At 39.5% G+C, this 60,948-nt stretch overlaps 1 protein-coding gene across 1 annotated transcript; it reads left to right on the top strand.

The window, feature by feature from the left end:
• The first annotated feature begins 14,515 nt into the window (after positions 1 to 14,515).
• Positions 14,516 to 59,828, top strand: SCAF4 (SR-related CTD associated factor 4). The gene is made up of 20 exons (XM_084298815.1): positions 14,516 to 14,771; positions 26,667 to 26,750; positions 27,381 to 27,425; positions 28,769 to 28,930; positions 30,951 to 31,086; positions 33,585 to 33,724; positions 34,283 to 34,459; positions 34,772 to 34,872; positions 36,598 to 36,706; positions 37,042 to 37,209; positions 38,378 to 38,463; positions 39,071 to 39,261; positions 41,410 to 41,510; positions 42,531 to 42,644; positions 43,342 to 43,498; positions 44,968 to 45,122; positions 50,223 to 50,385; positions 50,531 to 50,611; positions 50,712 to 50,900; positions 58,631 to 59,828. The coding sequence occupies exons 1-20, from the start codon at positions 14,742 to 14,744 to the stop codon at positions 59,470 to 59,472; spliced, it is 3,231 nt and encodes a 1,076-aa protein (XP_084154941.1). The 5' UTR covers positions 14,516 to 14,741; the 3' UTR covers positions 59,473 to 59,828.
• Positions 59,829 to 60,948: the final 1,120 nt, after the last annotated feature.

Here is a 60,948-nt window from a genome sequence, read left to right as displayed (position 1 = left end):
AAAAGAACCATGAGAATGATTAAAGACCTAAATAATACACTTCACAGTGGAAGAACTCAGTCCTTCTAGCCTAGCAGAGGGAGATGACGACTGTTTGTAGTCTCTATTGCTCAGAAGTATGAATGCACACTCACAGACAAAGCTATAATGAGATCCAGCGGTTAAGAGCTGAATCTAGACAAATTCAAGCTATACAACAAGACACACATTTTTAACAGTAAGGGTAATTAACCATCACAGCAACCCCGTGAGGTGCTATGGCAAATTCTCCTTCTTTGGAATTTTTTAAATCAAAATCAGATGCCTTTTTTTTTTTCTTTCTTTCTAAAGACTTTATATTTCAAGCAGGAAGAAGCCTGATGCTGTGTGTCAAACAGGAAGGAGGGCTAGAGCATCACAGTAGCCCATGCGGCATTACGAACCACAATTTGGAATTATTCTTTTGTAATGAACAAGATTCTCTGGGAAGAAGCAGGGTGAAGATTTGCCATTGGAATTAGAAGTTATGTTGCTGGAAGACTGACAGTGAAAAGGTGAAGCAAAGCACTATTTATAGACAGAGACGTTATCTTTCATTCAATCCACTGATACAGTTTGATCAAGCTTTCACTAGCTTGCCTGGAGTTTCTTCCAGCTATATGCATTCACCTAATAAAATATTTTATCTCCTGACAAACCCAGCTTCACTTATCATGGAAAATGATTGAAGATCTAGTCACAAGATTGTCAGTATGAAATTCAAGGGGAGAGAGAAGCAGATTTACAATGAAGATGAGAAACAGCTGTAAGACATGGAAAGGACAAAATGGATAAATCTGTGTTTATGCGAAGAATCCAGTGGCATATTTATATACCTACTGATTAGGTACACAGTCAAAAGCCAGAAATTCTTGGTTTCTATATTGCAATGGTGCTGAGCTCCTGAGCATGCATGGAATTTGGCACACAAGTTTAGAAAATTGATAATGGCTCATTTGTTTCATCTTTCTTTTAATCAGGGATATACGTTTCATTTATGGAAAAAAAAAAAAAAAAAAAAAAAAAAAAAAGCTCTAACCTTTGAAGACCTTATGCCCCTCTTCTTTACCTCACGTGCATTTTACAGCATTACAGGGGGCCTGACAAATCAGCTGGAACATCTGCTCCCCCTCTCGGTCATGGAATTGAAATCCCACATATCCTTAGACGCAGTGGTTTCAAACCATCCGGGCATGGCAAAGTGTTAGCTGCATGCACAGCAACGGGATAAATAATTTACAGACAACTACATATGGCTACGTATAATATAAAGCACATCCTATTTTTTCGATCCATACCCGCATTATATTGTGCAAAACCCCCAACTCTTCAGAACCAAGAGTATCACAGATTAAAATTACTGCTGTCGTAAGAACCATCAGTAACAAGCTTGATTTTGCAGAAATGTTCAATTGCAGGACCAGGAAACCTTGAGCTGCCTTCTAGCCCCTATAAAGACCTGAGATGGAGCAGGAAAACTGAGTGTTGAGCACCCAGGGTGCTGTAAGCTTGTTTCTGATGGCAATAATCCTGCAAGCCCCTCATAGAAACAGTTTTACTGTGCCAGACAGTCAAGTGAGCATGAAAACCCAATCGACTGACAGACAGTGAAGATTATGTACCAAGAGGATTACAATGAAATACCTAGTTATTAAGTGCACTGCAGAATTCTGAATCACTTACAGTTATGATATAAGATACATGCTCCTTATGTGGAGAGCCTGACTGCTAAAACACAGCAATATAGGATAAAAAGTAAGACAGCTGAAAAGAAATAGGTCTTCATCTTGAAACAGAGTAAGCAGTTTTATGTGGATCAAAGACGCGCACAAATATATTAAAAGCATGATATTCAAAATGAGTCCATTGTTACAAAAGTTTATTTCTAGAAGCTACCCTACTGATAGAGTAGGATAATATATATATATGTATGTTTATACATATATATAAGGATGAGTACTTGAGGGAGTTAAAGGTTTGGGCTCTCAATAGCCAACCAGTTAAGCAATAAGGAGGGATATAAACAAGTCATCCTCTGACTAGAGCAAAGCCTGATTTCATAAAAAAATACTCAAAATAAACAAAAATGCGTACAAAAAGCATAATGACATGAGCTTCAGATTCTTGGTATTCTAAATAAAATGCTAGCAAATGTCATGCTCATTCAAAGCTTAACACGCGCATCTTCACCATACATGCAAAATGTATCTCATTTCCAGTTGGTTGGTTTCCAAACAGCGTTAATAGCAAAAATACAGAATGGTTTTAAGAATCTTTCCAAATGTCAGAAATAATTACTTCTGAAGTATGCTTCAGTCACTACATTCAAGCAAAATATCTAAATAAAAATCTTATTTAGAACCACATGTATTCAACATTAACGTTTCCAGATCTGTAAGCTCGTGGCAAGATATTTTTCCTGGAATCCACTACAAAGTTATATTTTTACAACATACCTCATATTTGTAGATAAAGATTAATCACAGGAAAAAAGAATAAAGTAACTAATATATCAGAAAATGTTTGCAACGTACATGTCTCACTACACAAAAAGCCCCAGCCATATAATCATTAGGAAAATGATGCACGCATGATACATGGATGCAGGACAAGGATCACATATATGAAGGCAGTGTGGTTACAATTAAGTTATCAGGAGAGTTTTTGCAAGTATACTAAAATTAAAAGACAGAAGTTATCAATTTATTCTGGTTTAACTTTAGTATAAAATATGTATAATAACTACATATTATACTTCTATTTATACACCCACTTACATGGTACGTCAACAGAAAGTACTGCAGTGATCTTGAGTAAATAACTCACTTCAGATAACGTACTATGAATCTCCTTATAGAAACTCCTTAGTTGCACTATAGAGTACAAAGGACACATCTATAAGTACAAGGATGTCAGGTGTGGCCACCTGAAAATAAAAGAGTTACAAGCCAGAGGTTGCTCGAACATACAGGCTAAATGCTTTGAAGGCCTGCGGCAATGTCGGGAAGGGCATGCAGTGGGCCTGCAGGGCAGCCAGTGTGTCCTGTTTGTGTCAGTACTCAACTTTTACATACTCCCTACCAAATTACACACCGTAACTCATTTCAATCAGTATCAGAGGCAAGACCTAGGCAAGGAGGAGGAGGCTGTTTGTTGATGGTCACATCACCAGCTTTGGGTGGCATTAATTTCTGTGTGTTAATATCATCCAAAGAAAGGGTCATGCAAATTGCTATTAGTGTTTCATCGCCTAGCAACAGCAGAGGAGAGAAACCAAAGTATTGCCAGACTATGGAGTTCCAGCAAGCTCTCACAAGGCAAAATATTGCAAATATATAATGAGTCCGCAGAGTAACAAGACAAAATTTAGTAATACTGCTCTTTTAAACAGGAAATTCAAAACAAAAATTCTGAAAAACCCTAACGACTTAATTTCCCTGAGATGCAGGAAGGCTTGGGGCTCAAAAATGTTGACCCCCCAGCAGTTTTCCACAGGTAACTCTGGAGTCTTGCCTTCTTTGCTCTTGCTACCTGTGCTAACTGCATTAAAGCTGAGAGGGGCCTGCTTCTCTGCTTTACAGTCAGCCTCGCTCTTGCATGGTAGACGCGTGTCCCTACAGACAGAAACTGCAGGAGAGACTGGATGGCTCAAGGAAGAAGAAATCAGCTATTTAATCTTTGCTTCCCAGACCATAATTATTGAATAAACCAGGCCAGTTCTGTACACCTCAGCCACTCAGGAATACCACTAGACTATCCAGGGCCCACACTAGTCAGCAGCTAGCAGACACCACTTCTCATCAGGACCTACCTGATGGTGTTGGGATGCTACTCACATATTGGTAGGTCTTTCTCAGAAGAGTCTGAATGGCTTGGAGGACAAAATCCTACCTTCAAAAGTATTTGAACCTACCCAGGTGGGTGGCACTGGGATATCTGACAAGGGTCCTTCTCCCAGATGTCTGGCTTGCCTCCCACAAGAAACACTGTGTCTCACGGCCATCTGGTTCCTGTGGACTTTTGCAGTTTTCTAAATACTTTTGTAGCTTGAGGAAACACTTTTGGATTTGCTGCTTTTTAAAGAGAGCTTTGAGACTGTGTTCAAAGGCAGAATTCACCATCTCTGTAAATAACAAGTGCAGCTGAAGGATATACTGCCTGAAAACTTACTATGCCACCACTCAGGCCTGGGATGGCTACTTATAGTATCCCCACAAAGTAACCAAAGTTTACTTTATGTTCACAGAAGGATTTCAAGAGTACTCTTGAACCAATTTAGAAGCTTCAGCAACCAACCAAATACCTCTCTAACTAGAACCTTCTGGTTGTCTCAGCAAAGTACATCAGCTGTTTCCATCCCAGCCATGGTGGCAGAACACTAGCTGTGCTATAGGGCACGCTGTCAGGAAGTTATGCTGACAGTCTACAGCTTTTCTGCAGAAAAATAAAGGGCTGCCCATCTGCAGACCCAACTGATTAGCACCCTGTATGATAACTTCACATGCTTACAATGGGATTTGTGTGTTTAAGTTAAAACAGCCTACATATGTTTTGTGGGAGGTTATGCAATTAGCTGAAAAAATCACCTCACCAGTGGATTGTTATTTTGATAGACTTAATTTCAGTTAATGGGTTCAGCAGCTGTTTTCAGACCCTACCCACTGAAATGTAAATACGTCTCCTAACATATTAAGGAGAGTCAAACACACACCGGTATGTACTTAAGTTTCCTATTTTCTTGTTTTGCAGTGGAACACATATAGACCTTTACATCTCTTCATAAATGCCAACCCTGCTGAGACTGTCCAAGTGAGTAGTGAATTCACCCAAGAGGAACCATCAAGTACATCTTACAGAAGGGTGCCAGGGCCAAGGGGCTGAGCCGTAGCACAAGGACGCTGTAGCAAGGCTACAAAAAGATGCCAGGACTGCCACAGTACCTACCTCCACATCTCCGTTACATACCATGCAGACTGCTACGTCAGCCATTTCTTTGTAGGACTTGATTTTTTCAAAGTAGCAAGACAAACCACATTGTATAACTTAGGTTCTCTTTTTAAGTAGGGGAAGAGTCACACATGCAGAGTAATATTTATTTTGGCAAGGTCCATTTTGATAATTTTGTATATTTGAAATGACTGTATTTGTATTAAAAAAAAAAAAAAAAAAAAAAAAGAAGTTTTGCAAATGAAGTAACAGTTGAGCTGAACAGTTCATGGCTACAGAAGGCAATGTATAGCACATGCATTTAGTAACAGGTACGTTCACACTACCAAGTACTGCTTGAACCTTTGACCTGAAAGAGCAAAACAGCAAAAGAAGGCTTACAACTCACTACCAAGCACCTACACACATCCAGTCAAAGTACTGAGACCTGGTTTGCACAAAAAAATAAATGAAAGTATGCAGTCTGGATAACAATTGTGCCTCATTCCAGCTAAGACCCTGCTTGGGACCATCAGCAAGCCAGCCCACCCACAGTGCTTCTCACAGCCCTTCCTCCTTTGCTCAGCTCATGATCTTTCATCTCCTGCCAGTGGTCAAATATTTGACATTGGCATACAGTCGACAGCAGACATTTTCCAACTGCTTTCCAGTCTGTTGATTGCAGTCTTCATGCTTCCTCAGGCCCAGGACCCTTTCCAATGTCTCATGTGCTTAGTGCTTGGATGTGGCTCTTCGAAGCTCATGCTGGGGTTCCGCACTGCTTAATCTGGTCTTGAATCGCAAAACTACCATCAGTGCCAGGGGATAAACCATCTTCTGCAATTATCTTTTGCATATAACAATGGGAATAAACTGGCTGTTAGTGGCCATGGTGCAGTATACATGTAAAATATAGCTAAACATATTATGAATTTCCTACCAAGAAACACTTGATGAAAACATACACTAAATGTTTTCAAGTTGTTCACAATTATTTTTCTGACCTAGCCTGGATGCATGGGCTGGGGAAGCTTGTAGACAAGTTGGCACTCTCCATTAAAACACTTACTACTTTTACACAGAACAAAGCAAAGTGTCTGGAATTAAATTCTAAAAATAAATCAGAAAAAAAAAATGGTGGGGGGAAGAAGGCTGTGGGTAATGGCAGGTGAAATGGACAGAAGGTCTTGAAGAGTCAGTAAGTATGGCTATTGGTGTGAATTAAAAACATCAATGAGCCCCTGGCAGACACTGATAAAAGGTTTATTCAAAGAGCTGTGACCCAGCCTCCCCGTATCACTACCCTGTGAGACTGCCATAGGCACCAGTCCAGGGAGTCCACCACACCAAGCAGAGCAGGCCAGACAAACCACTCTGACTTCTGTGCTGATTTAGATGGGGCCCATGATCCTCACAAAAATACTCTGTCAGCCTTGGGAAGCTGCCTAGATAGGTTATAGTCACTTTATATCTTCCCCCTGCTCTGGTCCTTCTCCTATGTGCAAATTCAGCGCTCTAACCCTTCAAACTTGGCTACATAGAAGAGCTGCATTGTTTTAACCAGTCTAGTTTAGAGTAATGCCCCTGATGTTTGATGAAGTTACACCGGCATAAACTGGTTCATATCGGAATGGCTCATTACAAACAGGTGTGAGAAATCAGTTATACTAGAAAACAGGGCAACTCAGTCTCCACTAATGATACAAATGCCTTAATTTGGGGCGGATGAGCAAGTATAAATACAAAAAGTGATAAAGTTTTCCAGGGGAAAATTAGTCTTTACACCAGGTCTTAACATGCTGCACAAAAACTCAGCTAGAAGAGACGAAAATGATAGAAACTGTTTTTGGACTTTTAAACTCTCTTTAAACAACAACAACAAAAAAGCAAAATTTTTGTTTGATGATCACTTTCCTAATTCAGGGGCAAATCAGATCCTTATTACTGAATAAAGAAATAAGAAGTTTCCATGTGGAGTAACAAGTTCCCGGACTTTGTTCTTGAATCTGTGCTCCTCATGCGCTGTGAGATCAAAGAGCTCTTTTATCCTGGGAGTTATCATTTCCCTAAAATATGTACTGAAAAGAGTGAGCAACAATACTTGTCAACATGTTCACCGTGCAGGTAGTAAACAGAGTTGTGACCACACACACAGACGTACCCTTTAGGCCCTGATCCTTCATTCAGGTCTGCACGCAAACATTTATACTTGGATAAATATCAACAGCAACTCATATACAAGGTCAGACATAAGGCCACACAGATGAAATATCAAAATCTGTAACTATATATATATGTAAAGATTAATGCGAAGTGTACGAAACAAAATTTTAAGTGAAATTTGTATTGGACTCCCTCACCCCTTCTTCGTGGTATACAAATACCATCTTCTGGCCGCAGCAGGGAATGCAAGAGAAGTGTAAAAAAGGTTAAAAATAGGTTTAATTTTCTTTTTTAAAAATTATTTATTTATTGTAACGACAACTTGGAATAAAGCCTGTGAGGGGAAAAAATAATAATTATTATTTTAATTGTTGATTTTATTTTTTAATTATTTTAGTTATTAATTTTTAATTAATTATTTTATTTTATTAACTATTATATTATAATTGTTTTTTATTTAGGATATTTTAATTATCCTACAGTTAGTAGTGGAGAAAGAATAAGTGCACATAGATTTATTGTGAAGAAATTCTTGTGAATTTATTGTGAAGAAATTCCATCTAGAAGTTCTTCCCAAAGGTCAGAGCTGTCACATCCTTCCAATACTCGCAGGGCGGGGAAGGATAAATGCAAAGCTTTGCTTTTACAAAGATCTTAATCAAATGTTACTTGCCTCAGCTGGATGCAGCTGCCCCAGTGGCCCAGAAAGTCCTTCTTACTGCATGTTCCCAAGATCAACCTGCTGAAGCCTGAAATGCTCGATGTAACAAAAAAGGAATGTGTCACTGGTATTTCTCAGAAGCATCAAGGAAAAGTGTTCACATCTCATTTAGGGCACATTAGTGGAATTTCAGAGAACCTGACAGCACTGTGTTGTTGTACTACAGCAACAACACCAAACCCTACTGAAAGCAGGTATTTGAATCAAGCACATCTCAGCAATGTATCCATGCATCTCCCATTTATATGGAGAGGACTACTTAATGCCACATTTTAGAAACTTAGCCAAGAGTCATTGTCACTCGCATAGGATTTTTTCTCCCCTCTCAAGTCTAATCAGATAAGAAGTGCTTACTAGTATATTGTACAATCTGTTTAGAAGTGATAAAATTGAATGTAACTTCTTATCTACTTCATGATTACATTCCCATAGTAAACAGACTTACTGCTAGACACTTGTCTGCCTTAAAATCCCATCTCCTGAAGTAGCAACTACATGATGATCTTGGGCTTTGGCTAAATAAATAAAACCAAATTTTATCAACAGTATATAACAAAGAACCCCCCTCCCCCCCCAAACAAACAAACAAAAACCTAGAAAGCAAATAATTTTTAAAAAATCTGTTGTTCTTGGTGATTTTTAAGTCTCCCTCCGCATAACAAGAAGAAAGGAGGACTGGATGTGATTTTTTGGATGCCTGATATAGAGGATATAAAATAAGATACTTTAACACAGGTTCAACAGAATAAAACACTACGCACAAAAATCAGTGTAAAATCCACCACCACGTTTCCCCTAGACAATATGGAGAGGGAAAAAAAGAAGTCAAGAAGCAACAAAGGGTGCAGTTTATTACTGTTTCTGTGTAGGATGTTTGGCACACACACTTTTGAGACCTGAAGTAAGTATAATGGATTTTATCATAATCATGAGGGACAAAGCCTCCAACACTTCCAATCCACAGATGCCAGTAGGAGGTTATACACAGAGTAAAGGAACTGAGTCCCACAATAACATATCACCAAATCGTATAAAGTCACACTGAAACCTGTGGAAGATCCATCTCAATGAAGTAACAAAGAAGTACAGAACTTAAATAAGGACATCAAGGTTTGATCCTATGTAAAAGTGTTTTTGCTACATATGCATCAGGGCTAGAGCAGCATATACTCCTAGGTTTTCCTCACAGCAAGCTGAAAGTTGATTTCACAAAGGCAGCATTTTCTGCATCTATTAGCTGTGTAAAGTGATTTTTCTTCTCCTAAATAAACAAGCAAACACACAAAACGAGAAACATAATTCTTATCCAGATAGACAGGAAGAGTTTTTTGTTGCTTCTCAGCTCACTTATTACAGGAACGGGGAAGAAGAAAACTTCTGAAGTCAAATTTTATTGTACAAGTTTTTGAAAACACTGAATAACTTAATGTGACAACGTGAACACGTTTGTTACAAAAATTTGTTCTTATAAACCCTACATTGTACCAAACCGTTAAATAATCACCACATATTCCTGTATGTTTGCTTGCCATATATCTTAAATTCCATGCGTTCACATCATGTCTTAAACCATAGCTAAACGCTGCATTTTCCAAGAGAATTAATCTTTGTTTAATGGTTATTAGCTCTCTCCAGTCTCTGTGTCTCTCGTGGACAGCAAGAACAGAAATACGACGATGACCACAGAAGGAAGAAGTTTATGACACACTCTGATTTTTAGTCTTGCACCTACAACAAAGCCATGTCTAGTCCCATAATCTTGCCAGCCTGCACATCAGATCAGAGGTGGGTGAGAGAGCTATGGAGGAGCGAGTGGGAAGTCTGTTCTCATATGTCTACTGGCAAAAGCGAGAGAAGTCTAGATTCCACAGAAAATGCAAATGGCAGTTTGTCTTCTGTCAGGTTAATGTTCTATCCCACAGGCTTTCATGTGCAAAACCTCTATTTACCTAACCAGGAGTTGCACAGAGATCTTGCCAAATGTGCTCCTTGTTACTACCTTGGTGTATGGCTTGGAATCTCTGTAAATACCGGGGTATGATTCAAGATTCCCTGGAGGTGGGGGATTAATGGGCTGTCCCATTTCCACGTGGTTATCAAAGGTATGTTGTTAAAGGCAGAGGTTTCTTATCTGCAAAATATTAAAATAAATGGTTACACTAAGCATCAGATACAGACAAGCCACACCCTCAGCAGTTAGATATCCATCAACAGCACTTTTAGATGTCGTCTCATCAACACTTAGAAAACAACTATTAATTATTTTTATACTAAAGCCCACAGTAGTAAAATTATGGCAGAGCATAAACAAGAGACAAAATTACTGAATTCCCACTGTTCCAAACCAGTTCCATAAATAGTACAAAAGTAAGCACTGACCAGAAAGAAGTATTTTCACCAGGCTCAAACCTTGGTCTTCGTTAAGAATACAAGAGAAAGTCCCATAGCTAGACTATCTTAAGTGCAATCATTATAGATCCAGCTGTCTACACTACAGGGCTGTCTGCAGAAACACTTCTTTATTGAAAACTAGCTCCATCCAAAGCTTATGCACACAGATTTACCCCACTGAGCAGGCAGGTAAAATGCTGTCTGTACTATGAAGTTCCCCCAAAGGCCCTCAAGACCAGTTCCACTACAGTCTGCCTGTCAGTAATGCTCGAGTTTACAAACAGTAAAAAAAAAAAAAAAAAAAAAAAAAAAAAAGGAAGATCAGCAGCAAACTGTTTGACTCCAGCATGGAATCACAATGCTGCCAGCCCTACAAGTCTAAAAGTCTAATCCTTAGAGAGTACAGATAAACGGTGACAGAGAGATACATATTCTTCCCTCAAATACCTATCAATTTCAGGGATAAATTTTTAGTGTGGCTTGTATTTGGTGCCAACATTTAGAGAATAACGAAATCCTTCCCCATGATGTGAGGTAGATCCACCCAGAGTGCAAATATTTATAGCTCACAGTAAGCTTACACAGTATTAGTTTAATAAAGATGACAAAACCACAGCAGTATATTGAACCTATCAAGAAAACCAGTTTTGTCTTTCTATAGAATGCAGGACTTCAGGAAATAAAAGTCAAAAGCAGTTGGCCCGTAAACTAAGTTACACCAGCAAATTAGCGATCATGGACAAAATGCTCGGCAGTAACTAATTCCTATTGAATGAGTCAGACAAACACTGATAGCCAGACACAGATAAACAAAGAGCAAGGAACATGACTTTTTTTTTTTTTAATGGATGATTTCTGTCAATAATTTTGTCAATAAAGATGCAAAACACTTATAATAATTTAGCAGAAGGAGCAAAGTTAGGCTTCTGAACAGCTTGAAAGATCAAGACGACATCAGTACAAGAAAAAAAAAAAAAAAAAAAAAGAAAAAAAAAGACATCATTATGTAAAACTTCCTAAATGCTCAACTAAGTGAAATTCAGTTAGACTTGTACTTAATTTTGGCATAGAATGACAAGAACTATACTGAATTCAAAAACATTTCAGACCAACAAACTTGAAAATGACTATCATCTGACTGAATGTACGCACAAAAGACAAAAAGAATCATTATTACATCAAGTAACCATAATTTCTTCTCAAGCACAATTTCCACACAGTGGAGTGCATATCTCTTGCCCTTCAGTCAAAAACCAAAAAGCAAGCAAGCTGAATATAACCAAACTCATGCACCATGACAAATCAAAACTGCTAAACATAAGATGTATGGAATAACAAGGAACAATGATTAAAAATATTTATTATATAAACAATTGTAAGAAATGCTCTACGAGGCAAATTGGATTGCATGATCCTTGAGGCAAAAGCCATCCTTGATATTGTACAAATATATGAAACAATGCTAGGCATCGTGCACTGTATATTTGTACAATGCCTAATGTTATAAAACCAGTTTTAAATAATACACCTGCTGTGAGCTTAAGTATCTCCAAGTGTAGAACTGACAAAAGCACAATGAAAGAACATATTTTTTTTATTAAGAAATTACACAATTACCTCCTTTGTCTCAACAAGTAGTCATAATACAAGCAATGGCAAATTTTAATTTCAAACTGCTGAGAATATTATCTTGATGAAGCAGATTTGCTTTGAACAGCAGAACCATAGCCCAATAAAACCCGACTTAAGGCTAAATCCTGATTTCATTAACCTGCTTCACCCTTTCTCACCCCCAAATCCTAACATCCAGCCCCCAGGGAATCAGAATTTCATTCTCAGTGAACAGAAGTTGCCAGGGATAACTCTGCAAGTTCTAAGGATTTCTCTGCACTGAAAGCAGAACCAGGACCTTATTATAGAAAAGATGAACCACAACGGATTTTAGCTAGGTAGTGGAATGAGCACAGAGCTCAGCACAGCAAAGCAAGCACTAACAGCCAGCCCATCCAACAGCAAGGCACTGCACCTACCAGTGCTTTTACTAGAGAATTTTGAAACACATCGGGGTGTACCTAGACTATTTCCCCCCACAGATTATAAAATGTAATTACACAAACACAGTACATACAAAAGCGGGTGCTTTTCAAGGAAGACTCATAGAATCATTAAGGTTGGAGAAGACCTCCAAGATCATCTGCTGCAATTCGTAATAAAAACAGCCAAATACATAAATAGCAATGAGGAAACCAGAAAGCATTTAACACTCAGAGGAGTCACTTCTAGAACCTGCAGTGATACTTTATGACAGGCACATACATAATATCAGAAACCTGAACGGTTTGAATATGCAAAAGAACTGCCAAATTTGATACGAATTTCCAGAACCACTCGCAGCCTTTCCTGTCCTGAGAAGATGGCATTGTTTTTTTTTTGTTTGTTTGTTTTTGTTTCTGTTTTTTTTTTTTTTTTTTTTTTTTTTTTTCTGTATTCTGCATAAGCTACTGATGTTGTGTTAGGGGACACCTTTGTGTTACCAAGTATATACTGAAGGAATCCAATGTCGGGTACTCAGCAATGGCTGACATTACAGAAACAGCTGTCACCAAATAACATCCAGGTTTCAAATCTGAAAATTATTTGCCTGTTCAGGAAGTTGCACCTCATTAACTCACTATCTCTCCCTAAGCCAAGAACCCCCAAGGAAATGGTTCTTACTTCTCCAAGAGCTTTTCAACTGCTGTTAGAGCTGGAGAGAGATAACTAACTTTTTCAGTCACTCATCACATACTCCAGTTCTGCCTTTGTTTGCATTTTTCAGGTGGCAGGAGGAGCTACCTTGATTTTTGTGAATTTTTGAACAGCAGCATGAGCAAGAATAGTAGTCAAAGCTACATGTGAGGCAATGTGCCATGTCAAAACTAGCAAAAAATAAAATCTCACACAGCAAAGACACTGACACTGGAAGGACAGCATCACCTTCCATTTCTGTTCTTTTCCATCTTGTCAGAAAGGACTGTGAATGCTAGGACTTTCAATATTTTTGATTTCAACCTATAGAAATCAGTGGCATATGGAAGAGCTTTCCATTTGCTACTAGAGCTTATTCAAAAAATTCCTCTGAATAACAGCTGTACTCAAACTGTGCTTCAGAGGTTTCATAGTCTTAGAACAAGAAGTCTCGTTCCTGTCAGCTTTCTTAACTCGAATGTTATAATACTTGTTTTTAAGGAGGAGTAATTCCAGAACAGCCATATATTGATGGAGGAGGAAGGAGACTCCTAAAAGCAATTTGCATTTTATTAAAAACTCAATTAAATACCAGGCAGAGTCCAATTGCGGAACATTAAGTAAAGCTAAATATACTTTCTGTGAGATTTCTGTGACACCCTGCATCCCCTCCTTTCCAATTTACTCCCTAGCTGATGTATCAGACCGAACACTAAAATTTACTCCCTAACTGATATATTAGATGAAAGAATTAAATAATATTTAGACTGCCTAGCTGATGCATCAGAGTAAACTGATAGAACATAGCGTATCATGTGGAACTATCCGAATTTCAAATTGCTAACAGTCGTAATACATTGCTATGGGGAAGTGGTTGAGTCACCCTCCCTGGAGGTCTTTAAAAGACGTTTAGATGTAGAGCCTAGTGATATGGGTTAGCGGAGGGCTGGTTAGCGTTAGGTCAGAGGTTGGACTGGGTGATCTTGGAGGTCTCTTCCAACCTGGGTGATTCTGTGAGTTAACAGTGCACCTAATAAGGGTGCTCTTTAATAGGTGCCGTGGCCATGTGGTGTCCTTGAAAGTGCATTTTGTGGGACGCATGGCTTTCTCACGAACATTAGCTTCTACAGTTGGTGTGAATGCAATCATGGGTGAACCCATGGCTGCACTGGTATAAAATAGTTGAGTTTGGGACAGAGTTTGTGCTCATTTTACGACATGTGGGATGCCCGGCACAGCTTCTCCCACCACACAGAACACACCACCAAGCGGCGGTTCTTCGAGACAACACAGAAGACACAATTACGGGATTATTTTATTTTTTTTAAAGGGCAATTTTTTTAATGCTAAGCAGCGAAGGAGCCACAGCTCCCTTCCCCCCCCTCCCGCTCCCCGCCATTTCCCCTCCCCGGGGGCGGGGCGAGGCGCTGACATGGCGGCGCCCGGGGAGCTCCCCCGGCCGCGGGTCACGTGACGCCGCCCGGGCGCGCGCTCCCGCCGGTGCCCTCCCCTCCCCTCCCCTCCCCTCCCGCCGGTGCCGTGCCGCCATCCCGGCGTGCCGCGCGCGGCCTGGGGGCGCCGCCATCCCGCGGGGGAGCTGACGGGGCCCTGCCCGCCGCACCGGGAGGCGGGAAGCAGCAGGAGGAAGAGGAGGAGGAGGAGGAGGAGGAGGAGAGGGAGAGGGGGGGGCCGCCCAACGGCCATGCCCGCGCGCAGCCCCTGAGCGGCGCCCGGCCGCCCCTCCCCTCCCCCCCCCGCGCGGCCGCCCGCCCGCCCGCAGCAGCCAGCCGCCAACATGGAGGCCGTGAACGCCTTCAACCAGGAGGTGGGAGCCGGGGGGCGGCGGGGAGGAGGAGGAGGAGGGAGGGAGGAGGGAGGAAGGAGGGAGCGGGGGCCCGGCCGCCATCGCTGTGTGTGTGTGTGGGGGGGTGCCCCCCCCGATCCCTTCCCTTCCCCTCAGCGCTCGGTTTCCGGCTCTGGGCCGCGCGGGCCCGGCCCGCGGCCTGCGCTGGGGAAGGGCCCGGTAACGCCCGGCCGGCGGCCTGCGGGGCTGGGGGAGCGCGGGGAGGGGGGAGGCCGGCAGGGAGGGACGGGGAGAGGGCACGGCGCCGGCGGGCCGCGACACGGTGCGCCGTCAGGGGCTGGGAGCCCGCTCCCCGCACGGACACAGGGCCCCCGCCGGCCTCTGGGGGCTCCTTGTGGTGCTCTCCACGGCCAGGTTTTGTTCCCAAGCCGTGTGGAACAAAATGGACAACGGCCGGCTCGGCGGGCTGTGTGAGGCAGCGCTCCGGCCCCTCATCGATAAACTTTTCGGCCTAAGCCAGCTCCTGGCTGCACCGCGCTCGGCAGATCTGACTGCTGCGGGTCAGGTGTGGGCGACAAAGCACGGCCGTCTGCCTCGCGAACAGCCGGCTAAAAGTAAGGCAGGACCTCTCCCGCAGCGGGGAGCGCGTCCTGAAGGTTGCCGAGCGTGTTTGCCGAACGGAATGGAGAAAAATGGCAGGCTCCCCTCATGTGATGAAGTCATGCTGTGTAAAGTTCACTCCCTGCAACTGCTTGTCACACACACTCGGCCGAAAATCCACTCCTTGTTAAACAAAATGCGTATATTTAACAGCACAAAGTGAGAAATGGAGAGCACGGGTGTCCTGTGAACAATTTTTTTCATTTGTGCACGTTACGTGTTGAACCAGGCGTACAAAAAAGTGTACAAAAACCCTTCCCAAATACATCAGAGCAGAATGGCACACGTGCTTCATCTCCAGTTTGCATGCAGAAATTTTGTTAGCTGACTAAATATAAGCAAATTCTAGCAGCTGATCACTTCTACCTCCTTCATTTCAGCATGTTTCTACCTGATAAAACCTAATGATACAGTGCTTCGTGCTTCTCATACAATAAAAACCACTTTTTTTTCTTTTTTTTTTTTTTTTTCTTTTTTTTTTTTTTGCTGATTTGGGGGTGAAAGCATGTGCGACTTTAGAGTCAACATCCGTGTGCCTTGGTATTCTGTGACTAACCTCAGTTTCAGAAATAGGCATGTTTTAATTAATGCATCCTCCTTTCAGATGAAGTAAAAGCATAATTATTTTGTTCGATACAATCAGAAATTTATTGTGTAATTTATTGTGTAAGCTGAAAGGTATTGAAACGCTGGATTTTATTTCAGTGTCAGTTATGGAGAAGAAAACTACTTGGAAGAACTCCTCTTCTGCAATCACTTGCACGTATGAGTGGCTCCATAGGACTGCTTGTGCATAGCATGTTAATAAATCTAATTTTTTTTTTTATAATTACTGTGCTGTACTTGCAAGGTGTGTTTATGGTGTTAGCTAAGGACATAAAGTTCTTCAGCTGTCCTTTTAGCTTTACAGAACGTATGCTGCCTGAAACTGCACACAAAACAATGCAGATTAAAATAAAGTTCGAGACACCTCATGCTTTTTTTGAGGAGGGAAGGATTTACTTCAAACACTGTTCCTTTTCTGGGTTTTCTCACTGAAAGCGGAGGAAGGGCAGTTTTACAAAAATTGTCAATGTTCTCACAGGGTGGTGGGGATGGGGCAGGCTGGCGAATGTGTGAGGACTCATTTTGTCTGTAGGACTGGACTAAAATGCATGGATGATGTAAGGACTGCAGAGGTATTAGTCTGTGCTAACCAAATAATTACTTTATTGAGAGTAAAACAGTTTCAACAACAAAGATCAGGGTTGTCCCCAAATACCCTGTAGGTCAAGGATTCCTCAACTGAAGGTCTGACAGTTGTACAATACCATTGTAGAAAGGGACTTGTGGTTTTATAATGGCAACTTCAACTGCAGCAGCCGTGGGTTTGCTTCTGGACTTGCCGTGTATGCTGGAGGGGAGGCATTTCCAGCTTTGCTGTCCCTTCTGGGGTGGAGGTGGCAGCTGCCGGATCTCAGCCATTCTGAGTGCCAGCAGAGACATGCACTACTGCTTCAGGTGGTCTTACGATCTTTTGGGATTTGGGGGGCAAGTTTGGTGATTACAGTGACTTCTGAAATGGTGGGAGGTCCAAGCTCAAGTCATGTAAATTAGGCATCCTCTGGGCTGTTACATTGGTCTCCTCCTCTCAAAAAAGGGAAAAGCACCAGCAACATCCTTATTAATGCAATTTGTGCTGTTTGCTTTGCCTGAAGCTGGTCACCCGGTCCTGTACGAATCATTCCTCGTTTTGGCTGACTCCGGTTTCGCTCAGAAGTTCAGGTTTTGGCCTATGAGTTACAGGCTTCTGACTGTATACGATCATGTTGCAGTGAAGTAACAAGTTTCTGCCTGTCAGCTAATTGTGATAAGTATGCGATCTTAGCTGCCCATCTGAATCGGGAGGTGAAACTTCAATACAGAGCTCTGAGCTTGCATGTTGTGCTTAGCAATTGTGGCAAGCTACAAAAGAACACTCCGAGTCCATTCGTTTGGCTCTGGTGAGGGGTGGTAACTTACAGGGGTTGCGCAATTTGATCGTGTTTGATCGAGTTGCCCATTCCTTCAAGTCCTGTTCTTTGTACCTCTGTTTTGAATGCAGGCTTACCTGTCAGTGTGCCTCTAAAACTCTAATTTTTATAATGAGCGGGCACATTTTTTTGTATTCAGTGGACACGTTTGCTGCTTTGCTTTTATCCATCTGCACTCCGAGCAGGTATTACTGACTGAATAGGTAGGATTTGACAGTTATGTAGTACAGTATATTTTCCCCGAGGAAATTAGTTCAAAATGTGTCTTGGAAGAATGAGTTAGAATTCATGTATTTTTTGATGTATATGGTTTGTTACATTAACAGCGCGGTGTAAGTAAATCACAAAAGGTAATTTGATAATGGTACAAAACTTAGATCTGTCTTTAAGAAAGCAAGTGAATATTTTTCTAAAACAATAAAAACACATCTGCCACGGTTCCTGAATGTTTTAATCCTTGTCATGTTTGAATTTAGGGGATATATGTTTCCCTTTCATTACTCTGAAAAAATTGGAGCCTAAGGGTTATAAAAGTCTGAGACCAGAAGTAGAGATTTCTTTACAGTCTTGGTGGAAGTGGGATAAAGCCAAGTCTGCTATTTTGTAATCTTATATTTGTATTGAGTAATGCAATATGTTCATTTAATCATATGTCTCAGGTTGGGAGCAGGTAATCTCGACCACTACAACAGCTGATAGCCCCCTAGATCACAAACGGAATAGATATTTTGTGGGCAGCTCATTTTAAGTTCCAGTTGCAGCTTTCTTCTTTACCATTTATCTTTAGTCAGTGAACCAGTCAGTTGTATTTTTGTTCCGTACAGCTATCTTTCGCTGGTGGTAGACAACCTTTTGCATGTTCTGTTACAATCCCCTTCCCCCAATTGTTTTCTTCTTCATTTTGCCGTTGCCAGCAAGCTCCATCTCCCTCTGTGAAGAGGGAGGCATTCAAAGGTTTTAGCTCTGGTGAGCGAGGTGTGGGTAACCTGCATTCTCTGTTGCTCCCTCTTCTTCCCCTCCCCACCCCAATGCCTGCAGACTGAGGTTAGTCGGTTTCATAGTGGTTCTTCGGCAATTTACTGAAACTCACCAGTCCTGGTTAGATTCCCTCTGATGTAAGGCAAAGCAGGAAGAACACAGCTGCCAATATCTGTGGTTGGAGGAAAGACAAAGGTCCCAGTCTTCTGTGCATTTTGCACCCCCCTTTGTCTCTCTCAGAAAACAGTGAAACCTTCTGCAGCTGACTAAAATATGTCCTATGTTCCAGAAGGTGCTATAGGATGTATTTTTAAGTGAGCATTGTCTTCCACATGTCCTGAGAGAGCCGCTCAAGCAGCCCTTCAAATGATGCTTGGATGGTGTAGAGGGCAAGAAGGGTAAGAGAGTGCTTCTAGAGTTTTAGACTGAATTTAGTCCTCCTTAGTGGGTGACGGAGACCGAAATCATTGCAGAGGCAGTGTGCAGCTCTTTGGGGACACAAGTTGCTTTGTTGCTTTTATGACTGCATCCCATTAGTTGAAGGATCATCATCATTCTGATAGTGAAATATCGGTGTCTGTTTCTTCTGGACTAAACCATTTCCAAGAATATGGAAATCTGTGATGTCTCACTTGAAATTCTTGGAAAGAGAAGGAATAAGATGAAAAGCTTTTCAGGAGATGTGCTGGACTAGTGAACGTAGCACTGACCCAAAGAGGCAGATCAGTTTCAAAAACATTTGTGTAGAAAATAAAGTTTTTGTCTGTGTGCTTTTATGCTGTCATCTCCATTTGACTGTGTTTAGTTTTTTTTTGGTCAAGATTTTTCTGCCCAGAGCTTCTGAGTTTGTGAACGGTCTTCCTGGGCCGTAGGAATGGCTTAGTGGATCGAGTATTCTTTTTGCTGGGCTTCGTATCTGATCAAAGTTAAATCTCGCTTTATTTTCCAAGGAATACAGGCTGGCTGCCATAAATGCTATGGTGATCTCTGATCTTCTGTGACACCTAATACTTGGTATGCTTCACAGCTGATGGTTAAGAATTTAAAACTTACATTGATCCTCTGAGACACGGCGTAGGAGCAGAAGTTTGGTAGACATCGTTATCTTTCTTAGCAGCCGAAGGAAGAACTGGGTGAGACCTTGGGAAGAAAGGAAGCAATGAGTTTTATAGGGGAAGGAAAATGTGTTTAACTGGTTTTCTTTGGACCCATGTGTATTTTTTTTGAAACATCTGACCTCTTAAAGATCTAGCCGTGAATGATTTTGTTAACAAAGCACCATTACTGTTACTGTGCTGTTTGTGCTTGGTAGTCATGTCTTCTACAATCCATTTTTCTCTAAGTGCGTGAACAAATACCTATGCTATATGTGTGTAAGTGACTTATAAATTGTCTGTCTCCTGTGGTTTCTAAATGTGTAAATATATTTCAAAAAATAACAAGTGAATATGCAGAGTAATGACTGTATCGTGTGTGTGAAGCCTGCTTAAAGAAATGCTCTTGGACACGTGAGACTTGCTAAAATTGTTGAGGGCGTGTTAGACTCCTCTATTACAATTGGAGAAGGAAGTTCGAGTGAGAATATTTTAACAAAGACCCGAGTGCTTGATACCCACTAAACACTGCATTTCTTTTAGTAGGTTACGCATCTCCTGCTCCTTTTCTGTCGGTTTTATTTAGTGAGTATATAATATATGAACTGAGCCGTACCTCCGTATTTGTAAATAGATCTCTTTATAGCAAAGAGACTTAAGCGGGAGAGCAAAGCCAGAGAAGTCAGCATTACTTAAAAGGTATTTATCTTCCTAATATGTTAGCTGGTGCTTAAAACAGATAAACAGACTTAAGATCCGGCATCAAGCTCAAAACACAACGAAGATTGTAAGCCTGATTTTTTTTTTTTTTCCTTCTGTGCCGCTGGGATAAGTCGCACAGGATGTCACTGTTTCATGTCTTCCCTAGTAGTTTCAGTTTTGGGAAGTGTGTGAGCTGTTTCTATTCTTTGGCTATTTGTCTTAGGGTAGAGTAGAAGAATTCAGTCGGAGGGGACCTACAACAACCATCAGGTCCAACTGCCTGCCTGCTCCAGGGCTAACCAAAAGTTAAGGCACGTTACTGAGGGCATTGCCCAAATGCCTCTTGAGCACTGACGGGCATGGGGGCACCAACCACCCCTCTAGGCAGCCTGTTGCAGTGTTTGACCACCCTCACGGTAAATACATGTTTCCTCATGTCCAGCCTGAGCCTCCCCTGGAGCAGCTTTGTGCCGTTCCCATGTGTCCTGTCATCGGTGAGCAGGAGCAGAGGCCGGCACCTCCCTCCCCACTTCCCCTCCTCGGGGAGGTACAAAGCAACGAGGTCGCCTCTCAGCCTCCTCTTCTCCAGGCTGGACAAACCCAGTGTCCTCAGCCCCTCCTCACAGGACATGCCTGCCAGCCCTTCTGCCAGCTTCGTTGCCCTCCTCTGGATACTTTCAAGGACCTTAACATCCTTTTTATATTGCGGAAGCAGAACGGCACAGAGCATTCAAGGTGAGGCTGCACCAGCACTAACTATAGCGGGAGAATCGCCCCTTTTGAGCGGCTGGCTGTGCCGTGTGTAACACACCCCAAAATGCAGTCTGCCCTCCTGGCTGCCAGGGCACACTGTTGGCTCACGCTGAGCCAGCTGTCGACCGGCACCCCCAGGTCTCTTTCTGCTGAGCCACTCCTCAGCCGCTCCTCTCCCAGGCTGTGCTTGTGGCCAGTGCTTCTCTGTCCAAGGTGCAGCTCCTGGCATTTGCCTTTGTCAAATCTGATGCCGTTGCCGATTGTCCAGTGCTCCAGCCTGTCTAGGTCCTTCTGCAAGGCCTCTCGTCCCTCTGGGCATCTGTTCATCTCTTCTGGCATGCACACATCACTGCCTGAGTTTGATTTTTTTTTTTGTACTGAACTCAGTAATAAAGTGAAGCTGATAGTATTCCTGCATTTCATCCTTCTTGATAAGCTACGCTGTGCCAGACGTGCTGCCTTTTTAGGGTTCTATGGTAGGGCTGTGGGTAAACTTCCAAGTAGAGCATATCTCTTGTGTTTCAAAAAAAAACAAACCCCAAAACAGTTTCTCATGCTTCTTTGTAAAATAAACCCTCGAAAGACATTAATGGTCAAATAGCAGAAATTAGTAACTTGGTTTTTGGAAGACTATTTTGAGCAACCTGATCAAATGGGAGGTGTCCCTGCCCATGGCAGACGGGTTGGAATCAGATGGTTTTTAAGGTCCTTCCCAACCCAAACTGTCCCTAGGCCATCATCCTGTTCCTTCTCGCATTCCCTACGTCTCCTGCTGCACCTCACCCTATACCTTCGGTATGAACCGGAGCGGGTTGGACAGTCTGAGTTGGAAGGCCCTGTTAGTTTGCTCAGTTCTGCCACATGTTTTCCAGTACTTCTGCATTTTACATTGATCTGGGGGGACGTTTACTGGCTCGCCCTTTAAACAGCGTGCAGAACAGGTCATCGCCTTTTTACTCTCCACTGAGCTTTAAGGAGCGGCTCTTTTTTCTGTTATTTAGTCGCATTTATTAGTCTGAAAATGAGCAGGTGATTTTCCTTCCTCTGAGATTCCTGGCTTGAGAGGTATTTTATCCTGTACATTCATACTGTTATGGGAAGTGTGCAGAAATATTCTTGAATATTTTGTACTGTGGTTTGAGTTTAGTAGGCTCTTCATTCTTTTTTTTTGGTAGTACATGGGTTGATACAGAGCAACAAAGAAAAGATCCGTTAAAAACATGGTGCTTTTAAAAACGTGCTGCCACAGCACACAGACTGTCGGTTACACAGAGGGAGGTTCCAGAAACGTTTGCAAATTCTTAAATTGAATGGTGTCCTAAGCCAGAGCTTGTGTACAACAACCGAGCATTTTTTCCATACTACTTTCAACAGGTAAGATGGTTTTAACTGACACAGGGAACTTTTCTAAAGACCTTTGATGATGACCTTGATAGCACTTTGTGGCTAAGCCCTTTTGTTAGTTACTCTACGTTGTTTTTCCCTTGTCTGTGAAAAGATCCACACAGATGGCAGGATACAATTCTTCTTAAACTACTGAAATTTGTAAAAGTAAACAAAAATACAAGTCTTGAGTAGTTCTTGGGTTTATTAAAAGAAGGTTTCACTTCATTTCTTCTCCCTTGCTGACTCTTGCCCTGTTGTGCCCCCCATCCTTGGCAGTGGGATACCCATTTGACTCCTGATTGCCAGGTGAGCTGTCTGGGGTCAGTAGCCTCTGCTTGTTCCTTTGAACAGCAGTGTCACTGTACAGGGAAGGAAGGCAGGGAGCAGCTACGAGCTGTTTCTTTTCCCCAAACATGCGGTTATGGTTGGTAGGAATGCGGTGGTGAGAGCAGCAAGTCATTTCCGAGCAGGTCACAGGCTCTGCTGTTGGAGGCAGCCTGCTGGAAGTGCCCTAAAAGCTAAGCTTTCGCACCTAGGCTGCTTCTTGAATTGCTCGTAGTGCACTTTGAGGAATTAGATGTTGCAGTATTCTTGGAAAAAGACACCTCTGAAAATACTCTTTTTTTTTTTTCTTTTTTTGGCATATATTGGTTCTGGGAACGTGTATGAAAAAGGATTTAAGTCTAGTTGAACATAATACTGAGCAATTTCCCTTTCTGACAGAAAAATCACAAGGAACTAGTAAGGCTGTTTAAATTTTAGGTTTATCCTTCTTTACAACACCGTTTTGACACGTGCAACTATTATAGTGAGAATTAAGTAAAAGCCAGGTTTAAAACACTTATTTGGTAATCTAAAATCATAAGAAAATCCAAAAGGCGAGGAAGGTTTGGTGTGCCATTCAAAAAGCTAGCTGTGTGTGAAGAGAGAGCAGAGTATGTATGCAAGCGTGTGTGTATGTGTGTTTAGGTATAAAACTATTTTCATCTTAATCTGATAGGTGTTTCAGCTGTAGTTCATCCTGGGCTGTCTTCTCTGGAAATATCTGCCTGTACTGACCTCATTGCTTTTACTGTGTTTTTGTTGCTCTTGCCCAGAGTGCTGTCTGTAACAGCAAATGAACAATTTGCAGTCATCTGCTCAGTCCTGTTCTCCCAAAGCTTCTGTTTATTCCTGCCTTATTAGCCTCAGCTCCAGCCTCTCGTGTCCTTTAATTAATGCCTTCTTGAAGCTACCATGTTGTTTATTGCATCCTCCCTGGCTACTTCACTGCATCTAGCTGGTTTCCCTTCTTCCTGCCCTCCAGCACTTCTGTGCTCCTTGCGTTTTTTTCCCCCAGTTGTAACATCATTCTTGGGATACCTTTTCAGACACCATTTTTTTTCCTTTTTTTTTTCTTTCCCTCTTTTCTGCATCTTGTTTATTGTCATGTCCTGCTACGAGCTCTCCCAGTTTCCTGGTTCTCTCCTGTGGTGTTCCTGAAGAAGGAGTGCTGAAGTGCTGCTTTCACACTGGCTTCTTTGTTCTGGGAACAGGGGCTGCCTCCTTTTTCTGCAGGGCTGGTTGCTTCGTGGTGCGTAAGGGAAAGGATATGGAGTGCCGGTCTTAAAATGTTGGCTCCTTTTTCTCCTGCTCCACCTCATTTTTCAAGCCTTCTGGTGGTCTGTTTGTGGGTGTTGGGTTCTTTGTTAGTTTTGTTTTTCATTGCATCTTGAAACAGATTTTCCATAGTTTTAATGTAAGCATTGGCTTTGTTCATCTTGAGCCTTTGCACTTATTCTATAGAAAATTATAATTCAGAATTGAAATTAAAACGCAGACACCTCTCTCCTTCTGTCTTTTATCAGACAGATTTTATTTGGCCATATTGTGATTTGTCAGCAAGCAGAGATGTTAGCTGAAGTGTGTCTTACAGCTTGAATGGTTTTAAAATGAAATATTCTGGCACTGGAGCTTGCCTTTTATGGAGATTTGTAACGAAAAGCCATGGTTATGACTTGGTGTTGGTGTTGGAAAGGATATCTGGCTACCGCTCTCTTGAAGGACAATTTTTCTTCATTCCTATCTCTTGGATTAGGAATACAATTAAAAATATACATACATATATTCCTGCTTACCCTTTATGTTTGATTGGTGTCAAGCTTTCATTTTGAACTGCTGAATTAATACGTTGTCAGTTTACTTGCCTTCAAAAAATTGGCTGTAATTTTTTTTTGCCTTCTGCATAAACACACTTTTTTTTTCCTTTAACTGAGACAACAGGTAAATCTGCGTAAGTTGGTCACTTCAAAAATATCTCAAAACTTTAAATTCATAGAAAAATAAGGGCGATTTATAAATGACTTCTTGCTTTTCATTGCACTGTCAAACGAAGATATTCTGCACTTTGTTCTGTGGCAGGCAATTCATTACATTTTTGACTAGTATTCAAGGGTTTTAGTTTTCCTTTATTTCATTGTGACAAACAAAACCACTGATGTAATGCAAAACTTTCTTCTGTGATTTGTGGGGAAAAATTCAAGGTAAAAATGATTGTGTAGGAAATATTGAAGATCTGTTCCTTGCATCACAAAAAACGTGACAATATGAGGATTCTTTCTGCATTTAGTAAGCCATGACTTAGGTTTAAGCTCAATTAAATTAAGCAAACTAAGTTCATGGGAAGAGTAGAAAATAGTATTTAGTGGGCTGAGAGCACCTAAGTATGAGGTGTGATTAGGAAGGAGGAGTTAAGAAGTAGTACTGGAACATCCTGGCTTCTGTTTCTGCCTGGAAGATGGGAAAGAAGATTGGAGAAAACTGTTCTGACACGCCAACGTGGATTGTGCTTCCAGGTCTGCAGACGAGCAGGGTAGAAGCAGTCACAGTACGCCATAAAACCACAGCGTAGCATATGGTGTAGTTTCAGCACTCGGCTATTTTTACGATGGGAAATTACAACAGCAGCTTATGGAGTACATGGAGTTCAGTGTAGATCCAGAGTAGGCAGGCTGGGCTGGGAAATGGTGAAAGGTGCACAGTATTTTGGTGTCATATGTGTGCGTGTGCAGCACATGCTGCTGGTGCCTGACTGTAGGACTGGTGTTGAAAAACAGCCCTTCCAAAATCTCTTATCTCCCTGTTCTCGTTAAAAACTCTACACGCAGCAAATTAGAGTAAGAAAATTACGCCATTGAGATGGTGCTGGGGACCTGAGGAGAACACGGTGCTCTTTCCTCGGCTCTGTGGTGCCAGCTGGGACAGTTCTACATCCAGGTTTTAGTTTCTTTCAGTTTCTGAAATGTTCGTGCTTCCAGTGTCATGGAAGTGTCACTGGAAGACCAAGTGGTGTTTTTTTTCTCAATGCCTATACTGAAAACTTTGTGAGACCATTTTGTAATAAAATTTCTCATGTGAGATGCAAGTCACACTGATGCCATTTGTGAATATGAAGTGCTTTCAGTGAATTTAGACTTGAAAAAAATAACAACTTGGATCCTGCATTACTAGAAATTCATTTTTGTGCTTAACTTTCTTAACAGACCAGCACTTGGGGTTCTTAAATTCTGGTAGGATTACAGCTTTTTGATATACTGTACCTGGGCTATGCTTAAAGAACCTAGGGTATAATTATTCTTTAAGTCCAGCTCACAGAGTGCCACAAATTGCCATCTCTGTTACGACTAGTCGCTTCTGAAAGCTTTGTCCTTCAGGATCTAACTTTTCCACTGGGCAGCATTAGGATGGAGAACAGTGCAGTGGATTCTACAGAACAGCTGCTGCAGTTAATTTTAATAATAATATGGGATGTTTGTAGCAAACCAAGTGTCTTCGTTAAAGACATTAGCAATGTCTATATATATAGCAGGATAATTTGAAAACTTAGCATTGATTTAATGGCCTTGATGGATGAAAGTTGGCATGCTTCTATGCAAATTGTTTTAAGATTATATCAGTCTAGCTATCTGTAGGGATGTCCTAACATTTCTATTTTTTAAGGAGACATTCAGGCTAATTTAAATCAAGACACAGTTAATTGATTTATATTGCTTCTGTAAAAAAGTTCCTATACTGTAAGCAGGTACCTGTTTTTAGACGTAAGTGGGACTTTGACCAGTGGGCCTTATCTTGCAAATTGCTGAATATGGGCTACTTCACAAGGAAGACAGCTTTGAACATTGCCTAGAAAGATCTGCTTGGTAGTCTTGTTGTTTCAAAGGCCAACCAGCGTTGCAGTGATACGTAACGTGGAACATCTGTAATCAATCAGTTGTCTGAAATGTTGTCTTTTTGGGTAACAGCTTAAACTTCATAACACATTTTTAATATTTGTTTGTGTTTTTTCTCTTCAGCTCTTTTCATTGATGGAGATGAAACCTCCTATTTCCCGAGCAAAAATGATTCTCATCACAAAAGCTGCCATTAAAGCTATTAAGGTAAGGTACAATAGCCTAAAAATAAAACCATAACAGTAGCAATGTGTTATTGTTTTACTTCTAAGCAAATGCATCTCCAGACTTCCCAGTCTTAGCTTCATGGATGTTTTATTCTAGCTGGCATTAAGAAACAAGTGGGTGGTGAGCATCATCTTCTGGTTTTAGACTAGTAGCATAATGCCAGCTTCATTTTTTTGAATCATTGCTTTTTAATGCCACCCACTCTAGTGTTATGATTTCTGTGTAATAAAACTTTAAATGTTGCAGCATGCAACTGAGTCGTAACATATTAAAACATACTGAACTCGCTTGTAAAGTAAATCAGAAAAGTTCTCACTAATACTCAAAAAGCAGGATGTCTTTTGTGTACATATTGAAACACTTCTGTAGAAAGGATGGCTTGTGTCTGTCTGTTCTCCCTGTGAATTTTTTTCTCCATTAGCTATAGAGCTTGATTAATTCTAACATGCTTCTTTCTCGAATGTGATTTCAGTATTTTATTTGTAGTCCTTCCTAAATGATAGTAAGCACAGAGTTAAAACGTTTCTAAAATGGTGTCACTGTCAAGTAGTTGATAAATTATTTGTATTAATTGTATGTATTAATGTATTAATTGTATTTATTTTTCAGCTCTACAAACACGTTGTCCAGATTGTAGAGAAGTTTATCAAAAAGGTAATTTAAAAAAAAAAAAAAAAACTTGTCTGCATCTGTTACTCCATATTATTAATAATGCTGGTAAATATCCAAAAAGGCTACTGTTATTCAGGGATTGACGGAAGCAATTCATTTTTTTTAGGGTTTTATAGGTTTTATATGTTTTGATATCTCTTTGAGTATATAATCTCCTCGTTTGAATCTTCCATACTACATTAGGAAGAGGAAGAAAAAAAGTATTGTAAAACTCCCCCCTTCTCCAATCACCAACTAGGGAGGAAACTAACAATGCTGAACTTGAAACTGATTTTCACTGGTAAAAATAATGCATATTTTAGGAAATACAATTTTTATACTTGCCTAGGCATGTAGAACAACAGGCTAGAATGTAATGATTCACTGAAAGGAAACTCGCATACTGCCTAACATAAGTTCCCCTGAGTGAACAGAAAAAATACTTTTTCATTTGTGGAAGAGAAGAACTTGCAGTTCTTTTGCAAGTTGCTTTAAATACCAGAACATAGAGTTAGTTGATGGAAGAAGTCCAGAGCGTTTGAGTGTAAGGTAGCTTGACAACACAATTGTGACAGTCTGTACAGGAAAGTAGTAGATCTGTTGTTTTCAAGCTAAAGATGCTTTAAAAGCAGAGATAGGGAAGGTGAAGGCTGCTTCAAGCTAGGCAGGCATATTTTACTCTGTTCCAAATGTTAAAGCATTTTTTTCCTTCTGTCTCGATTTCTATCAACAAAAGTAAAGCATTGAAAGGATTCTACCTAAGCATGATACAAAAGTCTTTTCTGTATGCACGCACAGCTGTAACTTGTGTTTCTATAAAAATGTTAGCACCCCATTTTTCCAACTTAATGAAAATAACAATAACTTTTTACACAATGTAGTATATAAATTGAAAGTTTTTTCAGATTAAGATTCTTAATGATGCATAATACCAACTTCTTTCAGTACAGTAAAATAGAGTCTATATCTTTTTGTAGAAATTTGTATGTGAACATGATATTACAGTTCACTTTTTGTTGTCTTTAACAACTATTACTGTTGAATCTATTTAAATACTTGTTTTCATTTAAAAAAAAATCTGCAGAAGAACGTTTTTTTGGTGGTGCTGCCATAAACATTAGATCTGTGATCAGTTTGAAATTCATCATTCTGTTTGCTTTTATACCATACATGATCTACATAGACTGAAGCCTGTATGGTTTTAGAAACAAATGGTAATTGCGTTGACGTGTTTTTTTTTCCCTACCTTAATATACTAAGTGTAGATTCCTTGTAGGGAACTGAGGTGAATGCATGCCATCTTCTTAGTATCACTGGCTAAAGGACATTTTTTTGTGTGTTTTCAGTGCAAACCAGAATATAAAGTCCCTGGATTGTATGTTATTGACTCTATTGTTCGTCAGTCTCGTCACCAGTTTGGAACGGACAAGGATGTCTTTGGGCCAAGATTCTCTAAAAATATTACTGCCACATTCCAGTATTTGTATCTCTGTCCGTCTGAAGACAAGGTACAGCTATGATTTCTTGTGTTGTTGTGAATTGATAAGTGTTCTTGTGACATTTATATTTACAGGAAAGCTAATTTGGTGATTCTCTATGTCCTTGTAGTGCCTATTTATTATATGAGATGGTAAAACATGACGAGAAAGATTGTCAATGGCAATAGTTAAATGGAAGTTCTAAGTTATACCCCCCAAAAAAAACATTTTGCCTAAATTCATCACTTTTGCTCTGTGTATGCAGACACACGAACGTTGTGAGTGTGTGTGACTATGCCAAAACTTTTCTTCTTAGTGTGGAGGGTGGTGTCTCCCACGGAAAGGTGTTGTAGAAGTGCCAGAGTTGTAGCAAGTGATGGTTCTGCTCCTAGACCTTTCCTAATAAAATGACTATCTTTATTTCTGCAGTCTTGACACATCCCGCATTTGAGAATTTAATTGCTTCTCTCCATTGTGAAGACTTATTTAAGGCCTCAGTTTTCTTAGTTTATCCTTAGTTTCTTAATGGTCCCAGTTGCTACCAACAGAAGATGGCTTTTATGCCCTCTGTTGGAACACATTCAAAAGGCTGCCGGGATAAGTGCATTTTAGGAGTTGCCAGTTGGTTTGCAGAAAATTGCTTACTCACTGCAACACTAAGAGCAAAATATTCTTTTTCTAAGTGACTTTTTTCTAACTTCCTACCTAAGCTGTTGAAATGTTTTGATACTCTGTTTTCTAGGATGGAAACTGAAGACCTTTAGACTGAGTCTGATACTCTGAAACTTGATGCGTGAATGTCTAGAACCTAAACAAAAAATGACCTGTAGATGCAGAATAACCATGGCTGATATCAAAAGTGAATAATATCTGTATTTTTAATAGCCTTTTCGTAAGATTATTGTGGGATTGAAATTACTACGTGATTTTCAAGCCTTTCAGAGAGATAGAATAGTTGAGGCCAGAAATGCTGCTGTTCTGAAGTTTAACTATTCTTCAGTCCAAAATTTTGTACAAAAATAGCCATTCCAAGTTTCTGTCTAATTGATACCATTGTAGAAATATTTTGTTAAATTCTTCAATCATTTAGCTTATGACAGTACCAGTGGATTTCTATGGGTGTATGTAACTGAACACAGTAAGACATTTGACTGTTGAAACAAGAACAGAATCAACTCATTCTTGGAAGCTGCGTTAGAACTGAGAAGTACTTAAAATGTATGTGTGTAAGTCAGATGACTAAGTATATAAAAAGGATGGGTATGCCAAGATTAAATATAACGTTTATTCTGATTTCTACCTGTTTGTATGTTATACCTGAAGCAGCACATCTAGTTAGGTATTATTGATTAACGCTAGGGTAAAGAAAGACTACGTTCCAGCTTGTTCCTTAAGGTTTATTTTTTTATTAAAAAAAAAAAAAAAAAAGAACAAGCTTAAAATAACAGCTGTCAGTCAGAGGTTCTAATTTAATCTTCCTTCAGTGATCAGTTAGAGAATTTTCCACCCGCTTTCCTGATCTTTTGAATGCTGATAGAGATGAGTTTTCTGGTGCCAACATAAAATTGGTTGGGTTATTTGAAAAAATGTCAGTCTTCACTAACTTTGAAACTTTGTTCTAGTATTTTATGGTCTGATTGCCCCTCTCTCCACCGGGCTTTTCTAGCTCATCTTCATTTTCTGTCTTGTAACATTTGTTGCTTGTTTCACTCCTTTATGACTGTCTGTGAAGAAATGGTAGTGGGGCTGATGTGACTTCTGCTGCTGCTGTTTATCAAACTGGATTTTGTGATGGGCTAGAACAGCTTTAGAAAAATGGCACAAGGGGATAATAAGTTGGCAGGTTGTATCTTTGCTATATGCAAGGTCTTGCTGACCTGTGTGACAACACAGAGGGTTAGTTAAAAGGTATGCCCAATTCTGCTGAACTACTGGACTGATCAACCCTTTCTTCTCAACATTAAAAAAAAAAAAAAAAAAAAAGATGAATTTGGAGTTTGTGAATTAGGGAAGCTGTATTTAGCGTTGATGTCTGCTTTTGTTTCGACAGAGTAAAATAGTCCGTGTCCTGAACCTTTGGCAGAAAAATGGTGTTTTTAAAATTGAGATCATTCAACCCCTTCTGGATATGGCAGCGGGAACTAGTACTGCTGCTCCAATGACAGAAAATGCTACTAATAATGAAGGTATGAATGACATCATGGCTTTTGCTACCTCTTTTAGAAAGGTGAATGGTGTTAGAAACATTCGTGCTTTCACGTTAAAGTGCTACTAGTAGTTTCAATAGGAATGTATTAATAAAAATTCAACTTTGCTGTCACAACTATGTGGGCCAGCTGTAGTCCGTACTGATACTGTACTTTAGAAGTTATCAGGATGTGAATGATCATTTTCAAAATACCCCAAGTCAATACTGTGTGAATGCATATGGATACACACGTTTTCCATAAAGATGACTTAATGTTCACTCTTAAAATAATCTTTTCTTTAGTCTGAAATATTTTTCTGTTGCTTCTTAGTTTTATAATTCTCATGTCCCTTTTTCTTAATGTTAGAATCATGCCATAAAGCATGATGTTCAACATAAGAGCTTACACTGAATCATCTTAATGTCTGAAAGCAATAGCTGTTAATCTCTTTCAGTGAGAAACCCCGAAACATTTTATGCTGGTGTTTCAAATCCAAATTCCTGAACAGTAAATTTAAGACTGGTGGTAGGCTTTTACATGGACTACTGGTAGAAAACCACTGACCTAAAGAGTAAAGTAATGACTGTCTTCTCACAGTATTTTCACTGACCTATTTTATGCCACATAAAAAGCTGGTAGTGAGGTTACTGAATTGTGGAAGAACAGATGCTTACCACAAATCCCTCTTTCTCTGGGGGACCTTCTTTTTGAGTTTCTGTATTTCAGTCTTAGGTTTTGTAACCTCCGTATTTGCTGCACTAGTATATGTTGGAATAGGACTGACAAAAATGTAATAATGTGAATGAGGTGAGGTGGCACTCAAAATAATGATGCACAGTAGCACAAATGGAATCTTCTCCAGTCATGTTCAGGAAAATGTATCTATTGATTTTTTTATTTTTTTTTAAACATGGTGAGGTGGGGAGAGGATATTTTAGCATCTCAACTCAGATGCAGACTGATGGCTATATGGTTCCACTCAGTTATAACAGACAAGTGGCACTATTGTTCTGTCTCATTACTGGTAGCTAACAGATCGGGTGCCTTTTATATAGGTGTTCATCCTCGTTTCAGTCAGATTATTCACATGCACAAGAGGGGATAATTTGGCCCTGAAATAAACATGCTAATGATTAATAATAAATATATTAATGCATTATATGAAATAGAATCTCTTTCACTTATGCTGCGAAATCTGTTTAGCCAAAGAGATAATTTTGTTTTCTCCATTGAGCAAGCAAACATCCCTCTGAATATATAAAGGAAGTAATTTGGGAGTTAAAAGTATATTTTAAATCGATCATGGATCTTTTTGCAGAATTTTTATGTAACATCTGACTGCTGGGAAAATGTTATTCAACATTTGACTCTGCTTGCTGCTTGTCAGCACTGCAGTAGTTTAAACTGCAAACAGATGAATGGGTTTAAAGATGTTCATACCATGAAGCAAACATTTGCTTAGTTTCTCAAAAAATGTATTTTTTTTTAAACTTTATTCCATGGTACAATTTTGCAATATTCTGTTAAAATATATTTACTGAAGAAGAGTTACTTGCTCACAACATGGAGAAATTGCTGGTATTGCTGCTAATTTATGTTGTACTAGCAAAACATTTGTTAAAAGACAAAAAACATTGTAACTTAAAGCAAAGAGAATGGGAAAGCTGCGTATGTAGACAAAGCTAATAGCATGCCTTACAATGATCTCTTTAGTGGAGTTAAGTGGAAATTAAACTTTTCCTGGGAGAGTTTGTATATGGTGATTTATACAATAGGAGGATTTATCTAGCAAATGCAGGTTTGGCTTATGTCTCTGCAGAAGTGGCATGTGAACAAACCTTGCCAATGGAAAGAGATGCTTGGGAAATGATTTGTACAAACCTTTAATTATTACCAGACTTCCCAGCAAAAGTTCTGTTACTGTTAGAAAATAGTTATCAATATTTCCAAGGAATATGATTAGAAAACTCAATTTTTCTTAAAGTGAGCCATTAAATGATTTATTTAAAATAATAAATAACTCCTGAAAAAGGAGTCCAGATTTTTAGACTTCGAAAATAGAACCGGGATTTTAAGTGTATTGATGTGTATTGCTTAACGCTGTCTTGAATGGTAGTTTTGCTCTTAACTTTCCTCCAATTGTAAAAATGTAAGCATCGAGCTGTCATCTAAAATACCATGATGGACTAGCTTTCAGATAGGCTTGTCTTTTTTCTTCTTCCTTTTTCCTTTTTTTCTTTTTCTTTTCTTTTTAAATATATTTTCTTAGTGTGTCCAGTGCAGAGATACGAGCAGTGAATAGAGCAGTTAAAGGCAAAATGAATAAAATATGCAATTGGGGTATTTCAGATAGGAGTGCGGAATTGATTATTATTTTTTTTTGTTTAAATAAGCTACTGTGGATAGACAGGTGTTTCAAGGAGGTAGATGTATGCACTGATGAGTACAATTTTTTGAGTAATAAAGCTTTTTGTCCATTCCTATGGAAATTTTAGGTTCACCGCCCCCTCCGGCAAAGGTTACTTCAGAGCCCCCTCAAGTCACTGCTAATTCAGTACCGACGATGCCACAGTTGCCCAGTTCTGATGCCTTTGCAGCTGTAGCTCAGTTGTTTCAAACAACACAAGGACAGCAGGTAACTTATTGATATGTAAGATGGGGGGGGGGGGGGGATGATGGAAGAAACGTTATTGATTTGAAGCAAAATAATAATTAAAAAAAAAACAAAACCCTCCCTGAGTCTTCAATGGAAAACTTGTAAGAGCTGAGGTTAGTATTTGAATCTTCCATGACCTTTCTATCCAGAGATTATTGTATTCAGAAAAAGTCAGTTGTGTATTACTAAAGAATTAGTTCTGAATTGGTACAGTTACAACATTTCAAGACTGAATACGTAGAATGAAAATTGAATTTTATTGTTTGGTACACCCAATTAAGCAGCTGCAGTGTTGGAAGGCCTAAATACTGAAATCTTGTGATGTGCTGAATTTTGCCACTGATGTAATTTAAAAACAACTTCTGGTCTCACTGAAAATTCTCCACCTTCATAGTTCAGTCAGGTTATTGGTTGTATGCATCTGTGCTACTGGTGTTCATCCTATGCTATAGGCTGATTTGATACAAAATTTATATCCTGCAGCTCTAATAGTAATATATACAATGACATTTATTTAATACTCTGTGTTTTTTGCAGCTTCAGCAAATTCTTCAGACTTTCCAACAGCCTCAAAAACCCCAGTCACCGGTCATAGATAACACTGTGATGGCTCAGGTTCAAGCTATTACTGCTCAGTTGAAAACTACAGCATCACAACCACCAGAACAAAAAGCTGCTTTCGCGCCACCTGAGCAAAAAACATCCTTTGACAAAGTAAGTTTTCATTTGTTCCTTGTGTTTAACATCTTCAATTCAACAGGAAGCTGTTTAGTGGATAACTGAATGTCTTCCAGATGCTGGGGGGAAATGGTGCAAATTTTGTTTGTCTTCAATGTGGAGGTTGCCTTCCTGTTTTTATAGACTTTGCATTTTCTGAAGCTTAATAAAACTGATCTTGGACAGCTTAGTTCATTTCATTTTTTTTCCTGCTTCTAACCTTTTCTTTAACTCTAGAGATGTTAGAATTTTGGTTTCCAGTGGTATAAAATATGGCAAAAATATTTAGCTCACTGTAATTCCTTTTAGAAGCTGCTAGACCGGTTTGACTACGATGATGAGCCAGAAGCAGTGGAAGAGTCAAAGAAAGAAGATTCAGCTCCTTCTCCTTCAGTTTCTCAGCCAGCTTTGTAAGTGTTTTTTTTTTTTTTTTTAAATCAGAATAACCATGTTAACCAGTTAAACCCTGTTTTGTTATTAAAAAAAATCTTTAGGTTATAAAGCTTATTAAAATTTCAGGTTACTTCAGTGGTTAACTGTTACAGTCCAAAGTTAAAATGTCGTTAACTTCTGTTTTTTTTATACCCTGGTGATTCAGTGTGGGTTTGGCATGTTGCATCATTGATTGAAGAGCGCATTTAGCGGGAAAGCTCAGTTTTGATTTCAAGATGAGTTCTGTATTTTTATTGCACTGCTGAGCGTGTCAGGGCATTGTTAGTAAGCAGCTGGATTGTTTGCTGGCCGGGGAAAAGATGATTTAATAAACAAAGTTTTATTTATTAGCTATTAGAAGTGAATTGGCTTTGAAGCTTCAAAATCTCAAAGATTAAATACCCGTGCAAACTAACTCGGACTCCTCTTTCCCTTTTGCTATGAATTCTGATAAAGTCTTAAATTACATGATCACATACTAGTTTTTTCCACAGGACCTCTCTCTCATTCAGTGCACAGTCTGGAAGGTGCTCAATACCTGGGTTAGTCGATATTTCCTGTTTTCCCTGCTTCAATATGTGGCCCCATGTCTTATTTTCTTTATATGCCATCCAAACCCTGCTCTGAAAAACAAAATCACTAACTTTGTCATCAGCTTTCTTAGTGTGTTTTATCACTTTAATGTTCCACAAATATTAATTAGTTAATTAAAATATTTTTTAAGTAAATTGGTAGTATTTTACCTGTAATACAGATGGGAACTCTTGAAGTACAGAAAGATGAGGTAGGTCAAATATATCCACTGTTTCTATATGCCCAACTGTTAATTGTTGGACTAGGCTTTCGAGCTTGTTTATATTCTGATTGTAGCACTTCTGAGCCTCTGTCCTTATTATCTTGTGTAAGATGCCTCTGAAAATTGGATTCCAGAAGTCTCTCCTTGAGCAAACAAAATCAGAGGTATCCTCTGAAAATCAGAGGTATTTTCAAATTTGTATGAAAAACTGATTTGTCCAGAGTCATGTAAGAATTGTATGGTGCCTGTGTTTTAAAATGGTACAAAGTTTCATTTCACATCACCATTAGATTTCTTTATCTTCTTTGAAATCCTGTTTGTTTTCTGACACAAACTGCATCCTTTAAACAGGTTCTATTAGCTGCACAGACCTCATTAATTCCCTGAGCACTGTCCATTCTGTGTGTTGAATCAGGAAGTGAATGATATCACTGTGATCCTTGTGTGATATACATATCCCTTTCTTCTCTGCCCTAAATTCCTCTCAAACGAAAAGGTGTTTGTTTGTTGTTTTTTTTCCCCCAGTAAAAGTATAGTCACTGTCTTTTGTTCCCACAAGATGAACTGGAAAAGAGTATAGTTAGCCTAAGGTGGACAACCTTCATGAAAAATTTCCATAAACTTATGGCTTTAGCAAGATAATACAAGAAAGAGGAAGGGGAAGAAAGAGGCTTTATTTTTTTTTTTCTTTGTAGCGTTTCTTTATATGTTAAAGGACTGCTCTGAACAGAGAAAAGATAAAGAAGACATTCTTTTTGTTTTCACTTTTTAGAGAGGAAATGGGATCATAATACAATTTTTCTGTCTAAATTTAAAACAAGAATGTGTAAATGTAGTACAAGTATGTCAAAGGTAAGAAAGTCTGTCTGTCTACTGACTTGTCTCACCAAAATATTACTATTTTTAGTGGATTTCCAGGAGAAGGTATACAACAGCCAGTATTTCCTCAACTCCCAAATATGGATCCTTTTCAGCAGCGAATGATGGGAATGCAACAGGATCCAATGCGCCACCAGGTAACTTCAGGGGTTTTTAGTTTCTTCCTTATCCTTTATGTCTTCTGTGTTATATACTTTCCTTTGACGGAGAAGCAAGGAAGTGACACTTCTGTTAGTGAAAAGTGAATATGGCTTAGTCCTCCAACTTTCCCAGAGAAGAGAATTTTGTTGTCTATTCTGGTTAAGCTTTGAAGAACGTGGTTTTTATTCTATAAGCATAACTGCCATACCTACTTCATTTTTCTCAGGCTTCTGGGTTTTTATTGTGACTCCAGAGCAGAGAGACAAACTTACTTCTGGAAAACCTAATGTGTTTTTCCTAACTGAAAATTTTTGTGTTTTGTTCTTGAAAGGTCCCACTTCCTCCTAATGGGCAAATGCCAGGTTTTGGTCTCCTGCCTACCCCACAGTTTCCACCAATGGCTCAGCCTGTGATACCGCCAGCAGCACCTGTGCAGCAAACCTTTCAGTCTCCTTTCCCAGTACAGAGTGAATCACACATGCAAAAACCACATCAGCAGGTGAGGACCCTTTGGAACAAATAAGTTCTTAATTTACAGTGCTTTCTAATACTTGTCTTTATCAAATGCACATAATTTGTTCCGGAGAGGAAATTTCATAACTATCTCCAGTGGTGGCTGTGAGGTTTGTTCATCTGAGAGAACGTTGGATAGCCACAGTGCCACATGATGAGTTAGGTATTTCAGGAATCTAGCAAAAACAGCATATGCATACTGTATGCTTCTGTCTGTATCAGACTTTGGATTGCATTTTCTGTCCACTGAGTTCTTGCTTCCCCTCATCATCCCTTTCCTGTCTTCATCATCCTTAAGGAATGTTTTGTTCCAAGAATTTCTAACAAGGCAATCCCGTTCTGGAGAGAAACGGTTTGAAAAAGCTAAGTTTTAAGGGCTTGGTGGACTCTGACATAGAGAAAATGGACTCGGAAGTCTGTAAAAGTTCTAAAAATTCAACATATATGTATATACCTCTCTCTTTCAGAGGTTATTGTTGGTATCGTGACTGCTAAGAAGAAATCAAAGACAAGTCTCCTTCTAAGCCTGTATTTAAAAAAAAAATAATAATTCGTACAGCAATTGAATATATTTACCTCATTTATTCCGAGAAAAATTCTAAAATGAGAAAAAGAAATGATACCCAGCTGTTGTTATGTGGTTACCTGTGATGTCTCAGGTTCTATAAATAATTTCTGCTTTCCCCTTGAAGTAAAGAGAGAATTCTCAAGATATCTTCCTAATTAGTTTGTTAGTCTTGAAGTGTATTGAATCAGTAAATTCTAACAAACGGTCTGTTCACATATTCCCTACTAGGGCCTATGAGTTTGGTCACAGAGCAGGAACCACTGACTGACTTTAATTATATTTTTTGGACATCTAAATGATGCTGAAATAAAGGAAAATGTGAAGAAACAATTTACAAGTTGAAGATGAGAATTTTGTCCAACTTATTTCTGTGTTTTCAGTGGTTGTATTAAATTAATTTACTACCAGACTATCTTCCTGTTGGCGACTTCAGTAGTGGTGAGGTTTCTGAGGAGAATGGCATTATATTTTAATTTCATGTGTGTGATTATTTAATATAATTTTAGTGCTGTTACATAATTCAGTATAAGCACAAAATGAAGCAAAATGCTTGCACCTGTAACACCAGTCAAACTTAATATTTTAGGACATGGAAGTGGAACAGCCACCTATTCAAGAAGGAAAACGACATGTTTCTGACAGCAGAAAGTCAAGATCTAGATCTGCGTCAAGGTAAATTAGTGAAACCTCTTATTTTAGTGAGGGTATATGTTATATGGAGTATTGGATCTTAACATAACTTAGGAGTATCATGTCCAAAGATTTGAAAGGGCATTCTGAGTATTGGGAAGAGCTAGGCTGATTGGAGCTCAGAGAATCCGGTTCTGTGCTGCCAAATCTACTATGGGGGTGACAATTTCTAACTGTGAGAGAGCAGAGAATACTTTAGAGGTGAGCTAATTCCTCAGACTGTTCTTGGAGTTCATTTTCAATGCCTTAGGACAGTCTTGTTACTTGTATATGTGTTGACTTTGTGGGTGCCTCACTCAGCATGCTTACTTTGCTTTGGGGGATCACTTCTCAGAAGTGCCTAGTTCTGCTGTGCAGGTTGGATTCTATTACTGCATGCTAAGACACATTTAGCAAGAGTCTCATTTTGATTTAATCTCAGGGTTACTTACAAGAAATTATAGTTCCATATATGATTCTGTGTATGGACAACACTAGTGAAACTTGGTAGTCAAAGCTGTCAAGGGCTTTAGTTGAATTCCTTCTCCTTCTGGAAGGAGTAAAAAAAAAAAAAAAAATTTTTTTTAAGTAAATTGTTGGTTTAAACTAGGTCACCTAAAAGGAGGCGTTCAAGATCAGGCTCCCGCTCTCGAAGGTCGCGTCATCGTCGATCTCGATCGCGGTCCAGAGATAGACGCCGACACTCTCCTAAGTCTCGGTCACAAGAAAGACGTGAACGTGAGAGGGAGAGAGAGCGTAGATCAAAAGGCCTTCCGCAGATCAAATCAGAAACTGTTAGTGGTAAGTTCACTTTTTCTGTTCATCACTGATAAATTGATGTAACCTTGAAATTTCTCATAGTACCATTTTTCAGATGCTCAGCATCTTCATGGTTCATACATGGATTTTTTTGTGTGCATGCGTGTGTGTTCCCAGTGTTTTCTATAAGGAATTTTAGAGTTCTGTAAAGCTGAAGGCACTATATTGTAAATACTGTGCCTAAGTAAAAGGAAATGCTAGCAAGACAAACTTAAGTATTTTAGAAAAACTGTAAATGTTGAAAAAATACACTAATTAGACTTTTTTTTTTTAACTTAAATGTTGACTAGTCCACTTACCTTTAATATATGATGTATGATGAGAATCTCCCAGAGGAAAACTCTAAATCTGATGTGTGTTAATTCTTATTTATCAAACTACCATCTTCCCAAAGAACACACCAGAGATAGCCCAGTATATTGTGACAGGAAAAAAAAAATCCAGTTGTGTAATTTTTAACTATTGTCTGCTCTTGCTATGATTCCATTTTTCATAGTACTAGAAATCAGAGTTTAAATAAGCGTCAGTTCATTGATAATGTATAATTGTAACTTCAAAGAGCAAGAAAGCTAAAACGTGAAAAAAAAAAATCAGCTGTTTTAGTTACTTTGCCTTCTCTCACTGGAGCGAAGACACTGAATGGCCTAGTACCATTTGGAATATTTCTTCTGATCTGAATCCTTCTTTCCCTCTCTAGCCCTTTTTCTTGTGTTTTGTGCTATTTGATATAATTTCCAAGTCTCAGCCAAACAAAATAGAAGTAAGCTGTACTGTGAATTATTTTCTGAGCTATTTTAAAGCTGTCAGGAATCAATTCCATCACATTTCTGTTCTTCCTTACACTAATAATAGACAGTGGGGCCCTTGGGGATAGCTTCGAGCCAGAATTATTCTGGCTGTAAGGTAGGAAAAGATAAAGATGAAACACTGTTTTTCTTTTCTTTCCTTCAAGCCATACAACATAAAGCAAATTGAGCACAAGAAGCTGAGTGCATGGCTGTGATTTTTTTTCTGATGATTCAGTGTTGTGTATCTTTCCAACCTGAAGGAGATCTTTGACCTGGAAAGCATATAGGCTAACGTCACAGCTTCTTAAAGAATGTTGGCTTTGCCTGTGTTTGCAGACAAAATGTAGTAGCTGTCTTCTAAATATTCTTGGGGGCATCAGATCATATCAAATCAATCTTTTTGTATAAAAGGGATAAAAGAGTTCTAACTAGCCCAGACCTTGTGGGTGGCAATAACAGCAGTTTAAAGAGACTGCTAAGAATTAAAATTTAATTTAAAATATCTAGTGGCAGTGGTGTAAGATAGCTTCTGCCAACATCTCTCTGATTGTCATATAATGCCTTTTATGTTAGCGATTTTGTATCAGGTAGTTGGGAAAAATAGGTGAGTACTGAATGTTGTGATAGTGCTCTTGAGGGAATGTGATACCATATGCTCATCTGCTGTTTCATTGCCTTCAAGAATGAAGCGAGGTAATCGTATTGATGACTTTTTTCCCAAAAGAAGAAGTTTGTGTCAATAACTTTTCAGTTAACCATTGAGAGAAGTGGCACTGACTAGGTTGCTAAAGATGATAAACTCACTGTAGTTTGCCACTGCATTCTGGAGGAAAATTCCACTAGTAGCATGCCTGTCACCATAAACAATCTTAATTCTCATCTTGCTAGTAAGTACCACACATAACTTGTGGTGCTGGCCCATAGTTTGGATTTCATACGTAGCAGAATTATCTTGTGAAATATCCAGTGCATGTGTAAGGGTATTTCATAGAGCAATCTTAGCAGCAAAGCATACTTTCCTTTTTGTAATTATTTGCAGAGCTTACGATCATCAGAACTCACAAGCCATTTTAACAGTAGTTAACTGGACAGCTTCTCAGCATGTGCAGTTCAGGGATTGATTCTGATGCAGGCACTGTGGTTCACTCTTAACTCAGCTCTGGGCAGGAGAAGAAAGAGGCCTTTGTCAAATACTCCTAAAGATACATTTTTTGTTGTTGTTCTGTTTCATTTGGCTTTTTCATTTTGCTGTAACTGGCTAACCTAACATGACTATTTTGCTGTTTTTGGCTTATGAAGTGTGTATTTACAAGCGCTCTTACAGACTGTTAACTCTTTGTAGTTTGTAGTACTACACTTTGGGTAGGACAACTTGACAAAAGGACTACGCAACAGGATGTTGGAAGTCTTTTGGAGGAGTTTGGCCCAATTGAGTCAATAAACGTAAGTATAAATGGTGCAGTGCAAGCCTTGCTTTCAAAAATGCTTTTCAGACTGTTCTAAGCTAGCTTTATTTTTGATACATGCAGAAGATTCAAGAGCTGTCATTTCCTTTGGTTTTGTTTTCTAATGTGCAAACTCAATTCGTTTGGCCACTTTTAGGGAAGAAAAAGAAAAAAGGGCAGTTGTTTAGCTGTTTATATATTGATGCCTCTGGGATAATTTTCTTAATTACACCCATCTTCATGCAACTCATGCTTTCTTTAGAGGGAATTGAATGAGAAAGGTTCCTGTACCTACTGAGTTCCTTGTCTGCTCCATTTTGTGGTTCATTGTAGTAATTAATAGGAGTTCAAGCTGGTGTTCTTTCTTTTGCTAGTTGCTCTTCTGTTTGTTTTAGATGTAAGCATAGAAAACCATTATTATATTGCTGTATTAAGGATACTTTATATGTAAACAAAAGCTATGTTCCAGTGGCTATGATATTTTATTTAAACAACCATAAAAGATGTGACTAATTGTCTTGCTATTCCCGAATTTTGTTAAAACATCATTGAAGCTTTTTCACAAATTCATTGAAAATAATAAAAATTATTACAAAACTGCAGGTGAAACTGAATGAAGGTGCAGATAGCAATTTGTGCTATTTGGAATAAAGTTGGGGGTATTAGTGTATCGTGTTTCTTCCAACAGATTAACTGATTCCAGTGCCGTAGCACTTCCATGTACACTACTATTTAAAAATTTTAAGGATTAAATATGCAACAGGAGCTTATATTATAACAATTAATAGAGTTAAAACCTTCCTGCATAGGAAGTTCCTTCTGATTTACTAGAATTTTTTTATTTTCAGAAGATGCTGGCTATATGAGCCCCTTAAACTAACATTCTCTTTCATATTTAATAGTCTTCTTTGAAACACCTTCTGATGTTCTAGCTTACTGTAATTTAATACTTGTATGTTGCTCATTGCTTTGTTACTGTTAGCAGAAACTATTTATTTTTTCCTTAAAATACAAACAGATGATACCGCCTAGAGGATGTGCCTATATTGTAATGGTTCACAGACAAGATGCTTATCGTGCCCTGCAAAAATTGAGCCGAGGCAACTTCAAAGTCAATCAGAAATCTATAAAGGTATTTCTTGGAAAATGTCAGGCTGTACTAAAATTACTGTAATTACTAGAATCTTTTTCATATAATCTACACTTTCTGATATTTCAAATTTTTATGTAGTCTACATTTGATTTTCCGTATATTTATGTGAATGAACATCTTTATTGATAAATATTCTTCTTGTTCTGTCATGCGATTAAAGGAACTTGTATCAGTTTCTGTGAAAGACTGTCAGTAATTGTGTATCTGAACAACAAAAATGGTGTCCTTTTAGTCATCCCAGTGGACCATAACTATGTTTTTTTGTTGCTGCTTATTTGTCTTACCATCTATAATTAAACACAGTTAGAATCCTACAAATAGTGCTAATAATTAAGGAAAAATGCATTCATTAGTGAATTTTTTCATTTTGCAGAACACTATATTAGAGAGTGGCACTGTCTTTTGAAGGAAAATAAAATTTATAGTGATGGGGGAACATTTAAAGAAAATGCCTGTATAAACTTTTACAAATTACATGCAAGAGACAAGCTAAGACATAAGAGCTAATTGTGTCTTAAAAAACTTACTTTCAGAGTGTTTTTTCCTGCTGTTTCAATTAGAGTATTCTGTTTGCTTTGTAGCTGTTTTTGGTAATGCTATTTTGTGATAACAGACCATTAAAACCATTAAAATCAAAACATTACTAACTGCATTTATTTTTTTATTTTTTCCCAAGATTGCATGGGCTTTGAATAAGGGAATAAAGCCAGATTACAAGCAGTATTGGGATGTAGAATTAGGTGTTACTTACATACCATGGGACAAAGTGAAACCTGAAGATCTTGAAAGTTTCTGTGAAGGAGGAATGCTGGACAATGAAACTCTTAGTCCAGGTAAGGTATTGCTACATCTTTAAATACTGTTAAAAATTGCCCTTTTTATTAATACACTGAATTTGGTATCTCTTTCCTGACTCTGGAATCGTTGAAATGGCTACAAAGAGCAGGATGTGTAACCAGTATATTAGACAGACTTTGTCAATTAATGACAGTCCTCAACAGGCAGGGGTTGTGCATCTGGATTATTGGCCTGGGCTAAAATTGCAGTTGTATAGCAGACAAACTGAGCTGCTCTGGGATTTGCCATTGATAGTAACCAATGTTGCAAGTGCTTGCTAGTCCCAGAGCCTGCCTGGTGGTCCACTGGTTTGTGTGAGGTCTCCCTAGCAGAGGAGCCTGCCTTTGGAGTATTTGTGTAGCAGCTGATGACAGCAACTTTGTAATTTCCATTAAAAGTGCCTTTTACTTTTCTACTTAGATCAGTTTCAGTTCCATTAGCTTTATGTTTTTCTTGACCTAACTAGAATTCTTGTTATTTTGTGTGTAAAGCAGTGAAAATAACAGGCTTCTATTTTATATTAAGAACGTATTAAGAAAATTACACCTGTTTAAAATCAGCAGCTTCAAATTAATATACAATTGCTAGCATGCTGGCTGTTGTGATTTCTAAAAGTAATACGAAATGAATGCAGTACTTAAGAAAATGAAGTTGCTTAAGGTTCCTCAAACTGGTGCTCTAGACTACTGTGTTGGCTTTAACAGTGCAACCATTGTGTGGTGTTCTGTCTCGCTCCCAAAATATTATTTCAGGATTTTGTCACTCTGTCTAACTTGCCCTAATTGGGTGGTTATTACTCTATAAATAGTAGCGTGTCTTCATCGTAATAGATATAAATAAGTAGAGTGTTTTTAAATCAAAGTCTGTCTAACTAATGCCTCTTCTCTGATCCCTTCTTACTCTTTAGCTGTCTTTTCTCAAGAAGTTCTGACAGACAATAGGGCCGTATTTCTTTTCTAAAATGACCTAAGCTGTATTTGATGTTTTCATTTTTCCATTTTGCTCTAATTGTTCATTATTGTATTCTCCTTTTCCTTTGTTCAAGACTTGAAAATGCATTTTTTTCAGAAATGAATTCGCAAATCATTAAAAAAAAAAAAGGCTTGATTCTTGCCATAGAATAATGGAATCTGTTGAAATTGTCCCAAAAAAGCCTTACTGTTTTTGCTATAGATAACATCAAAATCCCAGACATATAAATGCTCTGAGTGCAAAGAGTTGTTAAATGACTAATGAAAGGAATAAACCTGCTTGCCATTTGTCAGTGATTTGTTGTAACTGTTCAAAGACATTGGATTTTTTTTTTCAGAAATACATGTAAATGTTTCTTAGCTCTGCGTGCTTCTCATCTGAAAAAATGCTTTAATTATCTCGTTCTTGTAAACATCACATAGTACATGGCTTTTAAATGGCTTGACTACTTGTCCACTTCTTCTGAACTGATTCACGTATAACTTATTTGCAGAGTGGAAGGGGATTCCCAAGAAGTCTGAAAATGAAGTAGCTCAAAATGGAGGTGCAGAAGCTACACATAACGAACCAGTGTCACCTATACCTAAAGCTTTACCTGTTCCAATTCCCGTTCCCATGCCTGCACCAATTACAGTACCTCCTCCACAGGTGAGAGTTGCTTCGCACTTGCTCTGAATATCTGAACAAAAACGTAATTTAGATAATTATTTACTATGGCAATACATAAATTAAATAGAAGGGAGAAAATACAGTGAATAACTAGTTGATCTTGTGCACATGTTTGTTGTGTTGTTGTCCCCGCTTAAATGTGCTCTTGTTAGCAGGCTGGCTGTGCTGACATCTTATGTAGATAACTGTTAAATAACTAGATACAATTTGCACCTGAAATCCACTAGTTAATCTTCTTTACCTAGATGATCAATACAGTCAAATAGACTCTTCCTTTTCTGCTAAGTTGCAGTGGCAATGGAAGGCTTGAAAAACTTAACGTGATCCAAACCCTAATGTTTTTTTTGCGCCCAGCAGGAGCAGAGCATCTGGTTTGGGTTCCTTGAAAAAGGATGTAGTTTGCATGTACCAGGACAGCCCTGGGAATTGAATCAGCACGTAGTTCACAGGAATGATGGACAGTTTGCTCCAAAACTTCACTGCTGCTTTAATGCTAATGTGGCAGACACATACGCTCCTTACACTGTTGGAAATATTTATTGTAGGGCTGCACTTCAAATACCTGAATTTCAATCTACACGTTTCAATCTGAATAAATTATTACAGTAGAGTATTTTTATCAATGAGATTAATTGCACTCTCTCATTTTTATGAATGCATTAATTATTTTTCTGTGATTTCCTAATTAGTTTTCCTTACTACTGGTTTAAATAAGCTATAGACTTTCTAAAATAGCATAGCACTTTCATCTTGGTTCGTATTGTGTATGCTCTCTTTGAACAGCCTTTGGGAATTGCGTTTGAGAAATTTCATATTCTGCCTTTTGTTATTATAATGGTTCTTTAGGCAAAATTGATGTTGTGTGTTTGTTAAAACAACACTGACTGAAATTTTACCATTAGTTTAAGTAGTGTGTGACAAGAATTATTCCCTTTAGTGTTTTACAGTCTATTTCTTTTAGCTTTATTTGTTGATAAGAGTCTTACGAGTTTTATAATAGTTTCTTTCTTGTCACTGTTAAGATAGTAGCATACCTCCTCCAAGGGGGAGGAAGTTTGAATAAAGCTATTTTAAATATTGTGAAAAATTATGAATTGCAGTATGGCGGACAGTCAGTAAAGACCAATAATTCACATTATTTGAAGACACACAATTTAACAGTTACTTGATTTGAGAACATAGTAAGTTGAATTCAGTGTTATTTTGGCACAGAATTCATGAAATGCTCTAAGGCATTTTAAGGAAATGAACATTTGAGTCAAATCTCAAATTTCAGAGAGCTTTAATAGCAGTTAGCTGTAATTAGCTTTAATTAGAATTAACTATCAAATATTAGCACTTTTATTTTCCTTTAAATTCATGCTGGAAAAGAAAGCGTAAAGAAAAAATCAACCAGTTTCAGAATATGAATGTGGTGATAGTTTGCCTCAGCCTCGCCAACTTCAGTGTTTTTATTACCATGGCAAAGACACTTGCACTTGTACAAGTTCAGGCCAGGATCAGAGAACTGGCCTTTATCTCTGGTTTATCATGTTTGGCCTATATCTCTGGTTTTGCCATGAACTTTTTTTAGGCTGTGTTATACTCGATCAGTTCTTCTGTCTGCTCTGGGGTGTCATAAAACTGAAACAGTTTATTAATTTGTAAATAGTTCTTAAAACTTGCAAATTAAGTTCAGCTGCGATGATGGTGATGGTGCTAGTGGTAAAAGTAACGTCTTCAGGACTGTAAGGTGTGGGGAGGCTGTTACAGGAGCTGGGTAGCTGCTGATTCTGTCCAGCCTGGAAACGGGCATCAGTACAGGGATACCAGGGCACACAGCCTGTCCATCTGCTCCCCTTTCAGGCAGGGAAAACACCCTGTCCACCCTGCTTCCTCTGACCAGATAAGCAGGTTTGGTACGTGTGATATGTTTGATTCATGTGATATGTACCAAACCTGCTTATCTGGTCAGGAACATATCATATGCATTGTCTTGCGTTGGGCTGGGATGATCAAGCATAGGGCTGCCTGACAGATACACCCAAACAACTCTGACTGCATCATTCCCATACCTTACTCTCCGTTTTCTCACTTCTTTACCCTCTTTTTGTTATGGTTGTTCTTCTTTCTCCATTCCAGCATCCTCACAAGTAAACAACTGTAGCCTAATGAGTTTTCCCACGTTGACCCCAGCTATGCAGCATCCATAACCAGATCTGCTGTTTGATACCTTTACCTAAATAACATGGTTCCTACATGCTATTCCTGGGTATGGTTACTTCGCAAGGTCCTTTTCCCTGTAAGATGCTTCCTTCAGACTGGGAATCACAGAATCACAGAATTTCTAGGTTGGAAGAGACCTCAAGATCATCGAGTCCAACCTCTGACCTAACGCTAGCAGTCCCCACTAAACCATATCCCTAAGAAGCGTGGCTGCTGTTTACAAAGCACCCCACTAACCACCTGACAAATCCAGCCATCACTTAGGGCACTGTCCATGAGCTCTGTGATCTGCCTGCAACCCTGACATTGTCCCACTGAAAGGTTAGGATCAGAAAGATCTGCATCGTTCCTTTCTTTGGTAGAGCCCAAACAGGCCTACAGTGCGTGGGCTGCACACACAGGAGGCCTGCTCTGCTTAACATCGCCTATCGGGGTGTAACTGCCTGCAGCCTGGCCTCCTGTCATAGCCAGTACCACTGGGACCCATTAACCTACCCAGTAGTAAGGTGGTTAAAATGGATAATGCCCCTTTACCAGTGACAGCCCTCATAGGTAAGTCTGGTTCTTTGGCCTGATGGCATGCACGGCATTGTTTTCATCTGCACGGCCCTGGGTTGTTGGCAAGACAGGTGGAATATTGTTGTGTTGTGCCGCTGGAGTGAGCCCTTCTCACCTATAGATACACACATCTCAGACAGAGAGGTCTGAATCTCCTGAATTTCCTGATATATTACCAAACCCCTCATGCTCCTTCGTATAACTGGATATAGTAGCTGTGCATTGATCCAGTGTCCATTCTAGGCTCTTCATACTGAAACCAGCAGGCTCCTTTCCAATGGAGACTTCAGGTGCTCTTAAATATGTATTTAGTTGTCTTGGAGCATGGATGTAGACTGTGCTACTTCAGGTCACTGGGCCAATGATAATCCTTCAATTCTCAATCTGAGAATCATAGAATGATGTTTCTGTTACTTTGTTTTTTCCAGTCCACCAGCTATTGTTGTGAAACTGTTCACTGCTTCTCTGTTGTTTTTTTTTGTTATCTGTCAGCATTTATTAGTCATTGGTTCCATCTCTTTAAAAAAACAGAGAAACTTTAAACTATATTTTAAATTAGATTTTATGACATTTTTGCATGAATTTTTACTGCCCACATGTGTTTTTTTTTTTGTTTAAAGGAAAGGTTTTACCTTGGTACTTACAATCATATGTTAGAGGGTTAATTTGGGGGGGAAAAAGGTACAGCAGTTATGTATTGATAATTAGATATGAATATCCTCTACCATGTATCTGAGTCACCTTCCTTTGTTGCTTCTATTCTTGTTAAGTCACAATGTTTTACTGTTCCTCATCCCTTCTGAAGCCACTGCATATACATGCTTCATACGTGGTTTTCTCAGCTTTTAACTACCCCAGGGCTGCCAACACTTCATAAGTTCCCCCAGTTTTAGACCTCTTACGTTCTTGATACCCTTGCTCAATTGTACACACTGCGTACACACTAGTTTCACAGAACATTTGTGCAGTCAACAGTTATATCTTTGTCTAACTTCCTTCAAGTTGTTTTTCTTTGCAGGAGTGTCTGCAAACAAAAGGACCTACCAGGACTATTAGGTTACTGTTTTCAGAGCACTTTTTCTAAAGCTTTAGCTGGGATTTAATGGAAACAGCTCTAGGGTTACTCAAAGTTAATGTTCACCTAGGTAATCTCAGCCACACACAGTATTCCTGGGTTATGCTTAACTCTTCAAAGTTGGCCTTGCGAGGTCCTAGTCCTCAGAAGATCCCCAGTGCTCCTGTCTGGTTATCTGGAGGTTTGGCGGCTGTTCACATAACGCTCCCTAAACCACACACAGAATCAAACCAGCTGTCTCTCATGGTGCCACCTGTAACTTTTGTCAGCTTCTCACATTGTTACCTGACGGGCAGTTTTTCCTTTCATGCCCAGGAGTGTCTCAGATCCTGTTAATTTAGTTTAACTTCAGGCCAGGGTTTAATCAGCATGTTGTCATAAACCAAAGATAAATAATTAATTTAACATTAAAAGATGCAGTCCTATATTAAAGCCTAATAATCAAGGAATTTGAACCTATTTCTTATATTTAATTGATTTTGAAATACTAATGGTACAAGCTGTAACATGCCTCAGCTCACTAGCCATTGGTAGAGAAGCTGAAACAGAAATCTGAAGTGATATCAGGTGTCTGGCAGCTTTAAACATCTGCAGGTTTAAGGAGAACATTTTGCTTAGTTCATTTCTTTCGGTTCTGGGGGTAAGATAGGAAAGGCTTTTCCTTCTTTACTTCAGAAATAACAATTCAAAAAGAAAAAAAGATATGAGGGGTCTGAAGGTTTGATGGTCATGCAGATGAGTGAGTTATGGTCACTTGACTACACAGCTCTCCTTCACTTTAGTAAACAAATTTTAAATGCAAAACATTTTGATTAAGCTTTTTTTTTGTTTGTTGCAGTTGCTTTGAAACAAACCACGCTAACATACAAACTCAGGAGAAAAAAGAAAGCTTTTAATTGCTTCAGATTTGTAGTGTAATAGGGCATCATACCGAATGCTGAAATGAATTCCAGCTACTGTGTAAGGGGTATATTCAGATGAATTACCATCATGCATTAATAACAGTTTACCACAGAGAATCATTTTTTCTTCAAGAACAGAGGCAAACAAGATCAATGTTGACATTTTAAGTTGCAAGAATGCTTTGACTCCTAATTATATTGCCTTGTTGTGAAGCAATTTAAGGTAGTTTAAATTGTTTTGTTTTAATGAACTGAATACAGAGAAAAGTAGTCCATATCTGAACAGCAAATAACTGATTCAGTCTTGAGGTAACATGCTTTTTCTCCTTTTTCCCTTAGGTTCCACCGCATCCATCAGGTCCTCCTGTGGTTGGCGCGCTCCAACCTCCTGCTTTCACAGCGCCTTTAGGAATCCCGCCTCCTGGATTTGCTCCTGGCGTGCCACCGCCACCACCACCTCCATTTTTACGACCTGGTTTTAACCCAATGCATTTACCTCCAGGTATATATATCTATATATTTACCAAGTAATAAAGTCCATTTTTTAGCCACATAGCAAGTAACAGTATCTGCCATATAAACAACACAACATCACTTTACAACTTGGTAAAGTGATGCTCACTGTTAGTATGTACTTTCTTTTATAGGCTTCCTTCCTCCTGGACCACCACCACCTATAACTCCTCCAGTATCTGTTCCTCACACTCCAGCAGTAAACATCCCAAACTGTAAGTGTTTAAATCTTGAGCAAGCGGCAGTGGAAGGACAGTGTCATGCAAGCAGAGAAGCTGATGCATTTTTTTAATATGCCAATGCCTTGTTCCTTAGCTACAGCAGCTGGAGTCAATGAAGACACTACAAAAGATGCATCTGTAGGAAATCCCATCCCAACAGTGGTTTCTGGATCCAGAGGAAATGCTGAAACTAGTGATAGTTCCAAAATGTATGGGACTGTTCCACCTCCCGTAGCACCTACTAATGTACCTGCTCCTGTCACCCAAGCTATTCCGCTTCTTGGTAAGTTCACTTTTGTATATATTCTTCAAATTTTGATTTTGCTGCTGACTTAGTTTGTGGGAAAGTAAAACATTTTTCTATTTAAAAAAAAAAACTCTATCCTTCTTTTTGGCCTTTAAATAATTTTAGAGGCTTGATTTTGCATGGAAGAAGCAGTAGAACTTCTATTATTCAAGATTTGTTTTCTGAAGAAACAAAAAAGCCGTAACATTTAAGTTACAAATTCAGGACAGAATGACATGCTGTCTGCTTTAATAAATTGAGTCTTATACCATATAGAAAAGTAGTTTACAACAAAACATCTGTATGGCATATGAACTGTTTTACACTCCTCAACTATTACATGTATAGAGGTTTCTGTAAATATATCTTACAGAGGAACAGTATTTATTTTAGTGTATTTTTTTAATCTATGAAAATACAGTATACTTTTTTATGTATTGAATGAATTATCTTAATAAAATGTTTTTTAAAAAAGCTATTACTTAGTCCTGCGGTATTACAGGTTCTGAAACCTTTTATACCTATATGCTACCTTACAAATGCATCCTTTCATGCGTCAGTGTCAAGAATACACTCAAAAGACGTTTCCTACTGAGATTTATATTTATGGTATTTCACACCTCTGAAAAAGAGCCTGACAAGCAAATGGAAAACATACTTTTAAGTGTGTTTCTGTCCAGCAATGTTCATTGTATACTGCAAAACAAAGAAGGATTTGTCTCCCTGAGAGCTGAACTGTGCTGTTGGATTTGATGCCTCCATTTTTCAGTTGTTGACTACTGATTTTTCATTGCTTAATGTTAGAAAAACAAAATCCCTTTTAAAGGGATTTTTTAAAAAACAAATTGCCTCTGAAAATCAGTCTTAAAATCTATCAAAGCAGACATCCAAGACCAGCACCTAATTGTTTTGGAGTATCTTGGATATTTAACAAGTAGGGAAAAGTTTTAAATAAATAAATAAATAAATATAATCCTGTGGTGACACCATAGGTTGAGAGAATTCAGTAGCGATAAGGATTATTGGACCATATATTTAAGACATTCTTGTCTTAATGACTGAATGGCATTTTTAGTATTTGTAATACAGTATTAACCAGATGTCTTGGAATTTCATAGTACCTTGTCTTGTATGGCATAACTAATGTTTTATTCCAAGCTTTCGAAACCTATTAAGTTACTCTGCAGTTTGCTGCATGTATTGCTATACACAGAAGAAAGATTTTATAAAATGAAGATGGGAGTGACATAAATGAAATACTCACGTTAGCTATTCAGACAGCAGCTTTCTTACAAACTCAAGGAAGCTGAATTTGCTAGATCTGAAAATTGAGAATCTACCTTTACTTTTACTGGTCTGTTTACCACGTAGTTAAAGAGGATAAAGCTGCCCATGGGGTCAGAGTGGCTGCTCTCAGTGTTCAGTCTCATCAACAAGCAGATAGGAGAATTTTTTCTTTTTATGGGATTGCAAGTCTGTCTTAATGTGAGCTGACAACATAGACTTGAATAGTGAAGAGATCTGTGTGTTTACTCATCAACATAAAATGCATTTATTTGTCTTACTTCAAGAAGATACTAAATCAGGGAGTTGGGTAAAATCCTTCCATCCTGACATCTCAGAGTTAAGGGGAACTATTCACCACAAGGTGTATGATACAAGAAAACTGGAAAAAAACAAATCATATTATTTTATATGATTAAAAGTAAAAGATTATTATCAGTCTCTTTTCTTGCAAGGCTTTTCAGTAAGTTAACACAAATGAAACATTTTTTCTAAAACCACCTTGATTCACTCAACAACTGAGCTTAACTCTGCGTGCGAGAGTTCAGATGTGGTCTCTCCTTAAATGGGAAGAAAAACATGACAGAGGTGATGTTTACCACCATGCATGCTGATCTAGATTGCAAAGCAGTGTCCCTTGAAGTCTTAACCTCCCCACCATCTGCATTCGGGAGCTGGCCAGGCTGCATCGTCATTCCTCCCTTCTCATTCTGTGCGTCGGGTCTCACTCCTGGGGAAATCTAAGTGTGGGAAATGGAGTGTGCCAGGGTTTCACCACCTGTGCGGATGGGAGATGCAGTCTATGTCTGCATCCCATGTCCTGGAGCCCAGAAGGAGTTGCAGGCCTGACGGTTTAAATGTAGCCTTAGTGCACAGTCTTGTACAGGTCAGAGGTGAATGAACTGGACAAAGTACGTGAATAGCTGCGACGTCACCCTCAGTTAGCCATGGGCAAGTACAGGGCGAGGGAAATCAAATGCTTCAGCTGAAATGAACTTGTGTTTACAAGTACATGGTTTAGCCATTTCAGTATATGACTGATGGTGTGACAGGTTTCTCACAAAGTCCTCTTAAACTGCTCCTTAATGTGCCCATGATGAGGCTGTCCAAGCTGAGATAAGAAGGTGGAAGAAAGATTTGTGTGACAGCATCGTGAAGTATGGCATGAGGACTCTGCTTGGGGAAGTAGGGATGAAGGGGCTTGAGTAGTTTAACAAGAAGAATGAAGAAACGTTCTTCGGGTATTTGGGCAGGATAGAAGAACTTACTGCAGCAAGCTGAAGGCAAGGAATGAAGATTGCTTTGAAGAGACTCTGAAAAAGCCAAAATTAATAATCTTGCTTGAGAATACCTTATGTAATCTGTACAAACGGAGGAGCTCTTTTCTAATCTTTGTAATTTCAAAATTAAGCTTATCTGTTCAGTTTTTTGTGGAAGACATGTTACAAAGTAATTCTAACTTGATGATTGTAAGATTTCATATGTTCTGCATTGTTTCACCTCCACTAATTTCATTCGTTCCTCCAATGTAATTCTTTCATCACTTCCAACAAAGACGTGTTTGTGCTTCAGAGAAGTGATTTCTTGTGGACATTACGTCTAATTTTTTTGTGCTTATTTCTAAAAACCACCTTCAGGTTGTTTTGCCTTAGTTGTATCCTTGGTCATATTCACTGTTGTTACAGCTTCTTGTTCTTAATTTGGACAAGATTATCCAGATTGTAACCGTTTTTGTGAGTGTGTGCTCATGTCATTTTTAAATCTTCTGCTCAGCAGATATTTTAGACTCCTTTTATGTGTACATACTGCAGAAAGTGACAGCCTTTTAAATCATTTTTGATTCACCAGCTTGTTCTTAGTGTTGAGCAAATGCTGTAATTTGGACCAGTAATAAATTTCTGTTGCAGATGCTGTGTTTCAAATATTCAGATTCTGTGGTCTATTATCTTGATTAAACACACCACATTGCAGTTTGTAGGTTCTGGTCTAATGCTCTTTTCACCAAAATTTCTACAATGATAATTACATATTATCAAAGAATAATATACCATAGTTCTTAATGAGCTTGGTATTCATTTCCTGTTAATGCATGCTGAATTACTCTTCTTTGCTGCCTTGCTGGATTGCTCTTCAGTAGCTACATGGTCTTCTTGTAATATGTATTAAATTATAAAAGACAGTGTACAATTTTCTGAGCTCATCTGAGTATTAAACTATTATAAACTGTGTATGGGGAAAATTGGAGAAGGAGCTTCTGTTAATACAGGATATGAACTGTGACTAACCTAATACATTTCCGACTTACGATAGCTCATTTGAAAAGCATAACACTGCACATTTGCTAATTCCATATATGTGAATGTTGCTTTCATAATACTGAATGGGAATTCAGAGGTAAGGGAACGTGAATTCTCAAGCACCATTCATGGAATTCAGTTTTGCCTTGATGAAACCCTTGACCTGGATCAATTTATGTTGTATAAAGAAGGAATTTTAGAAATCAAATACCAGCAACCAACACTATCCACACGCAAGCTTGACTCTTGCATCCTTGTTGAAGCATCTTACGTGAATAGGAGCAAGTTGCTACTGGCTTCAGTGGTGGGCGTTGACGACGGTGAAAACTGTTGGTACTTAAGGCAAGTTACTTAAACTGTGAATTGGTATTTAGGCTCTTAAAGCTTAGGCTTCTTTACATTCTTGACATGTTCTGAAGGATTCGTTATGAAACACCAGAAAAAGACACAAGACTTTACATTGTGTTTGTTACCTTTTCCAAGAATTTACAGATAGTACTTAATGATTTAGTTTAAACATGCAGAATTTTCCCTACTGGAGAATCCAGTGTGACATGTTGAATGCTGCAGAACGTGAGCATCAGTGTCATTGTGTAAACCTCTTGTAGGTCCCCAGGCTTTTGACTTTGTGTTCTCATATGTACTTCTGTCCCATTTGCAGAAGGAGGTATATTTGAAGTAGGATTAGTATGTTAGATACAGAAAACACCTCCACCTGCTTTCTTTTAACAACACAACAGAGAAGTAATTGAACAATTATAAGACACTGTTACCACTTACTGAGCAGAGTTCAGTTCAAAACCAAAGAAGTCAAGCGTTGCACTTCTGTCTTGCGTTAGCATTTTTAACACTGATAATTATCACAAAAGCGACGTGGGCTTTGTCCAGCCAGAAGAGAAGATGGTCAGAAACTGGATTACAGTGGCATGGAAATCTGGCTTTTTACATAGTTTATCAAAATGGTTAAAGACAGCTACTGGGATCTCTCTGGATAGAAGACACTTCTTCAGGACAGCTGTAGCGTTTCGGGCTATGCTTTATGAGTAAAGAGAAAGCACGAAACTTGATGCTGTGTGATTGTTCTTACATCTCTGGAAACACTCAGGTGGTTGGTGATGGGGTCATCCTGGTGTGAGTTCTTCATACTAAACTCTTGGCAAGTTCTGAGGATCTTCTGTTACGCATCACTGGTAAAAGTCACAAGTAACAAGAAGCTGTGAAAGCAGTCTGTTTTTACACGTTTAAACAGAATTAACATACTAGGTATAAGCTCTGAGGATTTTGTGTCACCAGCAGTAAAAGCCAGGTCTTGTAATAAAAAGCCATGGCTTAGCCAGCTTGTGCAGAATGCGCAGCTGGTGAGAGGGCTGGCTGAAGATTCATACCCATAAGCAAGGTGCCAAGGTTAGCTACAAAAAGCCTAAAATTCTGAACAAGTTAATGAAATACAGGCCGGGGCAGATAAATTCCATCGCTCATTTGCACAGGTATGAGATGGTCATTGAATCACTTAATTGCTTCTCTAAGAGCTGTGCTATTTCTTTTTAGTTTGGCAAGCTATTTACATTTTGCATGCTGTTTTTCCCTACAGAGAGCAACAAAGAGCTTTAAATATTCCCAGGTGCTGCACATGATATGTACCACTAATTTTACTGACCATGTTCAGTAAATTTGGATATATTTCTGGAAAACTCTTTTGGAGTAAATTTTTAATTAGTGCCTAATTTGTTAGCACAGTAGGGACACTAGTAGTACTTTCTAGGTTGTACTCCAGCCTGAGAATTTGGGGGGCTTACTCAAAACAAAAAGCATTCAGCTGCCTTAATGATGCAAACCAGATTGAAAGAGAATGGCTTTCCAGATACCATTATGTTGCTTCCATGCATGATTTTATGTAGAAGTACAACTAAGAAATTAAATGACTGATATTTGTTTAATTAAACAAACTTTTATCACTTGTCTCACATCCATGCTGTCATAAACCTTACCTACTCTGCAGCTAGAGAGCGAAAACATATGCTTATCCTCTTCAGCTCATTAGGTCTCAGTTACTCCTTTCTGCCTTATTTTTTAAATTCCACGGATGGATTTACTTTAAAATATCCTCAAACCTCAGAATTCAGCAAAATAAAGTCTCTGGGTGTCACTGGCTGTATGCTTCTCTTGCCAGCTTTGTAGTAGTAAATCATGGGAGGAGTTGAAGCGAGGTGACTTACAGCCTGATTATGAACACGAGGGGGGAGGGCTGCTCATTCTAGAAACAAAAACCCTCAAAAAAAACCAACAAAACAAGCTGTTGCTGATGGATCATTTCTTTCAAAGAGTAAGATATATCAATCCGTGTCTTAAAGTGACTGCTTGGAGGGGAAGGTAAGATGATACCGTGGACTGGAGGAATGAATGTTCACGTCTTTGCTACCTGAGTTTACTGATCACAAAACATAATTTCCTTTGAGTATGAAGAGCACTGAGATAAAAAGGTTTCTGTTAAGAGATGTTCTTAGGGTAAGAAGCAGCGTGATGACCGGGCAGTAGCTCTTCAGAAGGCTTGCTCGTAGCTGGGATAGAAATGCTAAATAAATTAGTTACGGGAAGAGGGAAGCTGGGGTGGCTGGTTGGGGTGTGGGGGATCTGCAAAGTGGCACGGCCGCTCCGTTTCAAGGAAAGGCTGGACCTGGTGCTTAGGGACATGGTTTAGTGGGTGACACTGGTGGAAGGGGGATGGTTGGACCAGATGGTCTTGGAGGTCTCTTCCAACCCTACTGATTCTCTGATTGCGCTCCAAGTGCAGTTTTTGGTGTGACACTGCTGGGCATTTAATTTCAATGTTACCTTACATACCTATTTGACATCGTAGTTCTACCCAAGGGCAGGAGTTAAAAACCTTCATGTAACCTGCGTTCTTAACTTCATTTTTATTAAGACATGCAAACAAAACAGCATAGTCTTAACATATTTTAAAAAGGAAAGCAAGATGGAGCAGGAGAGATTTTTACTTAGTCTGGCAACTGTTAATGACCTCTTTAATTTTGGAGTTTGCTTTAGATATGTATATGTGTATGTATGTGTATATATATGGTATATATAGCTGTGGTTTCTTAGATACACTAAGCTTGTTTTCAGGTAAAATGCTAGTGAGCAGAAGGGCCCAGACCTGGTAGATCCGGTGTAAAAACCACAGAGGACATGAGGCAGCAGCATTACTTATTTAAACAAAGTTTTGGAGCCACGTGAGAGGAGCTGGCACACACAGAGGTGTGAAGTACTCAGCTGGAGCTCAGCACTCCTCCTGTTTTCAGTCACGGCTCCTTGTGCTGATGTCAGCAGGCTTTGGGCTGAGCTTTCTGAAAGTGGCATGTTTGGGGAGCTCCTGGGTTTCCTCTTCTGAAGACCATGCTAAAGCCAAGACTCCAGTACGCCAGGAGCAAGAGTGGAAAATAGTTGGCATTGGATATGCACTACAACAGATACAAAACTGTATTTAAAAACAAATAATACAGAAATTACCTGTTGCATTTCTGTGTAGTTTTACATTGCAAGGTGCACTCTACTAAAACTAACCTTAGTTTGTTTTATGCATTTTCTCTGGACTGCTAAATTTTGCAGTGCCATTTCCTGCTCCTTCCCCAGCCCTGTCCTGGCCGGAGCTCTGCTTTCATCGCCCGCTGGTACCTGCTGCCTCTTCTGCGCCTCAGAGAGCTTGTTGATGGCCCAGTTCAGATTTCAGAAATTTTAGCCAGAGATGACTTAGATGGTGTTTAAGATAGAGAAGGTTCAAAGATAGCAAAAGGAGATGATGCGCCTGTATTTAGGAACCTATTGGGAAGGTGTTGGGTCGGCAGTCAACATGAGCGCTGGGCTGGCGGTGAGGAAGAGCTCTGACCTGCAGAGCAGCGATGGCTTCATCACAAAGGGAGGCCCCAAGGATAGGTGAATAGTTACTACCCGTTCCAACAGTAATTATTCATAGCACAAAAGAAATTCCTGGTTTAGACGGCATGCTCTTTACGGTATGCAAACCAGCCCAAGACGCTTTGCCCGCTGCCCTCCCCCCACACAACTTTTGTGTACCTCATTTCTTGAGAACTTTTGAACGTGTTGAATGGGTGTCTTCTTCTAACTCGTGCGTCTGTTCCTCTCTTCCAGGCACCCAAGGCGTCGCGCCGCCCCCGCCCGCCCCCGTTGTTGGGCTGCAGACTCCATCCACCGGCCTCCTGGGCGCGCGGCCGGGTTTGATCCCGCTCCAGCGCCCGCCGGGGATGCCCCCGCCGCCCCTGCAGCGCTTCCCCCTGATGCCGCCGCGCCACATGCCGCCCCACATGATGCACAGAGGGCCCCCGCCGGGGCCGGGGGGCTTCGGGATGCCTCCTCCCCACGGGATGAAAACCCCCTTCCCTCCGCCGGGCCACTTCGTCAGGCCCGGGGGGATGCCGGGCAGCGGAGGGCCGGGCGGGCCCGAGGATAATCGAGACGGGAGGCAGTTCAGGAACGACAGGCAGACGTTCACTCCCAACAGAGACCAGGAGAGGTTTGGAAGGAGATCTTTTGGGAATCGGGTAGAGAACGATCGCGAGCGCTACGGCAACCGCAACGACGACAGAGACCACGAGCGCCTCGGTAATCGGGAGCGGAGAGAGTGGGGAAGAAGAAGCCCCGAGCGCGATAGGCACAGGGACTTGGAGGACAGAAATAGGCGGTCCAGCGGACACCGAGACAGAGAGAGAGATTCTAGAGACAGGGAGTCCCGCAGAGACAAGGAGGAGAACCGAGGCAAGGAGAAAGGCGAGATGACAGACAGGGCAGACAGCGACAAAAACCACGAGTCCCATAGTGGCAAAATGGAGGACGCAGACATTGTTTCAGAACTTCCCAAAGGAGAGTCTGAACCTTCAGGTGTAAAACCTGACGACGCGTTAACATCCGAGGCTACCTCATCCGTGGAACAAGCCGAAAAGGATATGGGCTCAGTTGCCGAGGCTCCTCGCTAGAGACTGGAATTTGTCGGTGACCTTTGTGGGAGTGTAGAGCTTTAGAGTTGTACAGTCTGCTGTATTATATTTGCTTCTGCTTATATCACAGCCCCTCAGTAGTTGGTGGGGAATTGTAAGCAATTTGATTGCTTCCCTTCTATTTAAAATAGCCACAACATAACACAAAAATACTGAAGATATGATTAAAATATTACCCATTTTTGCTGTAACTTTTTTAAAGTTTTGACTTTAAAAAGTTTACAAATCAGAAGTAGAAGTGCTTTCTATTTTTTTTTTAATTTAAGAAAGGTAACGGTGAAAGCTCCTCAAAACAATAGGGATGTGTTTTTAATAAACTCTATTTTCGTAACAAACTTTAACGTGTGCTATTCTTCCTACACTGCACTGAAGTGGAAAAGGATTGTTCAACATCTTAAAGTTTGAACTGTTGATGCTGTACTGGAGTCTAAATTAGACTTTTGTTTATATTTGTTCAAAGAAATACATCTGTTTGTGTAGCTATTCACAGAAGCAATTTTTAATTGTAACAGTCATCTTGATTTTTAGATTGCTGCATTTTAATGCTCTACTTGACCATTCTAGGTGAAAGTTAGTTTTAAAATGTTAATTGAAGAGGTAACTGTTTAGTGTTTGCAATGCAATCAATTTTTTTTTTATTTTTATTTTTTCCTTTTTCCCCCACTCCAGCTGGTTTTATGGTAAATGTTGCCCTAATTAGCCTTTTTTTTAAAAAAAAAAAAAAAGTGGACACTTTCAGACATACTTAGTCTACTCTGCTTGTAATGTTATGAAATTACTGTGTGTGGTGGGCAAGGGAGCGCACCAGTTCAGCATCTTTTGTACTGTTTATTCATTGATGCTTTTTGGAAAGTGGGGTGAGAGGAATCAAAGGAAGACACCAAAACACAATATGAAATGCTAACCTATTTTTTTTAAGTGGGGCTGGGAGAAGGTCGGGGAGTCGCTCAAGGATTTTAAAATGCTGCCTGTTCGTTCACACAACTCGGGGCTGCTACTGTTGTCTGTGTTAATGATGTCTACCTCCTGTAACCCTGCAAGAGGTAGGTTTAAAATTTTTACTCACCTCGTGTTGTACCTATTGGACTGATGGAAAAAAAAGAACGCTTATTCTTGTGTTTGTGTAAGTTTTTACCATCTTCTCGCCATATTACCTAAATAATTTTGTCAGATTTTTTAAGAGGGCGAATCCTCGTTCTTCGTGGTTGGCCCTTCAGGTGCAAACAGTTTGGAAAGCCCGCTACATTGTGCTGGGGAGAGCCAGAACCCTGACGAGCCCACGCTGAACCGCGCTCTCCGGTCAGCCCTGCACTGAGCCGCGAGGCTCACGGTGCACCAGGTTTTCAGCTGCAGCTTATTGTGCTCTAGGGGTGTAGTAGGAAAAAAAAATTGTATGAATCCTGTGCATATTTAATATTTTTTTTCTCCTTGATATAGGTGTGTTCTACTTTTAAA

The sequence above is a fragment of the Netta rufina genome (genome assembly GCF_964035555.1).
Source record: "Netta rufina genome assembly, chromosome: 1".
NCBI lineage: Eukaryota > Metazoa > Chordata > Aves > Anseriformes > Anatidae > Netta > Netta rufina.
Note: the sequence above shows the minus strand (reverse complement) of the source record. Positions and strands in the feature narration are given on the sequence as shown.

What these genes read in the sequence shown, in the direction of transcription:
- SCAF4 (XM_084298815.1), top strand. Translation starts at nt 14,742, where the DNA reads ATGGAGGCCGTGAACGCCTTCAACCAGGAG. An exon ending in TCTGTCCGTCTGAAGACAAG is followed by an intron (nt 28,931 to 30,950) that starts GTACAGCTATGA and finishes TTGTTTCGACAG; the next exon opens with AGTAAAATAGTCCGTGTCCT. An exon ending in AAATGCTACTAATAATGAAG is followed by an intron (nt 31,087 to 33,584) that starts GTATGAATGACA and finishes TGGAAATTTTAG; the next exon opens with GTTCACCGCCCCCTCCGGCA.